This window comes from Lytechinus pictus, chromosome 7 (genome assembly GCF_037042905.1).
Source record: "Lytechinus pictus isolate F3 Inbred chromosome 7, Lp3.0, whole genome shotgun sequence".
Taxonomy (NCBI): domain Eukaryota; kingdom Metazoa; phylum Echinodermata; class Echinoidea; order Temnopleuroida; family Toxopneustidae; genus Lytechinus; species Lytechinus pictus.
The window spans coordinates 2,730,231-2,802,319 of NC_087251.1; the positions used below are offsets into that span (position 1 = coordinate 2,730,231).

A 72,089-nucleotide genomic window follows, 5' to 3' on the forward strand; every position below is an offset into this window, starting at 1 on the left:
TGCCAATTCAACACATACTCCCAACACAGCCAGAGTTCGTTGACCTTTAAATGACCTTTGACCTTGGCCATGTTCCTGAAATACACACAGGGTATTCAGGGATACACTGCTGCTGTTATGTCCAAGTTTCATGAACTAAATCCATAGACTTTTAAAAGTTATGATGACAATTCCACAAATACCCCCAACATTACCAAAGTTTGTTGACCCTAAATGACCTTTGACCTTGGTCATGTGACCTGAAATAAGCACAGGATGTCCAAGGATACATGATATTTGTTTTGTATCATTTTGTACAAACAAAATATTGGCAATTGCCAGTGAAGTTCTAATAAATTCAATTCAATTCATGATTGCTCTTATGTCCAAGTTTCATGGACTACATCCATAAAATTTCAAAGTTGTGATGACAATTCCTCAAATACCCCCAATATGGCCAAAGTTTGTTGACCCTTAGTGACCTTTGACCTTGGACATGTGACATAAAACTCAGGCAGGATATTTAGTTATACACTATTACCCTTATGTCTAAGTTTTATGAACTAGGTCAATATACTTTTGAAGTTATGACAACATTTCAAAAACTTAACCTTGGTTAAGATTTCGATATTGATTCCCCTAACATGGTCTAAGTTCATTGACCCTAAATGACCTTCGACCTTGGTCATGTGACCTGAAAATCAGGGAGTATGTACAGTAATACTTGATTACCCTTAATTCCAAGTTTCATGAACTAGGTCCATATACTTTTTAAGTTATGATGACATTTAAAAAACTTAACCTTGGTTAAGATTTCAATGTTGATGACGCCGTCGGAAAAGCGGCGCCTATAGTCTCGCTCTGCTATGCAGGAGGGACAATAAAAAACCTTCATAAACTAAGTTTTCAGCTTGACTTTATGACAAAGCAGTTGTGTCACATATTTGTGATACATTATAATGACAAAATTGATTATCTTTTTAACCAAGGATAGCCACTGAAGCCAGTAGTTCATCTTCCAGCAGGCCTTATATAAAGATAGTACCCTTCTCAATTCTACATCATGTGCCTGACAAGAAGGCAGATGGCCCCAATTTTTAAGTCTTTGGCATGACATGGATGGTATTAAACCAACAACCTCCCACTCTCGAGGAGGGCACTTTACTACTGAACCATCATGTCCAGTCAATCAACTTACTTTTGGAATTAGGTTACAACTTTTACCTTAGGTATTCCTCATACAAAAAAAATATAAAATGATGGAATTTTGCAGTAACTTTGGGGAAATATGTTCGAACTTATATTCTAGAAACGCTATAAACTAGGTAAAACTGATTGGGCCATGACTTACCTCTTCATTGTTAGATGTGGATTCTATACCTCCCTCTCTGACCCAGCGGATAATAGTTGCTAGGCAACCATTTGGGTTTTGTTTTAGATGAAGATGGGATAGGAGATATGGTGTCACAAATAGCAGCAGGAATGGCTGAAGATCCCAGGACACAAGGTCTAATCAATAGAAGAAAAATTAGAATGCAAAGATCACTCTAATATTTACACTGGTATTTTAAACAAAACATCTTCATTTCGCTCTCAGCAGTTGATTTATGATTTTTCTCAATGTCTTGTATATTGATGACATATCATGTTCTATTTCTATAAACTAATTTGATTTTATTCTGTTCCATTGAGTTAGTTACTAACTTTCTCTACTTGTATTACAGTGACAAAGGTAATTTACTCAAAACAAAATCTCACTTTTATTTACATCCTCACTTTCCTACTGCATTCATTTTTTTCCAGAAAATATGACAAATTCAGTCTGATGATCTAACCTACCAATCTCATTGCTGAGCAAGATACAGTAGACATGTCTGTAGGTTTCTACCATTCTTTTCAGCATTTCCATAGAAACAGGCTCTTCCTTTGAGTTCAGTAGAATGGACCAATCAGATGAGTTTTTAGTTTCTTTTATCTGAAGAAGGTAACAAGATAAACTTTATAAAAATAGGATTTTAATACCAGCAGCATTAATAGTGAATATATCACACCTAACAATCTCAACTGGACACCACTCGATGGATCAATACATCAATATTCATTAAATGTAAATCAAACCATTGTTTGACAAACAGATATCATAAAATCATAAGAGTGAATTTCATGATGCATACATACATATTCTCACAGAGTAAAGTGTGTTTGAAAACTTAGTCACTTTCTGATTCTAAAGATGCTTTCCTTTTCTTTAAAAAGATGTGAATATACACATTTACTAAGTAATAAAATTTATTGTAATTACAGCCCCTTCTAACCAGAAATTCTACCACTTATTAATATACCTTATTGTAATCACATGAATCCACATCTGTTACAGCATCATTCAATCTCCTCAGGAACGTTTCTGTAGTGAATTCTGAAAATTCTAAAAATAAAAAGAGTTAAACTTCAATTGATGCAGAGAGATAATGATCTATTATTTTTAAGAATCATCACTTCAATTGGAAATAAATCTATACTGAGCAACAAGATTAATATGACCTTGATATTTGGTGTATTTTTGTTTTTTATTCATGTCATTTATGTCAAAACATTCATTCACCAAATCATTCTTCATACTTATCAATTTTTATCACAACTATCATTCATGTCAGAATCATCATCATCATCATCATCATCATCATCACCACCACCAGCACCGCCACCGCTATCCAACACCACTACCACCATCATCATCATCACAATTACCACGATCACCATAATCATTATCCTCACCATCATTACCTTTGTTGCAACCATCCATACCATCATCAATGAACTACTACTATTCATCGTAGAAAGTAATTGATCTGTCATTACCATTCATAGGCTTAATCAAATGAGTCGTTTTCATAACACATCTAGCAGCAGTTCTTCTAACATCATCATCATCATCTTGTAGGAAAGCTACCACAATGTCCCATAGAGATAATTGTTCATCAGCTGCAACAGAGGCAAAGAAAGTATGAGAGAGAAGAGAAGATTTGGTTACCGGGAGAAGACAGACAGAGAGATAGATACAGATTCGACTGGAATATGGATACAATCACATTCATTTATCTGTAGATAAATAATTAAATCATTGGTGAATATAATTAAAAGAAACAAGAGGAATTCCCCTGGCAACATCCACTGCATTATTCAATTCAATATAGCAGCAATGTTGACTTTGTGACATTGAAATATCAAACATTCTTTTATTAACCTTTGAATCAATAAGTGGCACTTATGTCTCACTCCTGCTATACAGGTGTGATATATAATATATCATCTCAATACAATAACAAACTCTACATCATATTTCAACTGTCACATAGTCATTTTATGTATATTTATACTTAAGGTTAAACAATACCAATAATCATCTTTCACAAGAATTATAATATGAAATATGCAAATACAATTTTGAAAGGATATGAAAGGGGAAAAAAAATAACGTCCTAAGCCAATAGCACTTGTAATTACTTTATAAGGCATTTTAGATTGTCATATCCTGCTATATATCTTTCCAATGAATTTTATTTTATTTTCTTGAAAAAATATTATGGGTTTTAATCAAACACATGTGGTCCTTTATCTTTCAACTTCATTCAAATCTCTGATCTGAAAAGTTGTTGAATTATTCTTTCAGACAAAATAAATGAATCATCAAAAGATAATGATAGGGGTGTCAGTGTTTTACAAACAATGTTCACGGTACTAAAGTATTCCAGAGGTGGCTCATATGAACTAAGATTCGTAGAAGCACAATGTGTAATATGTATGTTATCAATTAACATTATGCTTTATGATTTAGAGGTGTTGTGGCTCAGTGGATAAGTCTCCAGACTTTGAACCACAAGGTCCGAGATTCAAATCGCAACGCAGCACTCGCGTCCTTTGGCAAGACGTTTATCTACATCTGCCACTCTCCACCCAGGTGTAGTAAATGGATACCCGGTAGGAAAGAATTCCTTGAATGCTCGAGCGTCATTTCAGGATAGCCGTGCTAGAGCCAGGGTAATAGTATGCAGTGCTTAGAAACATTTGTATGAAGCGCTATATAAATGTTGCATATTATTATTATTATTTACCCCTTTCTTGAGATACTAATAATAAACGAAACATTAAAATGCCTGCCAAGACAAGTGCACTCATCCTGACTCCAAACTATGACCTTTGATCCTATAAAAGATGCAACACTATGGGCAACATCACTTACAGAAATGTGGCCTACAGTGTGTACATGTAATTAAAAAGGAAAGATATAGGCCTTTGGCCCCCTTAAAGATGGATCCCGAGGGACAGCATCAATACTTTCCAATGGATACATGAGTTTATATACATGTATGATAACACGATTAATGAATGGACGATCTTTGTTACCTATATGTTGTTGAGGTACACCAAGTAGTGATGTGGCAGAATGAAGAATGACTTTGGCTACTGCATGTCTGAGTTGAGCACCTCTTTCTGATCCACTACATGACTTCATCAGATTTAACCAACTTTGGAATAAGAGATGATCAACATCTGCAACCTATATCATGAACAATGGAGGAAACAAAGATCATTACCAATAGGAATTACCAGCATAGATTTTGGTTTCTTTGAAGGTTGTTGGAGAGGGAATAAAAAGAGAGGTTTCATGGTACACCATGTATTCTGTCTTGGACATTTGTGCTAAAAGGGTTGTTAAAAATTTAATGTATAGATAGTCAAGAGTGTTCTTTCCTACGAAAATGAGATACTTCAATGTATTTAATAACCTCTATGACCTTTGACCTCATGATCTTCAGATCATAAGTTTAAAAATGAATCCTCAAATAGTTCTTTAAGGTATTGTAAGAATAGGATATGTTTTAAGTATACATGTATAATTACCTCTGCGACCTCTGACCTTAACAACCCTAAAGCTAATCAGATCATTGTCACATATGCATACATGTCTAAGATCAAATTTGATCCATCAAATAGTTCTTTCGTGCAAGAGTGAAAATGGGATGAACAGATGGATGAACTCAAAACATAATACCTCAAGGACCCAAGTACGGTGGGCAGAGGGGTAACAAAAACTAATATAACTTGTAAGAGATATTTCTCAAACATTTCTTTAAAATATAATCTGAATTAAAAAGAAATGTGCGTATAGACAGCATAAAAAACAATACATCAGTGAAACTATGAATAAGCTCAGATAAATTTATCTGATGGGCATGGAATAACATGTTTAGGAACCTGAATCTAACAGTGTTAAAATAATACTTCTACCTTGGGAATCATAGGATTTTAATAAATGGTGACTTGGTAGGGAGAAAGCACTTATTTCTTTTTTTAAATTAATTAAATAACAAAATATGAAAAAAAAAAAAAAGATAAAAGAATGAAAATGTACATTGACTTTATTTATAAATGTACAATTGGAGATCAATCAAGTTCTGGATCATATTCACAAAAACTGTCAGTATATAAACATAAACAAGTATAAAGAGCAACTTGCTAATTAAAAAAAATATAAATGACTCATATTGTATGGTACACTCATTTGAATTGAATAAACATGGTTTACCTGAGAAGAAAGGTCCATCAAAGGAAGTAGTGTACCAGTCAACATAACAATAGAAGCAAGAACCTCTTCTCTGTGAGTAGATATGAGATTTGGATAGTATATGAAGCACAAGACCTCCAAAAGCTTAATAAAACAAAGTAAATTTAATGATTTAAATAATATAAGTGCCTGCCCCATCGCAGGCTTTTGTGTGTTTACACTGGTCAAGAGCTTTTCGGAAGAAGAATGGTCTATTTAGCCATCTTCGAACCCACAAGAATTTGTGAAGTTGTGATTGTCTCCAAAAATGAAGAACGAAAATCATCATATTGTAGAACTGATCCAAATGTACCTTTTACCTGTAATTCTTACTAATGCAATGATGATATGAATTATTTGTAAAATAAATTAGCCATGTTTCCGAGTGCTTTATAGACAATAGATATATGATAACCCCTGAATATGGTGTAAACCAATTCTCTCCTTATTAAAATGTATCCACTGTAGTGCTCACATTAATAAGCAAGCAATTGGGTATCACCTGTATGGACAGTGCTATATGGGGGCACCTTGTCAATCATAAACAAACAATACAGAATTCTCTATGTTTTCGATACTTCCACTATATAATGGTCAAATAATTTTAAGAATGTTGAAAAGGTGCTAATCTTTAATTCCTAAGACTCTTTTAAAAAAAGTCTTTGTTAAGACTTACCTTGGATAATTTTCTTTGGCTAAATCAATACACTGTCTGACAAGCGTCTTTGGATCATCTACCAAACCAGATGATGATGAGGGTGACGATAAAACAGCATTCAATGCTTCACATACCTAGTTCAATCAAATACAAGAAACAATAGTAAAAAATTAATTGCAGGGATTTCCATCTTTTAAGTTTAGAATCCATTCCTTACTCAGATTAATTCTTACATTAGCTGGAAGAAATAAAATCAAACCAAATAATTTTTCAAAGAAATTAGAGTTAACAAAAACTTGTGTCTCTAGAGGCAGGTATTGATGGTAAATACAGAATCAGATGATAAGCCATTTGTCAGTGAGCTAACAAGGAATGGGATCTGGGTTTTCTAAGGGGTGGATCTTAGCAAGTTGATAGATATTTCTTCAAAAATTATGAATTTGGATAGTTTTGTAACAACATACAAGTTGTATTCAGCAATGTTTGTCAATAGGAATCAACTAGAATTTTGTTTTAATCATCCATGGCCTGCACTGAGCCACTGATATTAAACCACAGAAGAGAATGTTAAATACCTTAGCTAAACACTGATGATCCTCTTCATGTAACATCATATCCATCAGTAGTTTCACCAATTCTTTCTTATTGCACACCCCTATATGAGTAGAGGTATTTCCCAGATTTGAACTTTGACATGTGGACTGTTCCATTATCTTGACAAGGTGAGACAAGGCAACCATTCTCACTTCAGGGAATGTAGAATGGAGGAAATAGAGATGTAAGCCCTCTGTACAACCCAGCTCAGAAGGATTCCTTTCAGGATGTTCTTGTTGCTGATGATGCAGCTTTGGTTGCCCTGTTGGTGGCATGGAAACTGAATTACAGGATGGTTCTTTCTCTTCTTCTTCTTCTACCGTTTGCATGAGCAAGACTGTATCTCTAAGCTTCAAACACAATGACGCAAAGATTCCTTGCCATTGATGAAAGCCTGGACAACTTGATGAAGACACATCATCAAGTTCTCCACAATGGACAACATTCTTTGCCACTGTTAAGATTGGATCCAATAAGAGAGTCCTGTGCCTTGGTATTTGCATCCATCTGCTATCCACAAAGAAATCCTTGATAATTGATGTAAATACTGCTCGTGTGATGTACGACTTGTTTTCACTGCTGATCAGTAAGTTAAAAATAGAATATAAATCTAAATCAAATAATTAATCATATGACAACTAACATATACATGTATTATGATCTGGACTATTTGGAACTTACACTTAAAACCCATATATTATTGCACATTTTGAATGCACAACATTTTGAATGAATTTTAATTAGATGCATACTTGATTTTTTTTTTATGATTTGAACATCCTTGGAACCCAATAGGTATTAGGCCAATTGATGATTGGAGCAAACAGCAATAAGATCTGATCAATAATGGATTATTTATACGTATGTAGTCATAGAGGTGCTTGGCAGTTTGAGAATGATACCAACCTACCTTGATGCTAGCCACATTAGTTGAGGAATTCTAGGAAGAATGATTGATGTTAGGTCATCTAGGATGCTCTCAGGTAAGATGCTCTCTCTTAGATTCTTCTTCAATAAACCATCAATCTAAAAATATCAAAATAAGGTCAATCCTTATTCAAGACTAGCTCCAAAATAATATATTACATTGTTTTCATTGTAATAGCTTATCTCCATTAATTCATTATTTATATTGTAATAATAAAACATACTGATAAACCTTTATTAACATCAAACTCCTCTCCCTGATTTCACACTCTTCTGTGAATTTCTTTCTGAAATTCTTCTCCATTTAATCAACTAGTTTCTGTCATCAAGTTATTTATCATTTTAAAGCTTAGGATCTGCTTTTTCAAACTGCATAGAAAACACAAATTTCATTTTGACTGACTGTGTGTGTGTTTAGAGCATGGCAGCCAAATAAATTAAGTTCAAATAGCAGAGTTAAAAAATCAACATTGGCTTTTTTTCTATATGCACAAACTGTGGATTGCATAATCATATTACAAGAATCTACACCATGAAATAGTTACATTAAACAAAACATACATTAGTATCAATAGATAAATTGTCTTAAACAAAGTATGGACATAAACAAAGTAAATAGGAAACATTTCCTATTAACATGTTGACTAACCTGAATGAGGATACCATGTATAGCATTAGGATGTGGTTTAGGGTGATTTGCTGCTCCTAGTAGTACATCTATGAGATGATTTAATGTATGAACTAGCTGATTAGGTGGGACCAGCGGAACAAGGGCAGTAGCTGCAATGCTGCGTGTCTTATGTATGGCACTACATCCGGCTCTACACACAATATGATATAATCAATGTTTAGAATATATAAATTCTAAAAAGGAGAGTTTATATGGAATTACATACTAGTATCTAAAACTTGCTATATATTCATCTGGATTTGAACAAACATCATGTCACATCCTATTACCATGAATATGCATGTGTATATACCTTAAACAGATAAAAAATAATTAACCTTAGGCTAAATTGTATCAAAGTTATAACCCTACAATGACCTGGGGCGGTTTTCTGAGGTCATTTTATCTCTTAAAATGAAATTGGTATTCTGAGATGACATTTTATCTCTCAGATAAAATTTTTAATCTTATCTTGCGTATAAATTTAATATTGCGTATCTACAGATGATACGCAACAGAGCAGTGCCTGCGTATACATAACAATCGCGTATCTGGCCATTGCAACGCGGATGATTTGCTTGTGCCTATGTTACTTTGAAGAAAAAAAAAAAAAACTTAAAAGAGGCTATTTTATCTCCGCGACGTTGATTTTCATCATTATTTCTATGTGAATTAACTCCAAATGTTGACATGAAAATGAAAAAAATATATACATCTATTGAGAATAACACCTTAACGTTATTCCTGTACAATCATGAAGTATTTCATAAGACTTTTCTTGACTAATATTGTCTTTGAAATGATGCTTGAAAAGATGCGATATAGACTTTAAAAAAAAGATAGAGTATTGTCTTTTTTTTTAAAAGAAATCTCTGTAAAGATGCGCAAGCGTATAGTGCGAGCGTATTTGAAGTCAATAAATTGACGCAATCTCACTCCTTTGCCACACCTCCTGGCGGAATGGATTTTCATTGGTTAAGTAATATGAAAGAGCTATAAAAGCGCGTTTCCAATTGGATATTGATTAAAAAATAGGTTTGTCTTACAGAGAAAAAATGAAGATAAAATTGTTCTCAGAATACCAATTCAGAGAGATTTTAAGGATATTTTATTTCACTGATTTTAACGGAGATAAAATATTTTATTTTATCTAGATAAAATGGATCTCAGAATACCACCCCAGCACATTATATCATTTTTTACAGCATCAAGAGATATAGAAATTCAATAAGAGAATTGCAGTTATTTCTCACCCAAATCTTTGTAAAAGAAGCAAACATAAAATATGTGGAAACATGAATTTAGGTCAAGTTCACCCATTCTTTCACTTTTTCATGAAGTGACAAATACTGAGTACGATAAACATACAGGATGGCAGAAATAAGAAATTTTGCAAAAGGCAAAAGTCACAGTTTTCAGGCATCTTCATTATTGCAAATCATCATAAATCATTTACATACAGTAGTCTGAAACTTCATGAGGTTAAAGATAATACTTGAAGATGTCCAAAAATGTAAAAACTCATTTTTTTTTCCCTTGCAGTTTCTGCTAGTTTGTAAGATGAGGGATGGAAATAGGGATTACTAAATGTTACCTGATAACATACGGCATAAATGATGACATACTCATATTGGTATTATTAGCATCATTAGGAGATGGATAAAGTCTTGATAATAAGAGAAGACATGGGAATAGATTAGGATGTAGAGTAGTCACACCAGCTCTGAAATCAAATCAGAATAGAAAACATTTCTAAATGAATGAAACATATTGAATGACTTGTCAATTCCACTTGGAAATCAATATCTCAGTCATTGCCGGATGTGAAATATGTAATACATGCTAAAAAACCAACTGTAATATTCTAATCAGATCATCACCACTCCAATATACATATATTAAATAGTTATGACTTTGTTAGGTTTATCTGATCTTGATGATTAGGGCTCCCTGTTTCTATGATGCATATTCCATTTCAAGGGAAACTAAAATATTGGTCTTTATAAACAGGTGGTCTTTCTATACAGAAGGTTGCTAATGTAGGTTTGACTATAGTCAGTCTTCCTTCTGTTTTAACAAGGAAGTTTCTGCAATCAACCAAAATGAATGAATGGATATCCAATATCAATGACGACAGTCTACTTTAGTTATGGAACATCGAAGCCAAGCAACATTTTTTGAATGGTGTTCATACATTTCATCAACTCCTAAGAAGGCCTATAGTCCAAAATTGCTTGAATATAATCATGACATCATAATTGATAATTATATCATTATGATGTATTATGTTTCTCTGCAGACTTTGGGTAGAACTAATTTTGTACTCTTTAAGAATTCTTTCAATACGCTATTTTTCCTCGCTACGCAACTGAAAAATATCCCCCATGTCTGCATCATTTGTTTGTTGATGCCTCATATGTCATAGACTTTGCAATTCGTACACAAAATATTGCTGACCATTGTTGGTGGGAGAGGCATAAACATTTGGAGGAGGGAAGAGAACTCACTTTGATTTGTTCTCCACTTCTTGTGCATGTTGGAACTGCTCTAAGAGGAAACTATGAAGCGATGGAAATCTGGAGAAGAATTCTCTACCAGTCATGCTGTAGACAAAGAGCAATACAAGAACAAATGATTTCCCATTCTGTGACCTTCAATCAGAAAATATCTCATTACTATGCTAAATGAAAAGGATATAACTGAAGCACCTTATGAGAGAAAGAGCCACATATTTCCAACAGGAATTCATCAAGCATCTATTCATCGCTAATCAACATGCATCTAAGGAGAAAAAAAACAATAGTACTGTAAGGAAGCTAAAATGCCTTTATAGTCTTTGTGCCTGGCATCTTTCCCACATCCTTACTCATTTGTCTATGGTGAAATTTGAGGATCAGAGATGAAAATATACTTGAGGGATTTATGCAGGAAAAGAAGCAGCTTTCAATATTGGTAAGGCACTTTAGACAGTGATGCATTCATCTTCCCTGGCTTCCCTGGGTAAATATACATATATTATCATTATTTTTATTATCCTCTAAGTATTCAACAATCACAATCTACAGCATACAATCGAACAAAGCAAAAGATATACCAAATATAGTCCCAAAAGTGGGGCAGGGGGGGGGGGGGGTCTTGAACCAATAATATAATACATTTAATTGCAAATTGGCTCTAAGCAATTGAAAGTGTTTATAATGTTACACAATAATGAGTGTAACAAAAGAAATTGAATTGTGAATATAAAAGACTTCTTACCAATTCTTCCTTGCCAGTTCATCTCTTGCTCTCTTGACTCCAAATATTCTAGATATGAGGGCACTAAATAGCATCGTGGCTGAATTACGCACCTTTACAATCAAACAACAGAGATACCACAAGTGATATATTATGTTAAGCTCATGGCTGTTATTCATAGCACTGCACAATTATGTACTGTAGTAAAAAAGTTCTTACCCATGTCTTGTTTTTTTCATTAAATATTAGGAAGCTCCAGGGGGTTAATTTTGACAGATTCTACAACAACTCGCATATATAACATCATTGCATTATTTCAAGCGACAATAACAGGCATTTATATTTTATGCTGGTGGGTCATTAAATGCGATGTAGGGAATACAAGAACAATACCAAAAACACAGAAAAATGAGTCAATTTAAAATATTTGATACACAATGTATTTTGACTAGTAGACCTTCTTGATAAACTATATACAATTTTGTCAGAGGTAAATTTCACAAAAATTGATTAATAGATTGATAAGTAAAACATGTTTCTGTACTCGGGTACATTCATACAGACCTGGTTAGTTGAATCATTCAAAGGCTAAAATTTGATTAAAAATTGAGCAAATTTATGTATACATACATTTGCATGATATAAAGTTTTCACTTACAGCCCAAAGTTTGGCAGCAAATCCTAAGATAGCAGCTTTGACTCCATCACCAATATAAGGTAGAACCTCTTGACCTAATTTGGTATCACGGAATAGAGCTCGCAGAATGTTCAGAGCATGTACCTAGTCAAAATCAATTCCATACATATTAAAGTTGCGAACATGAAAGTAAGAAATGAATAAAATTTTGCTTTCAACACAAGGAAAAATTATCTTGAAAAGTTACCTCGAAATTTTCTGCTACTGACTGCAGCATTCCTTAGCAATGTGACTTTTCAAGATTTTTTTTCTTGTGTTGAGAGCAAAACTTTAATCAATTGTTACATAATACAGTCGTGGTAATAACAAATTAATTCAACAAGAATAATAATAAAAGAACATCCAAGTGTTTGTTTTTATAAACGAAATTATGTGCCAAATAATTTGACAGATAACAAGTATTTTCTACATACTTTATGGCAAAAAGAGCATTGCCATAATTTATAACATGAAATTGTTGCCATGTGTCCTTATATATTCTTAGCTACTTTTCATCATTCAGAGTCTTAGAAATTAATTGATTATGAATATGGTCTTTATAAATCCATGCAAATGAAATGATATGGGGCTTATTGTTCCACCATTGCAAAATTTTGAAGAAAAAAAATATAGGGCAGAATTTGCAGATTTTAAAGTTTAAAACACAATTTTGATAATTTTTTAATAATTGGGCCTACTTGTATATAGGAAGGGAGACTAGAGAAGCTTTTAAAAATTCACAGACTGCAACATGGATCATCAAGGATCTAAATAAGTGGTGTTCCAGGTTGTAAATCAATATTTTTCTTGCAGTACCGGTGTGGATATGATCCCAGCTGGGTATTCATACAGTACAGTATAGTGTCTACATGGATAGACAAGGTTCTCTCCTGGAATATCTCCAGATATCTTGACACAGTTTTTGTTCAGTTTGTTTTTTATATGATGCTGGATGACCCTAGATTGAAGACCTAGATTGATCCATGAAGGTGCAAAAGTCCCTAAGAAAAGAAATCAGACTCACCCGAGCTGTGTGATCCTGAATGTCAGATGGTGGTTGTGCCAATGTTAGCAATGTCGTCATGGTATGATGAAAGAGAGGTTTGGCAACTTCTTTAGGCTCAGGTAACAGTAGGGCCTGGTAAAGATAACAAAACTGTTCATGATATAACCCAAGTACAGTGTATCTTTTAGGGGACACTTTTTCAGCCTCTCTTTATTCTAAATGAAATATGAGAAAATTGGCACCTATAGTTTCGCTCTGTTATGCAGGCAAGACAAAAATGTACACAAAAAATTATACTGAAAATGATGAGTTGTACCACAAGCAACTGGTAATTTAAGTGTAATATAGCAACACTTTATAACTTTGTGAATCCCTCCAATGAAAACCAATAACCATGAGCTTACCTGAATAGCAAATGGGATTCCAGCACTTCGTCTTGTTGCACATAACATAGATTGGTTGCTTGTGATCTCTTGAAGCAATTCTGACAACCATTGTTGCGGAAGACCATCAATACTGCTTGGTTCACTGAAAACAAACCAGCAATTTCTGCTATGATAATTTATCTTTCCTGTGCTTTAACATCTTAATTTGTTTTTTATAAAAATGTAGAACAGAGCTAAATATCAAAGCATATCTCTAGCTTTGGCAAAGGTTCAATATTGTGAGTTATATTGGACTTTTATACTCACTTTCTAACCTATATGCAAAAAAAAAAAAGATGAGTAGAAGATTTGCACCATTTCTTATAATTAGTTTTTTTTTCCAGGGTGTCAGTAACTTTATCTATTTGTCTAGGATTCTTCAAAATCAGAATCAATGATTCAGATGATTTGGGTACTAATATGATTTTAATTTTGATCTTTATGGTCAGACAAGAATGGTCAGAGAATTGTAAGCTAAGTGGACAATTATTCATTAAGATATCTTGATATTGTGATACTGGTACCACCATATCACATGCCGCTTCAATAAGCCATCCAAGAATTTTTTCTTTTTTTTAAATGCACAATGGATAGCAAACCTTGATTATTTGTCACTTTTTTAAATAGTTAGTAACCTACCTCCATATCCTAGAAGTAAGTTGAATGAAACCAGCATAAGCTAATTCAAATGCTCCTCTGTGCTTAGATTCTCTAAGTAGCTTCATAAAGAAAGTCCCAATAGATTCCATCTGAATCACAAAAAAACAAAGACATATTAAACACAGAAAAAAAGATAAAGAATGTTGATCTTCATAAACACTTAACAAGCTCTTTGAACTTAAAATATTTTGATGTCTCCAAAATATCAATGGGATCTTTTCTGTAAGTTTACAGGCAGCATATTTTATTATCAATTTATAATAAAAATGTATTCAGGGGCCAATGAATTAAGACGCAGATAGGTCAGTAACAGTAACTTTAAGGATTGGATTTGAGTTACTGGATTGAAAGTCAAGGGTGTTTGATGTGTATAATATGACTATTTCTCACCTGTGCACTAGTGATAAGGCCTTCACTATCACCATCCTCCATGGGTGTTCTTTGACTTAGTTCACCAAGGAGTAAAGACACCTCCTTCATACTCCTCCAACAACAGACAAGAATCATCTGAGGAGTCACATGGAATGTCTCCAGTTTACTGCTTGTTCCATCCTCTTCCACTGAAAGACATTCTTCATCAATCACTACAAGAAGACAATTGATGACATTATTAACCCATCTAGGCACTTTCTACTATAAAAGAAACGTTCACACTTCCTCTTCATCTTTAAATGGTGAGAGAAACCCATATTGTAAAATATATCCAATGCAGTATGATATGTCATTCCTTCATAAAAGTGGTTTCACTGAAGCTTATCTTTATGCACCCTAAGTTTGCAATCCAATGAATGAGATAGAATCCTGGTTAACATATGCATATTGGCAACTTTTTAATGTATTATTCAATTTTTTTTGTTCAATTTTACGTAAGTCATATCAATATTTGACTTCTTTTTTTTCAAACAATGTAACCAGGTAATTTTTTTATATTAATTGCCCACTTGAAAGCAGGTTTTACCTCTAAGGGTGAATATATTGACCTAATGCATTCTATCTGCTTTGTTGAGAAACCATCAGAGTTAGTATTTATTTCATTTTGGATATAAATATATTCCCAACTGATTAAAAAACAACTATATTCTAGCTAGTGAACCCCATCCCTTTTTCCCTTGATGTATCATTCCAAATAAGTAAAAAATCATTTTGCATTGAGGTCAGTCACACAGATCTGGCCTAATCCTCTTCAAACAATCATGTAATATTTACAATTATGAAAAAAATAGAAAATGATTTGTCTGGACCATTGTACCTTGTTTCTGTTCTGATGGAATGAATCCCTCGGGAGAAGAGTTGCATACCACTTTGGCAGCCACTTCAGCAACATCGAAACAAAGCTGAATGAATCTTGTAATGATACACTTCCATGCATCAGCCATTTGCACCATTCTATATTAAATAGACCATCATATGTTATTATACTTGAAGGTACATCATTGATTTCAAAGAGCATCATGAATTATGTTGCTTTCATGTTAGGAGCTATGCAAGTTGAAACATCGAATTTTCTCAAAATTGAAATTGTGTACTGTGAAATGAGAATTTATTGTGGACTGTAAATGGTCACTTACATAGCATGAATATTTTGCCCGGCAGAATATCAATTTCAATTGTGAAAATTGCAAGTGCACAACTATTTCATACCATTTTATATATAAGGAAGAGCTATCTTTCTCTTTCTCTCTCTATCTCACCTAAGATCTGTGTCTCTTAGCAGAATCCTCAAACAATGCAACAATCCATACATAGGGCCCTGTACTGCAGCCTCTAATAGACTCTCTCCAGCCACTTCTACCTGTCCTTCAAGAGTATCACATATGTTCTGAATAACACAGATTGTGTTGGATTCTATGGAACTCCTAACATCAAGTCTAGCTTGGGGTTGGTTCTCTTTTGCCTCTACATTGCTGGTTTTTGATAGACTGGTATGGAGCCTAGGTTGGGTCTGTCTGATGAGAAGTCTGAAGACAAAGGCTGCTGTTTCACAGTTGTAAGGTTTGTTGCTGACAGCAAGATTGTATGCAACTCTGTAGCAATCTTCAAGCTCTTGAGCATCCTGTTACAGGTGATAGAACAACAATTCAAAACTTAAAACAAACATGAAATCATGCAATGCACATCTTAGAGCAGGGGTTCTCAAACTTTTTCTTTGAAGGGCCAGATGTGACTCGAAATAAACCTGAAAGGGCCAGGTGAAGTGGAAAGCAAAGACCCTTGCGGCCGTGGTCCTAGACGCTCTCTGGTGCAATCTGGCCCTTATTTTGAGAGAATTTAATCCAACAAATTTATAAAAGTTTCATATGAAACACAGGCAAAATTAGAAATGATTTCAAAATACATTGAGAGTGAATTAATATTAATGACAACAAAATTTTAGTACTTTGTTAAAAGGAATCCGGTAGCTGGAATTGAAGAGACAGATAATGTTTTGTAGTAGGCCTATCGATAATTTTTGTAGTCAAAGTAGATTGGCCAACACATTTGCCTTTTGCTCGATTGCAGCAAAATGAATACTTGTCTGTCGATTCTTCATGGAAAACACGATTTCCAGCATCCACCTTTCTTTTTCTTTGCAGAATTTGATGCCATCTTGACCTGGCTAACAATTAATGATGACTAATGTACCCCTGAAAAAAAAATCCGCACTAATTGATCGCGTGTTGGAATGTGTGCGCACATGTTTTCAAATGCAACGTGATATCAACGTTTGACGTGTGAAACTACTTTTTTTTCAATGTAGCGCCACGCTGGTATCATCTAATAAGAAAGTAGAACAGATAGAAAAGACTCCACTAAACTTTGTTTAAAAGTCAAATTAATTTGACTGCCATTACTTTTATTACTGTTTCATTGATACACAATGTAATCATATTGAGCTATAAATTATGTTTCATATTGTGACTTAAAGTGATTTAAAAGAAACAGAGTCTCGCGGGCCGGATAGAGAAGCTCCGAGGGCCGGATTCGGGCCGCGGCCGTAGTTTGAGAACCCCTGTCTTAGAGTATGTGAAAGTCTACATTTTGATTATTATAATGATTATCCCCTTAATAAAATTGATCTGAATATTATGTCATCAACAACAGCATAATTTAGATCAGTGAGATAAGTTCACATCCCTGTAGTAGTGCTGCAATAGCTCTTTGCATGTGTAATTTATTCATTTTAGTACTCATGGAAGATTGAAATTATTAAACTTTAATCACTGAACTCATTTTCATTTACCTGTAATCCAAGAATGTCTGGTGGAAGACTAGCTAAGAGGTCAAAGGCCATGATCCTATTGCTCTCATAGTTATCCATTAGTCTCATCACAAGGAGATTAACTCTTTTTCTACACCATAACAATGATATGTCAAACAGACCTGAAAAAACATGAAGATAATTGTTTTATTTGATCATTAAAATGAACAACACAAAAGGATGAAGAAGTCACGTTTGAACTTAATAATGCAACACATATGGAGAGTATATCAAACACAATTACATAAATCAAGGAGCTTCCTTGCATAAATATAGGCAATTTGTAAAATTTGCTCAATGATACTTTTTATTGCAATCCACAACTGTTATCTAAATGAACTTCTACAATCAAGTGAAGTGAAAGCAAAGTGTTTCAACTTTTCCCTAACTGAAGGCAAATCTTTAAGAAAAGCTCAAATGACCTCTGATTTCTGGGTAAGATGTCTCTATCCCAACGTCCAAACTACATTTAAATCTCCTCTGCTATAAGCATCACCTAAGACTGGTTGCTATAAAGATGAGTAAAGCATTGTGAAACAGTAATCAAAAAGTCTATTCAAATACTTAATAAGTGATAACAAAAGAGGCGATGGATATAACATACCGGTAATTCAGCAGTCAATACATTAAACTGTTGCCTACTGGAACCCCTGAATACAACCTATAGGTTTCACCCATTGCCTATTGGAAGTGGGTTGTCCCTGTACAATGCCTAGGTGGAAATCTGATGTGTAATGTAAGGATTAAAGGGGAATCCAGCCTTGGCCATTAAATGTTGTGTTGGGAAGGAGAAAAATAAATTAAACAGAATGGTGAAAGTCTGAAAGAAATCGGACAAGCAATAAGAAAGTTATAGCTGATTTAAAATTGAGATCACTAATACTATGTAGATTTCAAATTGGCAACTGGGTAAGTAAATTATGACAAGGGGCAAGGAAAACTTTCCCATAGGCCATGTACTTTATTATCAGGGATTTGTGGTTTTCTCCTAAGTACCCATTTCCCTGGGGCAGTAATCTAAATATAACCCAGGTAGTATATTGTTTGATGTCCTCATGAAAGAAAAATATAATTTGAAATAAAACTTTTGGGAAAAAGGAAATTTTAGCCATAATATGTATTGGAGTACATGGAAGAGTAGTCCTTGCCTTACATCACTATGACATCCCATATGCGGCCAATTTGAAGTCTTCATGGGTATAGTGATTACCAATATTTACAACTTTTAAAAATTCATAACTTTCTTGTTGTTTGTCCAATATTGTTCAAACTTTCACCTATCAACTTGTCTGATTTTTCTTTTCCTTATAAAAACAAGTTTTTATTTGGGTTGGATTCCCCTTTAAGGATGCTCACCACTGCTTGACCCATTAAAGGTTGAATGGATAGCTGTTAAGATTTGAAGTGAGGTAGCTCGACATGGGTAACCAAATCCTGGACTCAGATTGTCAAACATCAATGAACACAACCATTCAAGGAATTCCTACAATCAGGAAAGATAAAAAAAAAAGGAAGATTCACATGAGAGCAAATCTAAGAATCCCTAATCATTAACAGGTATGTAGTCAAGGCCAGTCTTGAGGCTACATTCTGCTAGCCTTGGGCCAAGGTTGCCTGAGGTAACCAAAGATCTGTTATATACAGGATTTATTGAGGATAAGATGACATCATGGCGATCTATACATGCTTCACTATTGCCTCATGATTTTCTTCTTAAAGAAACAGTGAATTGTGGGATCATATTTGAGAACTTGAAAAATATCTGAAAGAAATATAGACATTTTAGAAAAGGAGACACCTACTTTATACTTGATATGCAATCCTGAAGAATTATCATTGGAATTTCCGGCTCTCTGGGACTTCATTAAAAGAATTCTTCCACTTTCCCTCAAGCGAACAAGAAGCTGCAAGAAAAACAGATCAAAGCTATCCAGATTGACAGGATCATAGAACATCAAAGAATACTTTTGAGGGGGCACTGTCAAAACCATTCTCTGAGGTGATTGTGAAGGGATAATTTAATTGCAGACAACATGCAAAATGATTTTTATTTCTTCATTTGTAGTAAATCCCATAAAAAATTCTTTCCTTTCTGGTGAGAACAATTTGCTCATTTGTTACTCAGAGAGGGGCAATAATAATAACAATAATAACTACAGTAATAAATGGATTTATTTAACACCGTTTCAGAGGATACAAAGTGTTGTTGAAGGCATAAAAGCAATAAGATTTATCATAAAGGTGTGTTTCAAATTTTTTTTTTAGTGTTGTGTAAAATTGGAGGGAATTCATTCCAAAGTGGGCCATGAAATTTAAAGGAATTAAATTGGAAGGAACAGATGTAGAATGAAGATAGTATGCTGTTATCATTAGTTTACTTTTTTTTATAACACCTAAAAATAACACATCATAAATAATATTTTATCTGTTCATTAATTAATCATGGCAGGTTATTTCTATATTATGGAGGGGGGGGGGGGCAATCCAGAGGGGGTTACCATGTATTCATGACAATTGACTTACTTTCTTAATATGACTGATAAACTGTTGCCTGAATGATGGAGAGGAATTGTTGAGATTGAGAGCAAGAGCAAAGATAAGAAGTGAAAGATCCATCTGTGAGACGTCTTCCGTTGTTTTGTTAGAGTCACATAGTAGACCAATGGTATCAATACGAATCTGAAAGATAACAAGCACTATATCAATAATCTTGTAATTATTCTCCTTATTCAGAGTTATCAATGGATGCTAAATTCTCCACCAACTGTAACTATATTGTAACATGGCAACATTTACGGACAGTGATTTTCCGTTTTATCGGTAAACAAAATGGAAATTCTGTTTGGTTCTTATACTTTTCATGTATATATTCATGGAATTCACCTTTGCACAAACAGAATTCAGGTTTTTGCTGTGTACATTTTCAGTGACAAAACAGAATTTCCATTTTTAGATCAAGTTGAAACTGAATTACAGATTTTCAGAAACGGAAAAGACAATTTTTTTAAACTAAAAAAATCACTGTCTCTAAACATTGCTCAACCGCGAATTGTAATCAAGGTTTCCATAAAGATATCAAAGTTCACCCTTTCTTATTGGAGGGGATTGGAAATTGGCCCAATTAAAATAACATAGTTGCCATGGTAATTGATAAAAGGAAAAAATAGTAGCAAACCCAACACCACTTCATACTGATAAAAAATAAGAATATGAATACGGGATATTATAATTTGTATAGTAATATACCAACATATAATGTCATAAAATAATATTCATGATTTTGTAATGAGTATGAATAGCCATATACCTGATGAGTGGAGTGGCTCACAGCCTGATAGAGAAGTCTAACCGGAACAAAGCCCTTCCATACTCTTGATTTCTCATCTTCCATTTCTTTCAAATCTGATTTATCTTTTTTCTTCTGCTCTTCTTCACCCAAGGTCTTGTTTCGTTTCTTCTTCTTTGTGTTATCTGCACCCTGAACACTCCTGAGCAAACCCAGTGATCTAGCCATCTTCAGACAAGACAGAAGAGCCCCTAATCTCCCACCATCAGAGGGTGATCTACTTGGCTGGAAGGCATCACTGGTAGGTTGGTCTTCTTCCCTTCTTGAAGCAGAAGAAGAATCCTCACAGCTCAGGTGTTGTATGATGAATTCAAGGCTTGTTGGATGACATTTCAGTAGCTTGGGGATCAGATACTGTATCAAATTAAATTTACAAAATAAGAAAATATGAAATAATAAAGACCCTTATATTTATGTTTAATGGTTCAACAGTACAATTAAAAACAGTGATCATTTAATATGAGGACTGATTTTATTCGTTAAAAAATTAAAATAATTAATTATGATTATATTTACTTTGATACATATCACCTAACACCTCTCTTATCAGAAGCCTCTAAGTGCTCTAAATTAAATGAAACATATTAATCTGGCTTTTTCAATAAATATAAATCAATTCATTGTCTTAAATACATTCATCCAATCAATCAATTCGAAAGTAGTACAGACAAATTATAATCATAAATTCTAGGATCATTACTTGGATAATTATACCATAATATAATGTTTTAAAATGTAAGCAGCCATTTTTCTTCATTAATGCAAAGTTTAAATGAAATCCTGAGTTGAATCCATGACAAGAAAGTAAATATCTTTCAGATTTTGAAGTTGAATAATACTCACATCAATAATAAATCCTTTTTGTTTGTTTGGTTTGGTTTGGTCACTCAATACATCTAGGATTGGTATAATCCAAGTTTCATTCCACATGATTGAAACATTACCCTTCATCTGTTCCAATTCTTTCTTGTGTTGGTTGAAGAGTTTCTCTATTACTTCACATGACTGAAAGGAAAATATGACTCTTTGACGCATCTCTGACCATCAATGCCCTTGAGTTCACTTTCAAGTGACAGCTTTGTCAAATATCGAGGCTTCAACATTTGCATAACAATGTTCAGAAAAAAAATGAATACTGTAATGAAAGCTGATTAATTTCAGCCCTGGATTAAGGAAATTATCAATCTTTTGGCTTCAAAGAACGTATGTTTCTGACCCAAATAGATGTTGTGAGAGGATACATTAAACAAACAAATGAACATGGGGAAAATGAAATGACAATTTAGCCAGTTCGTAGAAATAAATAAAATGTGAACATGTGCAAGTATATGTAATATGAAACAAAAACCTAAAACTCACAAACATGCAACCCCTGACATAGCAACACTATTTCAATTCAACTTCATAATAAACATCAAGCTTCAATAAATCAAGCAAATAGAATAAGTACTCTCCACATGTCTGTGACTGAAGTGTGTATGCATAGATTGGAATACTGTACTGTAGCGGTCTATTGTTCATTCATGACATATTTATGATATCAAGAGGAAGAATTCATTTTTCAAAAGGGAATTTTAGGTCAAAATGGGACATCTCTGTTACTTCGTGATCGTCTGCTCTAAGCTGACAAATGACTTCTCCATGTTTAAAAATGTCTGTAGATATGAGATGATTTGAATGATGATGATGATAATGAAACTTACATGTGTTGCCATGGCATGTTCACTCATCACTGTCAGAAGTTGTTGAAGAATACCAGGATAAAGGTTGATAACATGAGATGCTCCTACAACCTCAACCATACATCCTAACACTCCATACTTTCCTCTTGTATGCCAGTCACTGTTTACTAGTGTGGATAGTATGTCTAGTGTGAAAGGGTCCTGGTGTGCAGCAACTGTTATAAACCAAGAAAACAGCTCTCAATTTAATTTCATTAGAGATCACTTATGTTTATAGCTCCAGTTGCAAGAGGAGTACAATTACAAATACAGATTGATTCTTGACTGCATGAAGTCAAAATTTATGTACCTTGCTTCTAAAATTGTCAAGATGATAATTACTGTGTCTTGTAACCTTTGACATGAAATCCATTCAGATGTAACTAGATAATACATCCAGTGATATTAAGTCATGTTTCAGCTCTCTATTTTGGCAATAACGTTTTCTTACTCTCCTGAAATTTCTTTTTTAATATATTGCCCAAGCATCAATATGACTGGCAAAGAACACTTCAATTTTCTTTCATTTTTATGATACAAATGAGAGAAGGGAGACCATACATATACATGTATGACTTCCATTGGTATTGTATTTATATAAGGACAATAAACAGATTGATAGCACTATCAATCAAAATTGGCAATAATGAGTGAATCTTACTGCCTTCAAGAGACTTGACATGTAGCTTCATCACACCTTCAAATATTGCTTTGGTCTGATGACGGATACCCTGTGAAAAGACACAAAATATTAACAACTGAGCTGCAAATAATGAGAGAATTCAGAAGTCAACAGGTTAATCCATTGACTATTTGAACCATTAGAACTATGGGAATTACAGAATTCAGTGTCAACAAGTTAAACGTTACCCACTGGATATGATAGTCCCTGTATAAAACCTTTCTCACAACAAGTTAAACATTACCCACTGGATAGGATAGTCCCTGTATAAAACCTTTCTCACAACAAGTTAAACGTTACCCACTGGATATGATAGTCCCTGTATAAAACCTTTCTCACAACAAGTTAAACGTTACCCACTGGATATGATAGTCCCTGTATAAAACCTTTCTCACAACAAGTTAAATGTTACCTACTGGATAGGATAGTCCCTGTAAAAAACCTTTCTCACTATCACCCAATCATATTATTCTTTCATCTCCCTCTCTCCTTTATCTATCATCTCTTCTCAAACCCTTACTAATCCAAGAGGTGTTTTATAAAGACAAAAGTCTAACTTGAAGTCATTCTCAAGTGCTGTAATCTCATCAATAATCACATTGTAGAATGCGTCTCCAAGTGTAATCTGACCAATTCAGTGATATGTTATTATATCATACACAGCTGGAAATTGAAATGCCATTTTTTTGTGAAATAAACACAAGGGCCCGTATTCTGAAGTCGGGTTTAAGTATGGATGGCCAATTGTTACATAAATCACTAACAGTAGAGATATCATATTTCAGCTCATTTGGCTCTTAAATCATTCATGATTATCTAGGAAGTATAAATAGATGATTGTTTTCACCATCGATGAATCAGGAAAGAGAAGAGTAAACATAAGAAACGTACAACTTGATAAAAATTTTGATACTTTTGGCTTCCCATACTTAAACCACAACTTTAAACCTGAGTTTAAGTTAAACCCGACTTCAGAATACAGGCCAAGGAAACTGATTTTTATATAAGTCATACATATTTAAAACTAATTAACAACTTACATCTATCGGATGGTCCCAATGGGTCATTACATACATGAGGAGCTTCTGAGGAATAGGTGATGGACCAGAGAGTGTACTCATTAAATGCGTTGATTCTACCGCATTCGCTGTTACCTCTACCCATTGACACAGCGTCCTGGCTGCTGCTAATGATGAACTAGAATTAGCAAGGCTGCATAGGAAAAGCAAATGAAATATAATGGAAGATATACAGTCAATTCCTTCAAGTAGAATTAGTACTTTTCAAAATCTTAAACATATGGATAATGAAGATAAGTTTAGATAAAGAATACTGAAATATTTTGATAAAGTAATTGAAGATGTTGTTAACATTTAACTTTTTACCATCTTACATCTACCATTTAATTTTTGACCTTGATCTATTCTAATGATTATAAGACAGAAGCTATTTCATTTTATATTCTTCAAACTAAAAATGTTACTGCCTAATAAGTAAATGAAGCGATATATTGCCCATTATTACAACATGGTGTTCAGCATTTAACTGTGTGCTATCTTTAAAGGGGAAGTTCACCCTGACCAAAAGTCTATTGTAAAAATAGCAGAAAAATTAATTAAAAATATTGCTGAAGGTTTGAGAAAAATCCATCAAAGAATAAAAAAGTTATTAGAATTTCAATTATTTGATTTGTGACGTCATATGCAAGCAGCCTTCCTTCATATCACATGGTAAAAATCAATGGAATGTCATTTTTACTGTACTTTCAGTATATCAATAGACAAATCATTCTAAACACGTTCTTAAACAGAAAACAAAAAAGTCATCATGAACCATTAAAAAATTGAAATTTATGCTTTTTATATTAAATAACATATGGGGCAGCTGCTTGTTTGTAACGTCACAAATCCAAATCTAAAATTCTAATATCTTTCTTAATCTCTTAAAATTCAAATATCTTTCTTAAGGTCAAGTCCACCTTGGAGAAATATTGATTTGAATCAATAGAGAAAAATCACATAAGCATAATGATGAAAATTTGATCAAAATTGGATGTAAAATAAGAAAGTTATGACATTTTAAAGTTTCGCTTATTTTTCACAAAATAGTTATATGCAAAATTTAGTCACATGCAAATGAGAGAATCAATGATGTCCTTCACTATTTCTTTTGGTTTTTATTGTTTGAATTATACAATATTTCAATTTTTACAGATTTGACAATAAGGACCACCTTGAGTGAACCATGAAATGTTGAACATTGGTAATTCCACGTGTTCAGGGAGAAATAAAACTTTGTTTCACACTACATGTGAAGAGAAAATTAGAAAATTTCATATTTCATACAATAATAATATCCAATTTTTATAAAGCGCTTTTCCCAGAATGGCTCAAAGCGCGTTACAGCATATTATTACCCCGGTCATTGGATTCATTTCAATCCCGCACGAAAAGTGCACAATTTCCACTCCCTGGGGAGCATTCCTTGCATTCATCGCAGCCTCATTATGGCGCTGGCAAAATCAAACATACAATATCTTTCGCATCCTACCGGGTACCCATTTAGCACCTGGGTCGAGAGTGGCAAAGTGTGGATTAACGCCTTGCCAAAGGACGCTAGACCGCGGTGGGATTCGAACACACGACCCTCTGTTTACAAGGCGAGAGTCAGAACCACTACACCACGGCTCTTCCACTCACAATAAAATACAAAAGAAATAGTGATGTCATCAGTTCCTCATTTGCATACTGACCGGGATATGCATATAACTGTTTTGTGAAATTAAGCGAAAATTTAAAATGTCATAACTTTCTCATTTTACATCAGATTTTTGTTATGCATGTTGGATTTTTCTCTTTTTATTCAAATCAACTTTTTGTTGGAGTGGACTTGTCCTTCAATTAATCTTTGGTGGATTTTCCTCAAACCTTCACAAATATTTTTTATTATTTTTCTGCTATTTTACAACAAACTTTTCTTCAGGGTGAACTTCCCCTTTAAATAGAAACAAGTTCATTGCACTGTATACTGTCTTGGGTAAGTGTTGGTCCTCAAAAGGACCATCCAAACTTTGGTCCTTTTCAGGACCAACACTTGCTCAAGAATGATACATGAAAGATACATGGTGTACTGTGAAACCTACTACACTATGGAGATAAAAGATGTTTTACCGTTGTGTGAGTTGATAAATCTGAGGGAAGAACACATCTAACATCAAAGTGTTACCCTGGCCAAGATCCTGGATCAGATCCTGTAGTTCTAACATTACTATAAACCCATGGCATAGATACAAACAAGATAGATCAGGTACACTCTGACATAGATCAGAGGTGAGATGATGGAGATGGCTTGATTCAACAGCTGAAGTCTTGGAATAATGGAACATTGATGCTACCTGCAAAAAATATGATAGTAATACAAAATCATCATTTTCTCCTTCAATTCTTTATAACTGGAATTGAAGACATAACTCACACATCATCCTCTTTAACTCAAAATTTCAAGTAATCTTTCCAAATGGAGGAATAGAATAGTTACATGATACATAACATAAATCCCTTACCAAAACTGTTCTAGCAATTCTTTATTTTTCTTTCCGCAATCCTAATTCGTCCTGGTCTCAAAATCAACTCACAGTTACTTACACTTCTTTTGGTAATAAAATGTCAAACCAAATGGACATTTTTTTGCAAACTAATCCAGTAAGATCCATTTAAACATGTTTGTCTTATAACATCCATATTAAGAGTTGTGTCTCTAATTTTTGATATGGGTATGATCTACAAATTTACCAGTGTTTTCCTCATTTCTTTCTTTGTTTAATGCACTTTGTATCTGATGAGAAGGTGCTTTATAGTATGAAGTACTACCATTGTTAGTGCATGTGCCCTTACCATATCAACAAGATGTTTCCCTGACGGAATCCATGTTTTACAGATCAAAGCAAACATCAGACTACCAGCACTTCGACAGTCAGCTAAGAACATGTCTAAATTAACATAAATTGAGAATGAGTCATTTACTTTGATTTCTTACTGTAGTTATTCAAAGAAAAACTCAAATAGAAGAATTGTCAATGATGGTCCAATCACTACGTTATCATTTTGAAAGATTACAGATGGCCATGCTGTAAAGCAAGCTGATTTAAAGCCTGTCTGAAATTTCAGTAAAGATTTTATATTAATATATCGAACACTGTAATTCTACCATTTGATTATTACTGAACTGGAGAGACTGATGGAAAGTGTCATGCTTAGATTCATTCAGCAATCTGCTAAACAAAAATCAATAGAAAACAATTTCTTCTATTTATCTTATAATAAATGAACTGATGAAATCTATCACATGCTCATGAATGCAACGTTTCTGGAAACAAAAATTAACACAATTATACAAAATCAAAAGAATACAACTCACCTGTTTTGAGAATTGTTGCAAGAAGTCTTAGCAAAGTCTCAAGGGATGATAAGGTTTCCATACACCTTGCTTCAATTCTACTAGTAATAGAGGATGAACACTTCTGTATGACGGTCAAACCTGTTTTTATTAGCACTAGGCATTGCTGCATAGCCTGACTTTGAAGTAGGGTACTGCTATCAGATCTAATGTTTAAATGAATTAGGAAGTCATCCAAATGAGCGTATATGATTATTGACTGAATACCATATTGTTGATCAGTAATCTACATGTATTTGTGCCATGCTACAGTCTGAATGTTTATAATATTCAGCATACTCAGAATATCTTCATTTGTTTTTCAGATCTCACAAAGTTTCAACTATTTTGACACTAGATTATTTCTAAGGGGGATTATGGATTTGTACTTTCAAATAATTTAAATTATTTTGAAACTCTTCGTTAATTTGTATTCTTTTTTTCTTGGCCTAATACCATTTCCAAGTCAAAGCTGTATAAAACTCAACAGAATTTTCTCACCTACTCTCTGAAACCAGAACAGCTAATGATTCCGCCAAAAAGGACAGCACTGTAAGTAAATAAAAAATCAATATAAATTAGATATTGTAAGAAAACATGAAATGATCCATATCAAGTTTAAATGTCTTATGATGAGAAAATAAGCTGCCATTGTCATACAACAATGCAAGGGATGGTGATTTTTCAAAAAATTTCTGATTATTTTTAAACATGAAAGAGGGATAACCAACCTCCTAAAGAGGAGTTATATTATTTTTAGGGATAAAACAAGCAGTTTGGGGCGATATTTCTATGTTTTCTGCAATATATGTATAATTAGATCTACTCACAAAAGTATTTAGACCTTTGACCTGAAGACTCACCCTTTCCATAATAATCTCTGACAGAAGATATGACAGTCAGGGGGGCGTTTCATCAATATTTTCGTCCGACAAGTTGTCAGATCTGACAACTTTCCTGGATTCTGATTGGTTGAGAAGCACTGTTATTATAGCAACTGTCAGATAAATCAGGACTTGTCGGATAAAACGTCCGACAAGTCCTTTCATGAAACGCTTCCCAGGTCATTTGATGTGACCTGACTGTATTTTAATGTCATCTACCCAGACACCAAACATGTTTAAAATCTGTTGAATATTTCCAAAGTTATCATGCGGAAACCAACTCGCATATACAATGAGTTGTGACCTTTGATCTGCAGACTCCAAATTCGAACTTAGTCTGTATTTTGGTGTCATCTACCTACACACCCCAATTTTTTTAATTCGTTGAATATTTCATAAGTTATCATGCTGAAACCAACTTGCATATTTAATGAGCTGTGACCTTTGACCTGCGGACTCCAAATTCATACTTAGCCTGTATTTTGGTGTCATCTACCTACACACCAAATTTTTTTTTAATCCGAGTTATTGCACGGAAAACCAAGTGGGGGGGCGGACGGAAGGACGGACAGACAGGGGCAACGCTTAATGCCCTCTCCGTACTTCGTCTGCGGGGGCATAAAAACTGATCATGTCATAGTATATATGTAAATTAAAGAACCAACATACTATACTTACCAACAATAACCTCTTGTTTAACACATTCTTCTCCTAGTTTGAAATTTTCAAGATGAGTCCGAAGCATACAAAGCATATTTTGTATCTGCTGTTTGTCTGTGTTGTCCACTGCTGATATTGTTTCACAGAGCAGGGTTGCCATGGTATTCACTACATTTTCATGGTAAAGAACTGGTAAACTTTGAAGGATTCTACAAAAAAATCACAAGAATGAAGATCTGTTTAGCCTACTTTTCTCATTTGAATACTGTGCATGAATAACAAGACTAGATATGGACATATTTTTAATGTTGATGTACATGTATCTTAGTGGATCATCATCAAATTCCTAACCACCACAATCATCAGTACTGCCATTATCATTTAAGTATTAACAACCACCTCAATCCTTATAACATCATCACCAGATTCACCACCACCTTCATCCCTACTACAATCACAACCACCCCACCACCACAATCACAACCACCAATTACCACCACCACCACAATCACCCCTCCCCCACCATCATTATCACCACCACCACCACCACCATTATCACCATCGCCACAACCACCCCCACCACCATTATCACCACCACCACCACAATCACAACCACCCCCACCACCACCATTATCACCACCACCACCACCACCACCCCCACCACCATTATCACCATCGCCACAACCACCCCCACCACCATTATCACCACCACCACCACAATCACAACCACCCCCACCACCACCATTATCACCACCACCACCACAATCACAACCACCCCCACCACCACCACCACAATCACAACCACCCCCACCACCATTATCACCACCACCACCACAATCACAACCACCCCCACCACCACCATTATCACCACCACCACCACCACCACAACCACCCCCACCACCATTATCACCATCGCCACAACCACCCCCACCACCATTATCACCACCACCACCACAATCACAACCACCCCCACCACCACCATTATCACCACCACCACCACCACAATCACCACCACCCCCACCACCATTATCACCACCACTACCACAACAACCACAACCAAACGAAAACCATTATCATCACCACCAACACAACCATCCCCACCACCACCACCATTATCACCACAATCACAACCACCACCATCTCCACCACCATCATCTCCATCTCCATTATCAAATTCACCTTCATCATTATGAATAACCTCTTATGTAATTGAATATAGCTGATTAAGTTTAATACTAGTTGACAATAATATTTGAAATGAGTCTTCTATGGTGCATCATAATAAACCAGGGACAGGAATCAGGGGCCTGTTGCATGAAAGGGTCTTTCGTAGAACCGTTCTACGTAAGAACGAGATATCGCTCAAATGTTTCACAAAGCCAATTTGGGCGATACGAAGAATGGTCCTTGGAAAGACACCTCCAGACATGTCCTACGTAGGCATGATCTTCTTTTGACACCGCCCGCCACCGACGGCAAGCCACACTGACATGTCACCTTTAAACATTTTTTTGGGGGGTCATTCGAGTGCACTCTCATGCATTTTATCTGGGATGGCGCCAAGTCATTTTTTATATGGGGCAAATTGTCTTAGACGACCCAAAACGGATGTCATTTTACCTTCTCTGGGGTATAGGCCCAAATAATCTTTTTATAATGTTTTCTTTTATTCTCCCTCCTGTCTTTTTCCCCACCCCTTTTCCATTTTTTTTTCAATTAAACTTGAAATATCGAAATGGGCGGCAATCTCTCTGACACAGATTATTAGATAAACAATATGAAAACAAATTAAAAAAAAAAAATTATGTATGGTAATAAAAGGTGTTTATAACGTTCAGAAAAAAAAAAAAAAAAAAAAAAACACGATACAAAACTAAGATGTTACTTAACATGCTAAATCATTTATTTCTTTTCATTTCATTTTCATTACAATTTTTTTCTGCTGAGATGAAAATTAATTGATGGCTAACTTCAGGTGGTGAATGAAACAAAATGAGAATCTACAATAATAACATAGCTGAATTTAAGATATAGATTAGGCCTATAGCTTACGAATCCATCACAATCATTACAAATGAAGATAAGTTCATTGTACCAATAAAAGAAAAGATTATGAAAAGTCCATTTTAAATCGTAGGGTAGGCCCTATCGGCCCCTAGCTATGTCATGTTAAAGCAATAATGTAGTCTCGACTCCTTAACTTGGAAATGTTACACATATATATATTTTTTATATTCTTAAAGCTTATATTCTTATATAAACTTCCATAAAGTTATCAACTTTAAATATGACCAACGTTTATGATTGTTGTCATTTTAGCATTGTTTATGTAAATAGTATTTTTCCATTGCGGATTGATTTCACACATTTTTCTATGTTTTATTCATTGCAAAGCATTACTTTACCCACTTGGACATGTTTGCAACAATTTTCATATTTTGCTTGTCTTCGGTTACTCATCATGCAAAGGTATGTTTATACTCTACAACACTCACATTTGTATTTCTTGCGTTATATCTGACAAATAAAATAAATTAGATTTTTCACGCGCAGCCTCTCATATTTTCCTTTTTAGTCTCATACAATCAGACACGTTGACTTTGTTTACTCCAATTCAAACCCTATTTTTACCTCAACAAATAACATTTAATGCATAATTTGCAAAATTATCATTATAAATAAGTATTTTATAAAAAAATCAGAATACTGAACTAAAACAATGTCAAAGTTACTTAATTAATTCAATTTTTATGTCGGACAATGGTCTCTTTCGTCGAAATATCAATGAAAGGTGTCTCTAAAAGGACACCGTGTTCTAAATAAGGGAAATTTATAATGAAAATTTTGATTTTATCCAGTTATGTTTGTGAATCTTTCAAGTTTTTTCTCTTTTTACCTCATAAAGTAAGCTCCATACATCAATTCTACAATCAGTTATAAATAAAACATTATTTGATCTCAATTTATTGAAATATGTGATTTCATGAAAGTCGTCAGTCTGAAATAAAAGGTTCAGGTGACGATGAAGACTAAATATTTTTCAGACACTAAAAAAAAACAAAGTCGCGGACTTGGAAGACAAAATTGCCTTCATGAAACGGAAAGCGCTGATTTGTCGCCAATCTTCCTATCTCGGAAGAATGGTCCTACATGTAGGACGTTCCTACGTATCACTCATCTCGTCGTGCAACAGGCCCCATGGTCCTTGCAAAAGATTATTTCATGCAATTGGTCTTAGATTCTAATCTCTTGTGATATTAAATCTCTTGATAAAAATGTCAATTTATAAATTTCGTGTGAGTTGATACTACTTTTTTTATCAGACTGATGCCAAAGATGATGAATATTATCATAACAATGATGATGATCATACTGACATAGTGATGTTTGTTTTGTATTCAGATGTATAATAATGATACATAGCATTTATAAGGCGCTTACTTCGGGTGTTTCTATGCACACTGTGTTCTGTGTATAGTTTATACGAGGGAGAAAAAAAAGTGGAATGGGAAAATAACAAAGCTAATACAACTATTAATAATTATCAAAATTGGTGTGCACCTCCAATTGACCGACCCACAACAAATCATTTATTAAACATTGAGTAGGGTCTTAAACTGACTAACATACATGGCATTGTGAATGTAAGAGGGTAGCTTATTCCAAAGGGAAGGGGTAAATTTGAAGAAAAAGTGCGGTTGCCATACTTTGTAGAGGTTCGAGGTCCAGAGTTAGCTGCATCGTAGACGATGAACAGACGATGAACGATGCACTAATAGTTTCATTTTTAATATTTTCTTTTAAAATTAGCTTATGATTTATAATCATATATCTCCCATATTCCCATATTGAAACACATTACTACTTATTTTTTATCAAGTTAATGATTATTTATAGAATGATAACATAATATTCTTACCCTCTCACAGCTCTGCATCCTAAATCTTTGGAGTCTAAAACAGTAAACAGTCTTGGCAGAAAATGAGAAAGAATTTCAACTTCCTCAAACTTTACATCTTTCCATTCCAACTTCTTGATGTAGGAACCAAACTGAATCAAAGTGAAAAGACAAAAAATCTCAATAACTTTATTTCAATTTTCCTTTTTGTGATATGAGAAAGTATGTGGAAGTAAGATTTGAACCTTCACATGAGTGCACTCAAGATCAAAAGTTTTTGGACGATAATATTTGAACATGCCTCTGTGTGCACACATTTTACAAACCACAACACAGTAATAATGAGTTGATGATAATGAAAATAATTGTCTTTTTTTATTGTTGAGCTAAGGCCTATTTTGAAATGATTTGACACTACCGCTGCTAAGGACCATTTAACAAGTTTGTTCTGGAGGAATGCATGACTTCACAAGCAACTTATCGATTCATTGGTGACCGTTTTTGTGCTATAAAAGGTCCTACCACAAACTTTCCTTGTTTTAACATACCGTAATGAAAGAGCATTCCATATAAATACCTCCCCTTTTTTTTCATTCATTTTTTTCAAACAGAAGCTTTTTAAAAATAAGTATTTTAATCCCCAAAGATCATATTTCATCTGAGTAGCTGATGGGATTCAAACTTAATGAAAATCTGATTTAGCATCCAAGAAATAGAAGAAAATGTAATCAGTGAAAAGTCTCACATAATTTACAAACAGCTTGCCTTAATGAAACAGTATGTGTCCTCTTAAATTGTGTGCGGGATATAAATATAATGTCTTAATATCATATCGTTAAAATTGATAATAATTACCTCTTTAATGTGAGCAGCCCATTTATTTGATGAGTCTTTGGACAAATTTTGCAGAAATGGCCTCCACGGAAAATGAAATTCCATCTCTGAAACCTCACATCCTGCATTTCATAAAACAATATTTTATAAAACAAGGAGATATGATTTTCTTGTTTCATCAACAGATATAGATTAACTTCAATCCTCTCATCTTTTGATGAAGACATCTTTTCAGTATACAGTGCGTATCAAAAAAAGTTTACACTTTGAAAAAGCCCTGGGAATTAAAAAATATACAACATGTGGGTAATTTTTTCACATAGATAATCTTGGGTTTGGGTCTCATCTATCCAATGAAAGTAAAAGTTTTGACAGAATGTTACACTTGAGTGAGCACTGTCCATTTTCGTAGAGCTCGCAGAAATCTGTTTGCGCAGAAATGCTCGTTTTCACGCTGTGTAAAGGGGAAAGGGTGAAATCAAACTTACCCTGCAAAACATTTCTCATACATTTCCTTTGCACTTTTAGTCGATTGAAATAAAACGGATACATTCAAGCATTTTGTAACAATTTTGCCACCCAAATTGAAATTTCAACACTTGGTAAGCACAACCTTTACCCTTTTATGTGCCAGCTGGATCTGCGGACATAACTGAATCTGAACAAAAGTTTATATCAGACATCTCCTGCATTTTTCACTAAGTTTGTATCATTTAAAGTGGGTTTACATTTCATTTTTCATTTGATACTTGTTTCTCCACACTTTTCCCAAGCTTGATAATGATTAATAAAATGAAAATGAAGCCTAAGCCATTTTATGTAAATCACAGCTCAGTGTAAAGCAAATATCGCCACGATGGCATCGGTGTGTGGGGGAGTGGGGTGGGGCTCAATGCACTCTTGGAAGTGTTTTGGGCAAGGAAACAACTTTAAAAAGCTAAAAGATATCATCAAATCAATTTTACTAGCTAAATTCCACGTGTTCTTCATGATTAAGGTTTACTTTTATTCGCATAACTATTTCCAAGTTCTGCGCAAATCATTTTTCACTAATTTTTCAAAAGTGGTGCTCACTCAAGCGGAAATATTTTTCGACAGTTATATCGTCATTTGCTTAAATGGATCTGTACCAATGTTAAAATGTGGAAAAATCTTCAGGATATTACACATATATAATTTTACAGGATTTTTTCTAAGTGTAAACTTTTTTTTGATACGCACTGTAGTAAAGCTTTTTCACTAGTATACATTCATCTTTTCAATATTTTCCTCTTTTCAACTCATTAGTCTCTTCAAAATCCTTGTCTTTAATTTCAATATCTGCATATAAAAGATGAATGCATAAGATCTAAAAAATAGATGAAATCATTGGAAATTAAGTTATATAAGAAAATAAAGACATCAAAGAAATTATATTAACACATGAAATTGTACTAGTGTCTTGAAAAGATTATACATTTAAACATGATCATGAATAGGCCCTAGATGTGATGAACATATATCTATTCAGATCTTATTTTAAACTATCTCAAAGTGTTGTGTTGAGAACGGAATGGTGCGTTACTGCAACCTTTTCAGACAAGAGGGGGAAGGGCTCTCCTCAAAATGCCAAGGTGCTAGTGTAGTCTTCCACATCAAATAATGAAATTCTGTAAACGGAATTCAGTTTGCCTGTCTTTGAGAAGAATGAAAAACATTTTTGAAGTCTGCATAATAACACTAGCAGCTACCAGAAGTCGTGGAACGAGGGGTTCAAAATAAAAAACTTACAAACTTTACATTACAAATTATGATTTATTTTAGACGGATATCACTATCAGTCTCTGTTTTTTGGTAGTTCCATTATCTGACGTTAGATTCTAGTCAAAATTACAAGAAACAAATTCTGTCTAGACCTAGCACAAAGAAAGTCAATGACATAGATAAAAATAACATCAATCCATCCAAGTTTAATTTCATCTTCAAGGTTATACTCGGCTGCATGCTGCAGAGCCCTTTGATGTTGTTCGTTTTGGGCCTGTTTCACGCCCTCCTCAGCTCAGGACCTCAGTAGACACTTGGGGCCTGTTGCATGACGAGATGAGCGATACGTAGGAACGTCCTAGGACCATTCTTTCGAGATAGGAAGATTGGCGACAAATCAGCGCTTTCCGTTTCACGAAGGCAATTTTGTCTTTCAAGTCCGCGACATCGTTTGATATCGATAGTATCGGAAAAATATTTAGTCTTCATCGTCACCTGAACCTTTTATTTCGGAATGACAACTTTTCATAAAATCATATATTTCAATAAAAGGGGATCAAATAATGTTTTATTTATTACTGATTGTAGAATTGATGTATGGAGCGTACTTTATGAGGTAAAAAGAGAAAAAACTTTCAAGATTCACAAAAAAAACAGGATAAAATCGAAATTTTCATCACTTCCCTTATTTAGAACACGGTGTCCTTTTAGAGACACCTTTCATTGATATTTCAACGAAAGAGACCCTTGTCCGACATAAAAATTTATTTAACTAAGTAATTTCGACATTTTATTAGTTCAATATACTGATTTTTTTATAGAATACATATATATAATGATGATTTCGCAAATTATGCGTTAATATGTTATCTGTTGAGGTAAAAATAGGGTTTGAATGGAGTAAACAAAATCAACAGTGTCTGATTGTATGAGACTAAAAAGGAAAATATGAGAGGCTGCCTGTGAAAAATCTAATTTATTTATTTTATTTGTCAGATATAACGCAAGAAATACAAATGTGAATGTTTAGAGTATAAACATACCTCAGTTGCATGATGAGTAACCGAAGACAAGGAAATATGAAAATTGCTGCAAACATGTCCATCAAGTGGATAAAGTAGTGCTTTGGCTTTGCAATAACAATTAAAACATAGAAAAAGGTGCAATCCGCAATGGAAAAAATACTATTTACAGAAATAATGCTAAATATTACAATGATCATAAACGTTGGTCATCTTTAAAGTTGATCACTTAATTTATGGAAGCTTATATAAGAATATAAGGTTTAAGGATATAAAAAATATATATGTTCAACATTTCAAAAATTCAAAGTTGAGGAGTAGAGACTACATTATTGCTTTAACATTTTAGTAGGGGCCGAAAGGGGCCTACCCTACGATTTAAAATGCGCCTCTTCGTATGGACTCATTTCCATAATCTTTTCTATAATGAACTAGCTTATCTTCATTTGTAATGATTGTGATGGATTCGTAAGCTATATGCCTAATCTGTATCTTAAATTCAATTAGCTATTTTGTTACTGCAGATTTTTGTTTTGTTTCACTGTTTTAGTACATCTCAAGTTAGCCCAAATCCGACAATTAATTTTCATTGATTAAAATTAATCTTGAGCAGCAAAAAAATAATAATTATAATGAAAATGAAATAAAAATAAATGAATGATTTACCATGTTTAACATTTTAGTTTTGTATTGTGTTTTTTTTTTGCTGAACGTTATAACCACGTTTTTTACCTTACATAGGCCCTAATTTCTTTTAAAGAAATTTGTTTTCATGTTGTTTAATTATCTATAATGAGAAAGCATGAGGGGTCAGAGAGATAGTGCCGCCCATTTCGATATTTCAAAAAAATATAATGGAAATGGTGTGGGGATAGGACGGACCATAAAAGAAAACATATTTAAAAAAATATTTGGGCCTATATACATTATCCCCGGACATAAAGCCCGGAGAAGTTAAAATGACATCTGTTTTTGGTCGTCTTGCCTGAAATTGATGACAACTAGCCCCCATATAAAAAATAGCTTGGCACCATCCCAGATAAAATGCATCAGTGTGCAACCACAAAATGTTTAAAGGTGATATGTCAGTGTGGCTTGCCGTAAACGCATTTTCTCTCAATGCCGACGGTGGCGGGCGGTGTGCAAAGAAGATCATGCCTACGTAGGACATGTCTGGAGGTGTCTTTCCAAGGACCATTCTTCGTATCGCCCAAATCGGCTTTGTGAAACAGTTGAGCGATATCTCGTTCTTACGTAGAATGGTTCTACGAAAGACCCTTTCATGCAACAGGCCCCAGGAAGATTATTGAAGAGAGGCGTGACGCTAACGCACTCAGCAATTACGGTCCTATGCAATTCAAATGCGGCAATCATGGAACCGTGACAATCCTTAACGAAATGTGTGCACAAGTATCGCACGTGCCGCTGCGTTTACGTCTGCCATGTGGAAATTACTTACGTTTTATCTCGCCGATGCAAAGTTCCCGCACTTTATCTTCCCAATCAGTCATTCCTGCATATCTTGTCATTCATGTACGGTATAATAAAGTTGATTAAATGAAGTTCTCTTTAGGTTCATTAGACATTACAAGCACATGAGCAGCATAGTTTTGAGCACTGTGCAGACCCTCACATCTCACATGAGCAAAGTTCCCTGCTCACGCTGTCAGCTATTCAGCTTCTCAAAGGGAATTTCCCTGGGCCTTGCCGGTCACCGCTTCGATCGGCCGCGCCGGCGCGCGGCGCGGCGCGCGCGCGGAGGCTAGGTCGATTCGAGCTCCATATCACCTACAAGAGAAACGGGTCTTTATTGTCTGACTTAACAGTTTCTTATTTTATTCAATTTTCTTTAATCGCAGTTTTAAAAATATGGCGGGTGATTACTCCGTGGTAACTGCCAGTTATGTCAACGTGCAAATCTCGAACTCATTGACGTCATTTGCATCAGAAAAGCGATTTCCGAAAAGTATTACCATTGCAGAGCTGAAGGTAAGTTCACTGAGCTGATGATGAGCCGGGTTCTGAGCTGTGGCCCGCTTCGCGGGCCGGAGTTTAGGACTCGTCCGTGACGGTGTAGTAGGATGGGGGGTGGGGTGTCCGGACACTTAATATTTTTGAAGCCTTCTTTTTTGTCTTTGGATTACACTAAAAATACGAATTCAATAGTTGTAATCATCTTCTGTTTTGTTCTCTATAATATTACCTAACATTTCGTACTAAACATTTTATGAAACTTTGCTTGTAAATTTTTCCAAATGACTTTCTAAAACTGATCGTCCGGACACACAACAACTGGGTATACTAGTCAAACATTTACTCTCCAAAATGGGTTAGAATCAATGTGGTCGCAATAGCACTCCAGATAAAAGGGGAAAATAATGAATTATGCACTTACCTCGATTATATGGCTGAAGGTCTATCGTGACACAGAATTCCTGACATCGAGGCACAAACTGGGCCCTCAAAAAAAGGAAAAGTTGGACGTCTATGTCGCGTTCGTTTTGGTATCGATCTAGCCTTGAGGACTCCATGATGATATTTTTTAATATTTTGACATATACTTCTTCATCATGGAGCCTTGAACCGCCTCCCATATATGTTAAAGAGACACATGTAAACAAAGATGGATTTCCCTAGGAAATCCATCTTTGAAGATAGAAATCACGTAAATCAATGTTAGTGATTTTATTTATTTTTACACCTTCATACGCCTAGCCCTAGAAATGCATATGAAGGTTTCAAAAATTGGTTAATAAAAAGGTGAAAAATTGAAGGTTTCTTACCAGACCGATCTCGTGTACATGTAGATCCCTCGATCCGTTTGTCAAAGCAAATACAATAGGTCTGACCTAGACAGCTGGCAGCTGTCTGTTTCGAGGAGTTTTTTGACATGTTTTTATTTTTTGAATTTCTCCTCATACACAGATGGCTCGCTATCGTGCAGCCACCATTAGGGGACTTACAATGCAAAATCCCCCCGTCGGGGCTCTTCAATTTTTGTCTTTAATGAATCAAACTTTTGAAAATTAACGCGACCGAAATGCAAATTAATATTCCCTCTTGGCATTAATTGCCAAAAAACGGGGAAAATCAAGTTAAAAGGAACAAAAACAGTGACTTACCTCGGCTGTCGCGCAACTTCACTGTCCTGTTTTATCTGAACTTAATACACATAAACATAAGGCCATTGAGTCCCCTGTACAGATCGCGCTAGAACTTCGGTCTCTGTATTTGGTGAGTGAAGCCAACGGAGTTCAGCTGAACAACCAACATAACAGAGACCGAAGCTTTTGGTCTAGGTCTGACCCTGCCTTGAACCACTTCGTTATGACGTACGGTACCTTTGATTAATAGTGATGACTGATGTTACAAAATGCCGTTTTGAAGAAAAATTTATAGATAAAAATTATTATTTAACAAATACTAAAATTTAATATGTGATTATAAATAATAATAATTATTAAATAATAATAATTATTATTTATAATCACGTATTTTAGTATTTGTTAAATAATAATTTTTATCTATAAATTGTTCTTTGTGAATACTTGACGAAATCTGATCTGGCAGATCATTAATGTACATTGATAAAAAGGCCCAAGAGTGATATCTGTCGTCTATTACGTCAGCCACTATGACTGATTAACCTAGACGTAAAATGTTTCCAAGGTAATTGGTTATATACCAGCTTGGCGTTTACCAGCAAAAAAATGCTGTCCTGCCGAGTTCCTACGGGAGTTACCACAAACAGAAACAGAAACAAAAAGCAGGGGTCCGAGGACACTCCCTTGCGGTATTCTGCTGGTTACATCAGCCCAGTCAGAGAACCCACCATTCACACAAACACGGTGCTGTCAACCGACAAGAAATGGCCTGACCCACCCACATATGAGCTGCTTAGATATGCCAAATCCCTCAACTTTGGCTTCTCTGGCATGGGACCTTATCAAAGGCATTCATGAAATCTAGGTAGATGACATCAACTGCACCACCAACTTTCAACATATTTGTCCTATCATCTAAAACATTGAGTAATTGCAACATTGTTGATCGACCAGACACAAATCCAAATTCTTTTGCACTGAGAAGGTTGTTGCTCCTCACATGCTCATATATTTCATCCCTCAGGATAGACTCCATGATTTTATATTCAATACATGTAAGACTTACGGTATTGGTCTGTAGTTTGAAGGGAGTTCATTTCATTTCATTTATTTATTTGAATACGATACAATCACCCTTTTTTAATACAGCACTGACATTGGCTTTTTTCCACACATTTGGTACTATGCCTGATGCAAGAGAGTTTGAGTAAATAATACTCAAAGATTTTGCAAGAACAGGTGCCAGTATACGGAAGACACGGGGATGCAACTCATCTGGACCTAGTGATTTAGATATATTCAAATTCTCTTATTTCTTTAATACACATTCTTCAGTAATAACAATTGTGTCTAAAATATGAACATCATGATGTTGAACAGATGGGAGAGGTCCATCAGGATCTTTAGTAAAGACACTAGAAAAATGTTTCAATAGTGCATTAGATTTCCCTACATCTGATTGACTGATTATGTCAGTGTTTTACTACTTCCAGTACCATCTTGGTAGAGTGGTGGTATTCCACTCTTTACTTTTGTCTTGAACTTTGCATACTGCAAAAAAAACACGGGCAGTCATTTTCAGATCGAACAAAAAAATGGTGCCCAATGTCTGTGCATCCATTCACTTTGCACGTGATTCAGGAATTTTTATGAGAAAGGCTGCACTTAGAGGGCATAAATGAAATGCCCAAAATTCATTATTTTTCCACCTTTTGAGTCAGATTTTTAAATATGTTTGCGGTATGATGTAATGCATGTGTAAAATTTGTGTTTGTTGCGTATCTTCTTATAGCTCAGATACGCGCACGCGCAGACAAGGGGAACTGTGCAGACTTGGGGGAACTTGCCATACTAAAAATTGATAAACTTTGCTTCTCAATTTTTCAAAATGGCAAGGCTTCACACTAACTTTTTTTCTTGGTGGCCCAATCAGTCGTCCACCAAAATCATCTATTTCATATTTTTGTTGGCCGGCAAAGCAAATTTAGTGGCCCTAAATTTCTAAAACAGAAAACATAACCATTTATCAAAACTTTGGTAGCCCGCGCCAACTGGGCCACCAAGTGTTTTTTACAGAATTTTGGTGGCCCGATTCTCATTTTTGGTTGCCCCGGGCCACTGCTAATGTCAAGCCCTGCAAATAGTCTAGCTAGGCCTATATCTATTTAAAATCAATTGTCCAGACACGCAACACAGATAGGCTCAGTCCCATTTCTCGACACTGTCTGACTCTGAGTCACTGTCATAATTTTATAGTCTTTCTTGTAGAGTAATAGACCCTAGACATACTATATTTGGTTGAGGCTATTACAAACACACATGACATTTGTTCAGCTGAAATCAATCCTCCAGTTATTTAGAGCTAAGTATTAATGCTTGTTATGAATGTTACATTTTGTATTATTTTCAGGGTAAATTTGAGTTGATAACGGGATGTAATGCAGCAGCTACAGATCTAGAGCTCTATACATCAGAAGGAAAGTTAGTTGGACCTATCAATAATGATGATGCTTTGTTAGGATCTTACCCAGTAGAGGATGGAATGAGGATTCATGTGAGTTGGTTTTGTTTTATTTAGCTTTATTTGCTTTGATTACACAGGTATATACATGTATATGGTCATTTTCATAGTAATGGTCTAAAGGATGTAATTTATAAAAAATAGTCAACATTTCAACAACAAAAAATATATCATTATAAGCATTTCTTCTAAAATCGATCAATTTTTTAAATCATTCAATCCTTTTTGTTCTAGAGCTTAAAGTACATGAAAAACATTTTAAAAATAATATTGAACTTTGAAATTTATATAATAAAGTTGGACAAATCATGATTTTGTTTTAACTCTTAAAAACCTGTTTTCCAAGGAAACGTTGAAAGCATTATGCCTATTCATCTGACATTGCATCTAGGTTTCTGGTGTGAGCTGTGTAAAATATAGAGCAATGCAAACATGTACAATCTGTAGTCTAACATCAACTTAAATTTCCAGAAATCAATCAGAGTAAAAAAAGAAAGAATATTCCACATTTTCATTGTATTTTACAACCAAATACTAGAAATTCATTCAAGGAATAATGGACAATAGACAAGACACTCCATGGATGTGAGAATGTGAAATGTAAATTTTCGAGATTTTTTTCTGTGACTTCAATATTTTCTGGGCATGACTTTTCCTTAAAGTGATCATTTCACTTTGTTCTGATTTAAAAAAAATCTCATTTTGGTTCTTGAAAATGGGCTAAACATTAGGCTTACTTAATATAGTGTAAAAATACCATCCTGACAGTATCATATCTAAAGGAATTATTTTAAAACTTCGGAGATGTAAACCAAAGTTTGAAAATAATTGGGGGTTGGTTTGATCGACTATGTGTATACAACACAAACTCTAGATGAAACCAGCATGACCTACATACAGTGTGTAGTGTGTACAAGGTGCACTGAATGTACAGAGCAGCTAATGATAGTGTGTGCATTATCAGCATAGGAGATACACACAGCAGAAGGGAGTCAACACAGCTAACAGACTTTTTGAATGTGAGAAAACTGGGCATAACCTGAATTCTTCTTACAGACGGTTCTCAAAATCAGACTAATAAATTGCTACTTTTGTCTAAATTAGAGTTTTTCATCCTACAGTGTGTATTATGGTCTGTTTAAGGTTTTTTTAAGGACAAATACAAGCACTCATACACATGTTTTATCTTGGTTTGACAATTTTTTTATATCAGCTGCTCAGAAAGTGAAACAATCCCTTTAAGGTCTGCACGAGTTTGTGTTGTGCTTATGCTTACATGCACTCTAATTTGACTTTGAATTGTAGGCAATTGTTTTAGAAAACAACAGAGTGCCTCTTGAAAATTGTTATGGGGTTATTAAATATCCATATCAAATCTTATTTTTTATTGAATCTAATTTACCTTTACATACAGGTAATCAATAGGGATACCAACAGAGCTGCAGGGGAATTTGAAGATGTCTCAAAGGTGGAAAAATTTGAGATTTCTCAAGATGAATACGATAAAAGATCAGGTGAGTATAGTCCCCGGAATGAATATAGAATGCTACCAATGCACAAGTATTCTTTAACAAAGAGAGAGTAGATGTGTAGTTTTCTGAATGGTTTGCAGAGTTGTCAGTTTACAGGCCTTGCCTAATGTCATGCCCTGACCCATTTCAGGCTTTGCCAAGTTTTATATTGTTTAGCATATTTGGGGTGTTACCATGTTCTGGCTTCTTCACAAGCCCAATGAGAAAAACTGACTATCATATACCTGTATTATTGTTCAAGTTTCATGATCTTAATTACCGGTACAATATTTTTAAAGTTAACCTATTGCTTTTACCTGGCAGGTTCTGCATCTAGAAATTCACCTACGTACATGTATTTAAGCATTACAACCTCAAAAATGCCACATGTTATATTGAAAAGAGAGTGATAATATAATTCATTGATTATTTCTTCCCAAATATTGGGTGAAACAGATTCTGTGCGAGCATTCAAGAAGAAAATGAAGATGGGACAATTCAAGGAGGTGAGTCCTGAGGAACAAGCAAGGATAGATGCAGAGAAAGAAGAGAAAGCAGCAGAAGAAGAAAGACTTGCTAATGCTATTACACTGGAATCAAGATGTGAAATTGCTGTACCTAATGCACCACCTACTAAAAGAGGAACTGTCAAATTTGTTGGTAAATTAAAGCTGTCTCTTTTAAAAGTTTATTTAAAGGAGAATGAAACTCTTGGAGCAAGTTAGCTTTTGTGAAAGCAGAAAAATCAAAGAATAAGATCAACAAAAGTTTGAGTAAAATAGGACTAGCAATAGAAGAGTTACGAGCATTTGAATGTCGAGATCACTAATGCTATGGAGATCCTCCCATTGGCAATGCGACCAAGATCTATGATGTCACAGATGAACAACTCTCCCCTTTTGGACACTGAAAATATACCCCAAAACATCTCTTTTTGCTCATTCTAATCATATGACAAACGATTCATCAATGATATAATGTTGTGAAACCTCTGTACTTGTCCTCTCATAAAGAGAACACCTCACCTTGTGATAGACTCTATAAAATTGAGAATATAAGTGAAATAAGTACTAAAGTAACGAGGGAGTTGTACGTGTGTGACATCAAAGATCTTGGTCGCATTGCCAATAGGAGGATCTACATGGCATTAGTGATCTCAATATTCAAATGCTCATAACTTTTTTATTATTCATTCAATCTTCCTCAAACTTTCAACAATATGTTTCTTTGATTTTTCTCTTTGATATGGATTCAGCTGGTTTTGAGGGTTTCATTCTCCTTTAATGTTTTAAGCTTATGTGTATTTTAGTCTATATGTATCATACCTTTCAACATTTAATAATGAAATATTATTATTATTATTGTTTACCATTGTTACCTGGATGCAGACTTATGGGGTGTTTCACCAAGAGTTAAGTGTGAATTTGAGTTGCACTTAGATGTCATTTGCATGTGGTATATAATACATATCATCAATGGTCAATATAATACATGTACATCTCATTCACACCGGTCCCACACTACTGCATATAAATCAATCAGATTATGTGTTCAATAACATGCGTGTTGGCTCTAAGTTACAATTTAATCTTTGTGAAACATTCCCCTGAAGTGATAGTTTGAAGTGAGACGTTTCAAAGGTAGCAGAGTGACTGAAAAGGGTGGGGGGGCAGAGCTTTGACCATTTGCCATTGTAAACAGTGCACTGGAGTGTATATTGGTTCAAAGAGATCAAAAGTCATGTACTAACTTAATGGTTCAATCAGGTCACATTGTAAATTAACTTGCAATATTCTACTTGAATTCTTGAGTATGAATTAGGATGGAAACATGGTCAGTAGCTTCTCTGTGGAGACCTCAGAGTGTACATGTAGTCCGTGATCAAGGTCATGTAAATTTGTCAAATATCTATTAAAAAAAAACACTTTACACACTTATAAAATCTGCAAAATTCTCAGTATCTTGTAGCTCTTGATGAATTGTAATATGAGCCATGCTATTGTTTGTGTTTATAGGGAAGACAGACTTCAAACCTGGCTTCTGGGTCGGTGTACAATATGATGAACCTCTAGGCAAGAATGATGGCAGGTTAGTCTTATATATTCTGATAAAAAATCATATTATTACCCCCATTTATTAACAAGATGATCAGCTTTTATGTTATGCCGTCATAGCCATTTCTTTCTTTCCCTGCATGAATCCAGCAAATGCATTTTCATCACTTATCCTCACATTTCATCAGACCAAACAATTTCAAACTGTTGAGCGAAGATGGTCTTATTAGATTTTGAGGTCATTTTTTAAGCCTTTTTTTTTAAATGTATTTTTGGATTGGCAATGGTGAAGGAATACATTTTGAGCGTGCAGTCAAGAATCTATTTTTTTCTTTTCAAATTTATTTCTATAAACTACTTATATATCTAAATTGCAGACATTAACAAGTACATTTTACAACATTGCTTGCATTTTGAGTGTTTCTTTTATATTTATATATTTTATTTGTACATGTATGGTGCTCAGTTCTGTTCTTTTGATTCCATAAAGTATACAATGAAAGTTTGGAGAAGTTCCTCAAATAACCAATGCCAGTTATTTTGACTTCTGCTTTCCTTTGTTTTTTATTATAAGTTTACTAAAATTATTTTCTTTATTTCATTTTCCAGTGTTGGTGGTAAGAGATACTTTGAATGCCCTCCTAAGTATGGTGGCTTTGTAAAACCTCAATACGTGACGATAGGTGACTTTCCTGAAGAGGACCTGGATCTCGATGAAATGTAACGCTGCCATCGTTGCTAAAGGACACAGTATATTGGCATAGATTTGGTGAACTTTTAGATTATACTTCAAATTAAATGTATTATCCTCATTTGCAACATACATGTATGTAAATGTAGCGTGGAAGTAATGTGTTGAAATGGTTTGAAATCTCTAGCTTTCTAGAGGGTCATGTTTTCAAATTCCAATAGGTAACTGGCATCAATTCACACCTGGCTGCTCTCCAACTAGGGCCGTTATTCAATTCAAAGTATTATATAAGTAAATTATTTAGCATTTTACCTGGCTAAGCAATATGCTTATTCAGATCACTCGTAAGAATTTCACCTTATCAAGCCAACTTCAAGCAAAATACCTGATAATCATTGACTTCATGATGTCTGAGCCAAATAATGTGCAATGCTTGTATCCATCTGTGCATGCTAGCAAGGTTGATTCTGCATATGTACGTTTGTAAGCTGTACACTTTGAAGCAAATACTTAGCCAAAATGGCAATTAGATAGCAAAGAATGTTAAGCATTTTGATTGAGCAGAATACTGAGTAAATAATTAAAATTCTGGCTAAAAGTATTGAATTGAATACTGGCCTTGGTGCTTATAGGTACCTTGTAAGATACAAATGTTGTAAATTGGAGCTTTATTTCAGTCAAAATGGATCCAGAATGCTATGGATTGAGCTTGAGATACACATAAAAAATTGAAAGCATCTGCTGGATAACAGATTAAAAAAATTAAACTTAAAACCATTTAAAGAAGAAGGTGGTGGGTCAGTAGTAGAGCACCCACTTCATGAATGGGAGGTTGAAGGTTCGATCTCCACCCAAGTCATACCAAAGACTTTAATACTTGGGACCTTCTTCCTTCTTGTAAGGTGCTTGATGTTTTAAGGATGGAGAAGGGTAATAATAACATATGTTATGCAGGATTGCATAAGTTATAAATGATTACCCCCAAAGGTGTCAAGCAAGGTATGATGCTGATTGAACTGTCTTTAAAAGCCATTTTTCATCCTGCTTCAATTTTTGTGAAATCTTGAATGTTGTCTACTGCCTTTAAAATATATGAGGAGTTTAAGGGGAATTGACTTGATCAAATATAAAGCTGCAGAGGCCCACTGATTTGACCAAATTAGAGTTTCATAAAGAGAGCAACTGGGCCATGTTTCACAAAGATTTGCAAGTGATCTGATCAATCTTAACCATGGAAAGCCATCAATGTCATAATTCTTCATAGGAAAATTTACACAGCATCCATCCACTTTGAAACAAGGAACATACTGATTCTTGGGTATACATTAAAACACTTGAAAAAGTCTTGAATGGAAAGACACACATTCTAGATGTTGGCCTTGCTGGCTTTCCGTAGTTTGCATTTGATCCGATCAATTGCAAATATGGAAAGCCAGCAACACCAACATATATAATGCATGTTTGTTCAAAATATATTCTAGATATTACGCATTTTCATACATCTATCATTTTCTTAAAAATTCAGTGTGCTTCTCCGTTAACAAAGGACATTGTGCAAATTTCCATACAGTTGAGGTTGATCAGATTAATCATAATTCTTTGTAAAACGGGGCCCAGATCAATCGCAACTCTTTGTAAGATGGAGCGCTAGGTCCCATCATACAAAGAGTTGCAATTGATCCAATTAATCACAACTATGGAAAGCCAGCAAAGTAAACATAAAATGCATGTATGTTTTTAAAAAATCTAGATATGAATGTATATCCATATATTCATTGATTTCTTGACAATTTGGAGTGTTCTCCTTTGTTCACAAAGGACATTTCGAAAAATTTCCTGAAGGAAAAATTATGACACTAATGGATTTCCATAGTTACTAATGATTGGATCACTCGTAACTCTTTGTGATCATCAAGTACTATCATTGAGTATGAATATATTGGATTTTTTTATTCTTTCTGTAACCAATGAAAATAAGAGCATAAAAGGAAGATAGAGATTAAGCTTAAAATGTAAAGTTGTGACGAGATCATTATCAAGTTTTAGTATTTATTCAATTCTCTTTCTTATAAGTCGGTTGAAGATTGCAGTAGGTAATGTATCAAGAAACTTGTGTATTTGATTCAAACAAAATCAGTCTTTTTAAAACCTATTACTTGCGTAATACTGCTTGGAATGGTTATTCCTTTTAAATTTAATGCTCCATTACTATATAGTGACTACTTTCCCCAAAGTGATATTGATTTTTATGTAATGATTGTCTATCTAAGGGCAATTGTATTTGTATACTTTACATTCCATGATAATTTATATAAATGAATTAATAATTTACAATGTTTCAACATCATAACCATAAAGTACAATGATAGCAAGAGTGATGTACAAACCTTTTTATAAAATTGTATAAAATTTTCAAGAAGCTAACACATGTATTACTTAATTTGATGGAAAAAAAAATTCTTAGTTCATATAACCCCGTGCGAAAGAAATATTGAGTGGGTGATGTCATCGTTTCCCTCATTTGTATACCAACCAAGATTGGCATATCACTATTTTGTAAAATTAATCAAAACTTCAACATTTCTTAACTTTTTATTTTACTTCTGATATATAAAATTTGAATGTTGTATTTCTTTGATTGTTCTCTAATTTGAAAAAAAAATTGTTTGTGTGGACTTAGCCTTTAATGAATGGTAATTATGTTCTGATCAAGATGTCATGTGATTGGTCAGTCAGAAGCATACTTGAAGGTTTGTAGATTTTACTGTTAAAAGTAACTTTTACAGGGCGAAATATGGTTTTGTTGAGATCAAACAATGCATGTAAAAACTGTAACACTTTATTTTTCTTCTTTCAAAAAGATGTCTATTTATTTCATATTACTTTTATACATAATTTTAAGAAAATGTTTAAGTGGACTGTTTAACTTGGATGCTCAGTGATGTCAAATATATTATGTGTTTGCTGTTCAGTAATACTTTGTTCTAATTTGTTTCATTTTTTATTCTTCAGAGAACGAATTTGAATTCAACAATATATTCTTCAAATCTAGTGGTTGAATATTTACAGTTTTCATAATTCCCTCTTATGAAGGGTTGCTTCCTCTTCACTTTATGACAACATTCCCTCCTTCCTCTTCTTTCTCTCTTTAGTATGCTCCATGTTTAGACATACCTTGCTGCTTTCCTTCATCACCATATCATTCAATGTAATCTTCCCTTTCCTCTTTCACCATCCACTTCTAGATCCCATGATCTTTCCATAGTTTCATCATCATCTTTCTCTGCTTGACCCATCCATCTCAAACCACTTCAGCTTGGAATAGATGATAACTTCAGGGTGTTCAGAATAGTACCACTTTTTAGTTTTCGGCTTTGAATCTTGAATTCATACTTCTCCCTTATTAAGGAACTGCACTGGTTACCTCTATTCCAACCCATCAGTTTCAACTGTTTATATGTCTACAAAATTGTTAATCATTTGACACCTGAATATCTTAATAACATCAAAGTATATACACCCTCTCGTAATCTTTGTTCAATTATTGACACTTGTAGACTTTGCATTTCCTTTGTTGAAACTCTCCTCTGCTGAAAAACGTTTTGTTGTAGCAGCTGTCAAGACTTGGAATGCCATCTCTCTTCCAATAAGAAATGCTTCTAGTATTCTTGGTTTCAAATATTCCTTTAAAACATACCTTTTTTGCCGCAACAACTCATTTTTCTATTGATCTTAAACGACTGATTGTGTTTATTATTGTAATTGTGATTATTATATTTTATAATTTGTATGTGTTATGGTACTTATTGTTTTTAGCACCTCTAACTATCCATATTTATTATTTACTAGTTCTACAAGAGTTTTCTCCAAGACAACCATTCTATGAGCTTGGGAGGAACTGTTGTGAAAGTGTTTGAGATGGATGAGTTTCCATCGTCCATCATTCAGAGTATAATTCATCAAATTTATCACCTTCTTGGTATAGACACATTGGTAAATGATAAGTTATCAGCCACTGGCATGGGCGTACAAACATTTTCTTACACATAAAAACAAAAATGGCATAGGCGAAAGGTCATCACCATAAAAGAAATCCCCCCCCCCCCCCCATTTTCATCTCCATGTGAACTGATAATTGTTTATTAATTTAAAGTTTCAGGGTGCATTCATATCCCGTTCATATAATAAGTAATTATATTTAACATCACATTAGACATGGTAGAGATTAAAGCTCACATTCAGAAAAGAGGTTTAAGCCATTTCCTATGCAGATGACCTCCCTCAAATAAATTTCATAAAATGTTATTGTGATTTCATTTTACATTGATTTGTACTTTTCAACTGGGCCAGATAATAATAATAATATTTGAAATTTATATAGTGCATAATAGTTAAAAGACTGCGCTTTACAAAATATATTTAATTACTAAATCATACATTAAACCTTATCTGAATTATACAATAAACCTTAATCTTAAAATACTTAATACAAATTAGAACAAATTAAATCAGATGCAACACAAAAATAAATTAAATCAGATGTTGTTACATCACTGTTAAGTTTGTCAGAATCACGTATAATTTACTGTTTTCTTTAATTTTTGAGTAACAGAAAGTCAGAAAAATCACAAGATGGTGTATCATGAAAGTAACTTTCTATATAAATCTGATGATAGATTCTTTACTGGGAATTATTTTCCCATGTTTAGAAGACTCGTCACTGAAACACCCAGTCCTGATTGAACTTGGAACAAGCCTGTTTCGGTCATCAGGACCCTGTCTTACAAAGAGTTGCGATTGATCCGATCATCTACAAATATGGAAAGCCAGCAACGTCAATATCTAAAATGAATGTTTGTTCAAAATTGTTTCGAGATATATGCTGTATCATTCATACATTCATCTTTTTTTTTTTTAGGGGGGGGGATGAAATTCAGTGTGCTTTTTGTTTACAAAAGAGGTGAAAATTTCCTGTAAAATAATTATGACATTGATGGATTTCCATAGGCCTATAGCTGAGGTTGATCGACTTTGTAAGACGAGGAGCGATGTATCACACTATCTCGCAATCCTGATCGTAATGTAATATTTCCTCCCTTGCACAGGCTTGTTCAATCATTTGATGATAATAAATCACAGAAAAACACAGCTATCTTGTAATTCTGATCTTAAATCGTCCACCTTGCTTGGTACAAACTTATTCTATCATGTGATGATTCACAGAATCTCATCACTATCATGTAATTCGGCTCGTATTTTCTCCATCTTTGCCCAAGCTTGTTTTATCATCTGATGAATCACAGAAACACATCACTATCATGTAATTCGGCTCGTATTTTCTCCATCTTTGCCCAAGCTTGTTCTATCATCTGATGAATCACAGAAACACATCACTATCTTGTGATTCGGCTCGTATTTTCTCCATCTTTGCCCAAGCTTGATCTGATGAATCACAGAAACACATCACTATCATGTAATTCGGCTCGTATTTTCTCCATCTTTGCCCAAGCTTGATCTGATGAATCACAGAAACACATCACTATCTTGTAATTCTGATCGTAACTTCTCCACCTTGGCACAGGCTTGTCGAGTCATTTGATGATGTAGACCTAATGTAGACTTGTATGCTGCAAATGGAAGTTAATGTTCATTATCTCCTATGAATACAGGAACATAATCTATCTATAATCTATCTCTACATGTAACTGTACAGTGTGTCTCAAAACCAAATCTTTCTTTTATTGAAGTATTAACATTCTTACAAGAAATCTGATTTTCTTACAAATCACTTAATCATGATCGAGGAGCACTTGTTTCCTTTTTAACTAACTATTTAACCAGGGGCGGATCCAGCCTTCGCCAATAGGGGGGCCCAGAATTTTTTTTCAGCCATATTTCCCCGATCGGCTGCTCGAAGATAATTTTTGGTTTCTTTGAAGGGGTAGTCCTAATAGTCACTTCTTAGCTTTATTCTTATAAATCAACATAAATATATAATATCATATATCCTTGTATATAATGCGAGCGCAAAGCGCGAGCTAAATTTTTTGGAAATCTGTGTATTTTTCCTAAAATTTGAACATTCTGGGCAATGTTTGTTATCCTGAAAAAGATATGTGTATGCAATTAAATAATTACAACGAACGCGATGCGCGAGCAGAAATGAACTAATGAAAAAAGTACTCGTTAAAGACTGCATGCAGTTAGCCATGAAGACGTTATATATTTATTTTAAAATTCAAATAATGCGAGCGCGAAGCGCGAGCTGAATTTTTTTGACATTTTTACATAACTTAAGCAGAATAGGTTTATAACTAAACATGCGAGCGCTAAGCGCAAGCGGAAAATTTCTAGATTTAGACCTACTGAACGAGACACTCTATTCATGTTATGTAAACCATGAAAAGGATGAGTAGTTGGGGATCTTTCGTACAGTAATAATGCGAGCGCAAAGCGCGAGCAGAAAATTTTTATATACGTTTTGAACTGATCGAAAAGGTACCTGTTAAGGACTGCTTGCACTTAGCCATGAAGACTACATATTTCAACAATCAAATAATGCGAGCGCGAAGCGCGAGCTGAAAATTTTTGACATTTCTATATAAAGAATGGAAAATTTTAATCAATTTTTTGTAATCGTGAACAGGATAGCTATATAACTAAACGCTTGATGCGAGCGGGAAAAAAAATCGAGATTTAGACCTAAAAACGGGACACACTATTCATGATTTTTAAATCATGAAAGGAATGAGTAATAGGGGATCTTCCTACATGAATAATGCAAGCACAAAGTGCGAGCAGAAATTTTTTGATATTTTGTGATCTGAAACTGGATAATGATTTAAATAGAGAACAAGTTGAGTATCTGAATAAACATGCGCGCGTGTTTCATATTTAGACCGAGAATCCAGCCATTCTAATCCTTTATCGTGAAAATCAAAGCGAGCGCGAAGCGCGAGCTCAAACTATTTGATATTCCGATCTGAAAGAGTCAATTTCAGCTCTATATTTCAAGCACTTCCTATTCCTCTTGCTAAGCGCGAGATGAAACAAAAAGGACAATTTAATTATCAAATTAATATCTTATTCATTAATGCCTAATGAGGGCGCGAAATCTGATGATATTATGGCCTGAAAACTGGAGAAAAAAATTGTAATTATAAATAGGATGCATCAGTTAATATATTTTTAACCATTAATGCGAGCGCAAATTGTTAGCTCAAGGAGCTGGAAGCTCCTTGGTTAGCCAAAATTTATTCTAAACTATATGTAATGCAATTTATATTTTGATCAATATTGAAAGTAAAAAAGACTATCATGAAAAGGGGACTTTAGAGACATACATAACTCGCCAATCAAAATGCGAGCGTGCAGCGCTAGCTGATACGTTTTGACAATCAGACCTGAAAAGGGATATTTTGACAACTTTATGGAATACACGAAAAATAGGTACCTGATAAATCAAAATTTGCGAGCGCGCAGCGCGAGCAGAAAATGTTAATATTCAGACCATAAAACTGACATTTTTACAGAGCACTTTTTAAGAATCAATTTGTAAATCACATAAAATAATGGAAGTTCGGTTTCCGAGGTGAAATATGTTTGTGTATTGACTTGACTTGATATTTAAACTCCATATTGAACAAGATATGAAAATCACCTTTACTACAGGCAATGCGAGCGCGAAGCGCGAGCGAAAATATTATATATATTGACATGACAGATTCTTTTTATTTTACAAGTCTTCTTATTTTATTCACTCGTCTTCCTCTTCTTCTTTCTCCTCTCTTTTCCCTCCTTTTTTCTTGCTTTCCCTTTTTTTCCTTTTTTTTGCTCCGCCAAAAGGGGGGCCCGGGCCCCCCCTGGATCCGCCTATGTTAACGATAAGTGTAACCAAGTGATTTGGGGGTTTGTTTTAATTGCGGATAAGCCATAAAATAACTTTCAAACTCATAGGCTATTCATCCGTGTGAAGAAAAAAAAGAAAATTTTGTTGAAAATTTGTATTTTTGCTTACTCTTAATTTTTAACAGTTTTGAATTTCAAGAATCCACTTTTATTTTCATTTTTTGAGAAACTAGAATGAACTGTGATAAAAATTTCAAAATTTTTGCTCGCTCACAACTTTTTATTGATTTTACATGATACACCATTTCGAGCCCCCTCTAAAATTTTGCCTCATTACTCCACTATTAACGTATAAAGAAAAATAATCCACTTTTCCCCCAAACACTAGATGCATCACAGATATTGGGTAATTTACGATAAATAATGTGAATCAATCAGTCAATCAGTTATTTTAAATACTGCGATTTTCTGTGGGCTGGGAGCCTCGCATTGTACTCTTTGATTTATTATGAATTATGATTCAATGAGTAGAACAAAGAAGATCACAAACCTTTGGCGATGTTCTGAATAATTGGCAAAGCCTCTCGTCGAGTTTGAAGAACGATCGGGAATGGCACTGATGTATTTAATTCACGTGATAGTCGGGTGAACAGATCTAAATATCCCGGATACTTTCGCAAAGAAGAAAAAAAGAACGAAAATTAAGCAATATACTATTATTACTATCAGATTCTGATATACAACGAATATTTAGAGTGGTCAAAATGGCTTCTACTTGAAGTAAAACGTCGGTTTTATTGAATCTCCGTCTCTCTAATCAGTCATGATGTTGAGACAGATCATGGACCTATCAGATCAAAGCAACTTCCAAAATATTATTTGAAAAAGAAAACTAATCATGGATATGTTTTGAAAATGGATAAAAGAACTAATTCGTATTGAAGGATTACCTTTTCACGAGTTTCTCGAGTTCCTGTATGCAATCTCTTTTTCGTTTTCCATCTGATCATTGATGTTAAAACACCAGCAGTTGATGCTAAACCTCCTGTTATAAATATATGACAAATTCAAAATGCGTCATTGTCAAGCATAAATATGTTTAAAAGCCGATCTAATTTCCTTTCGGTTAACGTACTTGTTAAAACAAAGAGTCAGAAATGTGAATTAAAAAACAAAATGTCATAAAATCTTACAATAGTGTTGTGGTCACTGAAGATTCTTAGCAAGCATGATAAACATACTTACCACTTTCATCTACATCAGCGTTGTCTGATGTCACTGGTTTCTGAAAGAATAAAAAAAGCAATTTGAGAGGCGCTGGGATTTGATATCGTTAACGGTGAACAAAACATTGACTGGGAGAAATTTTACAATATATATCCAAATTCAGTGGCATATAGCTAGCCTAAATGGAATGGAGAAGGGGTGATTGTAATGACATGAATCTGTGTAGATTGAAATTCTTGTCGTTTTCAAGCATCTCAATTCAAATTATTTATTCGTCATCCAATCAACAAGAGCACCTTATTCGTCATCCAATCAACAAGAGCACCTTATTCGTCATCCAATCAACAAGAGCACCTTATTCGTCATCAAATCAACAAGAGCACCTTTAGAACATAGCATTGAGTAAACTTTGTCCTTCATATTCATTCATTATTCAACTAAGTATATAAGAGCAATTCCTTTCGAAGTTTACTGTCTCAGTGCGTTTACAAGACTATTCACTTTATATTGGAATCGCAAGGTCCCATTTCCTTTTTTCATGTTTGTATTGTTTAATAGTATAGCATAGTATAGTATTTATTTTTCGTATAAAAAAAACAACAACGGATGGATAGCCCTTATTCAGTTTGGATTCATAAATTATAAGAAGTAACAAAAAAAAGTAAAAAGGAAAACGCACTTTATGGAACTATTCAGTTGAATAAGAACAGAATCAGTTTGTAATTTAAAGTCTGTTAAGGGAACAATGGGGAGGAGAAGGGGAAGAAAAAAAGCATACAATATTGAGTTTATGACAAGGTAAGCAATGAATACAACTAAGAATGCGAAAAAGAAATTATAGTAATGTTTACTTGGTGGCCCTCCCTTTTACTAGGGGGAGGTTCAAAATTTAGTTTTATATTCTATGAAAAAAATGCTATTAATAGACATACACTGGTCATGTGCGGCAATCATTTTTTTTTTATTTGAAGGGGATAAATTTTGTGCGTCACGTAGGTGTAATCGAATTTTTACCTGTATGGATAAATATTTTCAGAACAAAATAATACAGAGACCCTTTTTTAAATCAATCTCCATGCAAGATATACAAACCTTGTCTGCTGAGGCGACCGGACCAGAATCCGAACCTACATTAGAAAAAAAATGCATGTATAAGAACCCATGCTCAATTTCGAAAGCATTTTCTAATACAACGCCGCGTGAGATCATTGCCACCGCCCCTCCCAAAAAACACATATCTCTAAGCAACTGAAATAATATATGTAAATCTCAAATTGTATTTTGAAACAACTATTATTTGTTACTGATCATTTCCCTACGATATTAGTTATAACTGAAGTATTTCTTATGACGTATATTTTATTTTTCTGATTATGTATTCATATATGACTTTTGAATTTGTTCGTTGCTATGCTCATTCTCTAAATATGGAAATTAATAAACTGTCAGACCTTGAAACCATATATCTTACAATCCTTATGAATCCGATTGACCAGAAGATTAATTGAAACACCCCCAAGAAAAAGCAAATGTCCCATGACTCGCGTCATACGTCCTTGTCGCCTTTCACTATACGACTGATCTCTCCACTAAGGGAGAGATCAGTGTTCACTACGTTGCAGGTATGGTCGCAGAATAATTTCGCTACCCGCCCCCCCCCCCCCCCCAGTAATGAAATAAAGATAAAACAAAAGTCAACTTACCCCGCGCGCCAAGGATTTTTTTCAGGAAAGACATGCCTTTATCTGTGTCGGTTTCCTTGGTTACTTCTATACTTTCCTTCCCTGCTGGTTCTGTAGTAGTCACCTTTTCTGATTGAGACACTGAATGCTGCATATCAGATGAGCTTCTTGACCTATCATCATAATTATTCGGAGATTCAATGATCAATGAAATATTTTGATTTTAGGCCTACGTTACCGCACTTCCCCCCTCCTATTTTAAATGAATTTGTTTACATAATGACAGAAGCTTTACGGTGCACGTGACGAAAGAGCGATATATTTTACCTTGCCATGTCGACCTATAAAAAGTTATAATTAGTCGCCATGACGGTAAATTTCGTATAACAACCATTTGGTCCAATCATCACTTCGTCTAATCACCAGTTCGTCTATGACAATTTCGTCTCATAACCAGTTGGTCTAAAGGCGACCGCGCACACCTTATATTGGTCTGCGACCCGATTTCAGAATAAAATGTAGTAGAATTTGATGCTAATATTGAGACTTGGAATATCTTACTGTGCAATGTTCTAAATCATCGTACGAATATTATGTTCAAATTTGTGACTATGCTGTCATCCTTCTTAGAATAAAAGCGAATTTAATATCTAGTCGTAATGACGTCATAGCTGTCGTACGATTGGCTACTCCAAAATAAAGGTTTGCCATCTTTCAAAATGGTTATATTAGTATTCTTTCAATTAAGTTTAACCTCAAATAAAATGATTATGTTCCATTTACATTTTCAGAAAATCAGCAAAGTGCGATTTGTTCCAAAATCGGATCGCGAACAGTCGTAAGGTGTGCGGTGGCCTTAATATTCGTTTTATTTTCATTCACTTTACCCAATTAACACTTTTTCTATTTTAATTAGACCAAATGGTATATAGTAAATGGTTATTAGACGAAATGGCAATTAGATCATGTGGTTATTGGACAAAATGATGGTAGACCAAAATGATAGTAGACGAGTTGGCAATTGGACGATTTGACATTGGACCAAATGAAAATAAACCGTCATGACCAGATTTAACTGAACTCACCATGACGGTATAAAACTTCAACTTGGCAAGGTAACTTGACGTATTTCGTAATGCTTGACTAACTATTTCTACATGACAACACAATTTATTATGTATCACAATAATCACACCATCTCGTCAAGTAGAGCTCCATATAGTATTTACTAAATAAAACTTCTTGTTGTTGGCAGCTGAGTGTGGTAATCATCAGTACAACGTTTTATGTACAAACGAAATCATGCTTTAGACATTAGAAGGGTACAGACCGCGGGTGTCAGACAAGGAGTGCCAAACAGCAGAAAAAAATATCCATCTTATAGGTTACTTTATATAATGATTGATTGGAATCCACCGGATTTCATTTTTTAAAAGTCCCGAAGTTCCATCAACCTTCTCTTCTTCACTCCGAATTCATTTCCCAGCCGGAACAATATGCGGTAATACATACTGTATGAATATAGATATGAATCATGACTGGTGAATGGCGACTGATTTCAACCAAGGATCCGGGTCATATAGGTTCTTATAATGAAATAGTAGGCCTATTCAATTATAACTCCGGTAAAATATTGGTTAAAAGCAGTGATGATTATTTCCTATAAAAATTGCCATTGTATTGCAATTTGTCATAATTTATAAATATGGTTCCATCTCAGAGATAATGACTGAAATGTCCGGGCTCAGATAATGCGCATAAAAGGGAAGATGAAAACAGCAAAGTAAATAAATACCTGTACCTTTTCGCATAATAAATGTATTTGAGTTTGAATTTCTTGAATTACGATAGAAGTTTTTTAATCGGTACGATGTCAGACAACGTACTTGTATGATTGCATCTCACATGGTCTGAGTAGACTAACATCGTCTGATCCCATAGGTTGATAACGCCCGAGGGATGCTCTCTCTAGTTTGTTACCGCGTGGATCTGTTTGCATTATCTCAGCAACAAGAGACTTCTTGCTCACATGGTTGTCTTCGCACATTGAAGAAAACAATGGAAAACATTAATTAATAAATTCATTCTTTCATTGTATTATACTGATTTTTAGCCGAGTGACTCATCATCACCAATAATGATGGGAAGTAAAATAATTTATAACAATGTTAACAAAGCAAAAACGGCTATGCCTACATAAATTATACCGGGTACATGTCGCCTAAAAAAACCCGCCACCCCCCCCCCCCCCCCCCCCCGTCAGGATCGCTGCCCTTCATAGTTTATGAGCTGGTCCCTATTATTTATACCCAGGCTTCAGATCGAGATAAGAAAGATGAGGGTGACGTTTTGTGTTTTTGATAAGGTAGTGATTGTGCCAAGTCAAAACAACACACTAACCATGCAGGAAAGGGGTGTGGCGTTTACATCACGAGGCAAACAGAACTCTTGAGGTTGAGAGGGCCGATTTTTTTTATACCACTTACTGTTTCTTTTTAATGACGTTTTAGCTGCTCTTGATAATGGTATTTATAACTTAAACTAATAATGAATTTAAGCACGACATGTGCCATAGTGACTTGTTGGAGCATTCCATGATATAGGACTTGTCGGACTATTTTATCTGACAGTTACCATAGAAACACCCCGGGGTAACAACGCTTCTCAGGCAATCAATATCAAGGAAAGTTGTCAGATCCAAAAAAATTCGGACAGAAATAGTAATGATATGCTCCCCCGACCTCGAATTTAAGAAATTTTCTTGTTCTTACGAACAGCTTTATTGAACACTATCCTGACAACTTGTACACAATATATATATTTATTTTTAAAGAAAATACCGCGTGGATTCAAAAGAGAGTTGTATTTGGACGCTGATTGTTGATAAATGGCTTCGTCGCTCCCTAAGGTATCATCCAGTCTATTTTTCTCCACGGCTGCTCCAACCACTAAAGCCATTAATGGGATCTGAGGTCGTCGTCCAGGAATCGGAGACGATGGTCGTGGCTTCATCGGAGATGCTACTCTTTCAACCGGTTTACCAAAATCTAACCTGTTAAAAGAAAAATAAAAGACAACCATAGAAGGAGAACAACACCGGGGATGGTAAAAGGAGAAAAAAATGCTTGGCCAATACTGCAAAATAATTAGTATAGGAAGTCGACGTTTAAAGCAAAAATATAGTAGGCCCTAGATCTGTATGGTAGTGTGTTCTAAAGCTATGCGGGTCCTAAATAAATCCCAACAAAACAAAAAGTGTGCCTAAAACAAAGTTGAGAAAGAAATCAGACGGGTATGCAAAAAGTTGCGCGGCGGCATCCTCGTTCATCTTCCAAAAGGTGCACACAGGAGCATAGGCGGATCACGGTGGGTGCACATCCGGCCCGTGTCCCCTCCCCTTCTTTTGAGATCCCTGAAAAATAATTCCTAGTGGGAAATACGGGGCATAGATAGTCTAGGCTCCAGTAGATCTAGATGTCTACAAAAAGAAAAAATGTTAGGCATAAACAAGCCTCATGATATAGGTCTACCAGACACCCCATCGTGAAGAGTGATTCTACTACGGAACCATTAACTCACCTTTGGGATTCATTTTCCGTGTTTTCCTTCTCTTCAGATTCTTTTTTATCTCTCACCACGCTTTGTTGTTCCTCCTCTTCATCTCCCCCATCATGCGCATTGTTATCATCTTTTGACTCCTCGGTGGTTGAAGTCATTGACTCGATGGTGATTTCAGGCACGTTGTTTCGATCCCGTGCAATCCTTAGTTCTTCACCATCCACACCGCCATGATCATCCATTCTCAAAACTCTGTGAGGGTTTTCAGGATCGGGTGTGGCTGCAAATTGTCTAGGAGGATACCTGATTGGGTTTCCTTCATTCTCTCCGCTTTCCAGCATCGGGTTTTCATTTGGTAGTTCTGTCATATCCTCCATTCTAAAGAGAAAGTGGATTTGATAATTTGATTTAAAAAATTCGGAAAGATAACCAAAACTGTTTCTTCTGTATGTAAACAAATGAAGCACGCAGCACCTGCTCCCAATCAAAATATATCTGCATATGCCCATATACAGGCGCGCCTGTATTAATGTTTGGTGCGCGAAAAAAGAGCGCTTCACGCGGGAGGATTGGCATGAATGTGCGCGCAAAAATTTAGGATTTTATTTATGAATCATTAATTTGATTAGTGATTTATTGTTGCATTTATCTATTTCATTTCTATTAATCATTCATGGTTGAAATCAATTACTCATGGGATAAGTATATGACAGGTCAAAATCTTGCATTAAACAAGAAAATAAATCATTGGAGTATTTTGGAATAATATTTGAGTAAAACGAGAAAAACTATATCCGATTGAATCCGCATATTCCTTAACGATTTCAGGGGTGGCAGAACTGGGGAGGGACAGTCTGGGGCACTTGCCCCCTCCCATTCTCCGCAGGAAAAAAGTGTTTTTTTTTTTTTCAAAATGGAAAATGCCTTTTTTAAATGAAATGTGCCCTTTTTCAAAATGAAATACCCTTTTTTCAGCAAAACATACATATCAGGTTACAAAATCACAAAATGTGGGTAAGTAAGGTGCTCATCCTGTTTTCAGGTTGGAATATCAAAAATTTGGGGCTCGCGTTCTCAATTATTGTTTAATAAGGAAATCATTCTATTTCTGGTTACAACAAATGCTAAGAATGGAAAATATATTTTCTTAAAAAATTAATAAAATTGTGCCCTTTTCCATAATAAAATGTCCTTCTTTAAGTAAAACATAATGCATTTTAGGTTAGATAATTACAAATTTGTTTAGATCACGCTTCGCGCTCGCATCAATTAATGTTGTTTAATAAGGTACTCATACTGTTCCTGGTTAATGTCTAGTCTTCAAGTTTGAATATGATCGCAAATTTTCAGCTCGCACTTCGCACTCGCATTATTCGATTTGTGATATGTATCCTATTCATGAGTCACTAAATGCAGTCCTCAAGAAGTTACTCTGGTCAGTATATTAAATTTTCTTAAGTTAGATACACATCTTTTCGAGATTAGAAAAACTGCTCGGAATGTTCATGTCTTATTACAATGTCCAAAAGTTTAAGCTTGCCAATCGCGCTTGCAACATTTCGAAAGGATGCCATTTCAACAGAAATTAGCGCTCGCTCGCTCGCGGATAAGCCTAAATAAATATATTTTCTATCAGAAATCACTTAAAAATAGCTAATTTGCTCAACTTATTTACTACAAAACACACAACTACTTCACGCAGATGAATATTTCACAAAGGCGGCGGAAGCGGGGGGGGGGGGACGCGTCCCCCAAAATTTCAGGTGGGGGAAAGTCCCCCCTCCCAAAAAAAAAGAGTAAGGAAAAAAGGAAGGAAGGAAGGAAGAAAGAAAGAGCGAAACAATGAGAAAAAAAGAAAGAAAATGAGGAGAAAGAAAGGAATAAAGATAGAAGAAAGAGGAAAGGAAAGGGATAAACGATAACAAGTGTAGGCCTAATGAACAACTGAAACAAGAACATTTGAAACCTATATAAAATAGCGAAAAATTTCAATTTTTACTATGGAAAATAGTACACAAAGTTTAAACTTGTTTCTTATACGATTTTGTTCAGAAAAAAATTGATAAGCATTTTTTTCCGCACCAAAATGAAAGAGGTTTACATCAAATCTTTCCATTATATAATTCGGGAATCTGCTTATTACCCTTCATAATGCAATATTATAAGAAATTAACAAATAGTTACTATTCGTAGTGAAAAGACATGCAGGAAACACAAAAATATTCAGAATTTGCGTCTGAAAATGCGCCCAACTTTCGAAGCTCACTCTCTGCGCTAGGCCAATCTCGCATTTCATCACTTTTCCTAAAAACCCCTCATTTGCCACTGTCAAATTCAATTCGGTTGATTGCATACAAATTTCAAAGAAAATAGAAAAACTACATGAAATGGCCTACTTGGGAATTAATAAAATAAAATCGAATAAGAACTATCAAAATTATTATACAGCACGATTAATTATTGCACTTTAGGTTTATATGGTACATCATCAGTGATATATATTTTTTTAATTTTATATATATCTAAAAGAAAAAAAAACATGGTTATTGGTTGTTGCCCGGTCTTATATCTTTAAACAAAAAAATGTAATGACATTAACTTGACAATTTTAGAATGTTGATTTCAGATAAATAATATTTTCTTATACAAAATACCCTCTGGAAATATCAGAATTCTGAAGCTGCCAGTGGCTTTGCTCCCTGGACCCCACCCGCCGCGGTCTTTGCGCTACGCGAAGAATAAAAAACAGTGAGAAAAAAGGAAGAAGAGAAACATTAGAGCAAGTTAAAAGAAAAAGAAATGTGAATAAAATAAGGGAAGGGGAATAATAGGAAAATTAAAAAAATCGGGTCTATAAAAAAATGAAAATGTTTAGCTCGCGCTTCGTGCTCGCATAAAATGTTTAGTTAGATACCCATCCTTTCCATGATTATCAAAAGTGCTTAGAATGTCCAAGTTTTGGTGGTGCAAAATCTGAACCGCGAGCCGATGCAAGTTACTCGCGTTTACACGCTATGAAAAAGCCGATGCTGCATCGGCTCGCGGTTCAGAACCGCGAGCCGATTCAAATGCCGATTAAGTGTAAACACGGTATAAGTGTAAACACGGTATATCAGAGTTTTTCAGCTCGCGCTACGCGCTCGCATAAATCATTTATATAGATACCCATCCTAGCTGTTCAGGGTCACAAAAAGTGCTTAGAATCACAAGTTTTGGGTCGGAATATCAAAGATTTTCGGCACGCGCTTTGCGCGAGCCTATAATTAGATATTCATCTTGTGCATGATTACTTAAAGTACATAGAATGTCCAAAGCTAACGTCAAAATATCAAAAATTTTCGCGCTCGTTTGAATAATTTATACACATGTAGATACCCATCCTGTTCATGGTTACAAAATGTGCTTAGATTGTCCAGTTTGGGGTTTGGAATATCAAAAATTTTCAGCTTGGGCTTCGCACTCGCCTATAATTAGATACCCATCTTGTTCATAATACTAAAAGTACTTAGAATGTCCAAATTTTAAGTCAAAACATCAATTTTTTTCAGCTCGCACTACACGCTCGCATAAAATGTTTATTTAGATACCCATCGTGTTCATGGTTCATGTTCATGGGGGGGGCATCATTTTTCGAAAAGTACACAAGGGCACCAAAATCAGGTCGGGCCCCCGGGTGCAGAATCCTGGACACACGCCTGCCATATCAGATATCTAATCTTGTTTGTAAAAACAAAAAACTAAGATGTACTTAAAACTTCAGAATTAAGTGGGGGCTACCCCTTGAACAAAAAATAAAAAAAGTTAGGTTCATTGCCAAATTAAGATTGAGCGCGGGAGTAATGTACAAAGCTCGCAGTGGTTGCATGGGTTAGGCCTTTATGAGGCTATAATACGTTTGTACCAAATTATATTGTTCGGGTATGCACCATTGATTTTATATGAATATTTTTCTAACCATTACGTCATTGTAGGTACGGGTCTAAAGGGGAATCCCGAAATTACCGGATCACATTAGTGGTGTGCGACCAAAGAGAATGTTCATCAACTTAGATTATTTCTGGGTCAAGAAATTTAGCATTTAAATGTATTTGCGGTGTTGAAAATATCAACCAAAATCATAGATTTAAAAAAAAATCGATGTCCAAATAATTTTTTTATGTTTATGTGATTTTATAAGTGAAAAGGGTTTCAAACCCATCCTGATTTCTCATAATATTTTGATTGAATGTGTTTGATAAACAAAAAACCTTATATTTGTCTATTAACTATAAATACTGTAAATTCTCTTTTTTCTTTTCATTCAAACCCATAGGTGGATCCAGGGGGCGAGGGGCTATGGCGGAGCAAAACAAAATAAAAAATAGCAGGAAAGAAAGACAAAAAGGGGGATAGGAAGAAAAAAGGAAGAGGAAACTTGTTTGTTTGTTTGTACTTATTTCCATAAGTTATACAATGTTCAAATTTAAAGGACAAGTCCACCCCAACCGAAAGTTGATTTGAATAAAAAGAGAAAAATCAAACAAGCATAACACTGAAAATTTCATCAAAATCGGATGTAATAAGAAAGTTATATGACATTTTAAAGTTTCTCTTAATTTCACAAAACAGTTATATGCACATCCTGGTCAGTATGCAAATGAGGAGACTTATGACATAATCCACTCACTATTTCTTTTGTATTTTATTATATGAAATATGAAATATTCTAATTTTTTCCTCATTGTCAAGTAAAATTATTATTAATTCTACCCTGAACATGTGGAATGAGCATTGTTAAATACTTCATGGTTTAGTCAAGTTACACCTTCTTGTCAAATTCTTGTAAAAAAAAATGAAATATTGTATAATTCAAACAATTAAAACCAAAAGAAATAGTGAGTGAAGGACATCATCGACTCTCTCATTTGCATGCCACTGAGTTGGGCATATACCTGTTTTGTGAAACTTCAAATTGTCGTAGCTTTCTTATTTTCCATCCGATTTTGATGACATTTTCAGCGTTATGCTTGTTTAATTTTTCTCTGTTGATTAAAATCAACATTTTTCTGGGGTGGACTTGACCTTTTAGGGTGATTCCATACGTGTCGTACGGGACATTTAGAGAACATTTTACAGTTTTTCGACAAGAAAAACAAAAAAATATTCCTGTAACTTAAGGTGATCATCAAGTACTATACCAGAGTGTTAGGAAAACTAAGACTTAACATGACTTGAATTATCATCATGTATAATACAGATTTGAAATAGTAATGTGTCGTACGGGACACAGAATAAGTGGCTTAGTAACCTAAAGTTTGTACTCTAAAGTCTGTGAGTTGGCCAGATAATTTTTATAAAAACTAAAATTGATATTCAATTATCCAAGAACAAACACATATGAAAGAAAGCAAAATAAACATTCATGAATACAGCAAATTTAAATTTTCGAGATCATTGTGGAGTACGGGACACTCAAAATGTGTCGTATATACGGACATCTCTAAATTGAAGCCAAACTTTCTTACTTTATGTCTCTTTGACTTCTTCAATCACTTTATTTGGCTGATGATAATGATAATCCTATCAAACTAAAGACATTTATTATGTTAGAAACCGCTATTGGCTGAATATTTCTGTCAATATATCATAAACAAAATACTGTGTCGTACGGGACACTTGTGTGTTGTACAGGCACTTGCATGTTTTACTGGACAGCCCGTACAATACAACGAACTATTTATCAATCAGAAAGGGAGCATTGCCCCTAAATTCTTCCTTTTTAATGAAAAGCCTCATTAAGTAGTCATTCAGGACGATATAATTAAGTAACCTCATTCTATCCGTTATATATACGATTGGGAGCAATATATCATCATTTTGTCATGATGGGAAATGTAAAATGCTTCACAGAATTTTTAAGAGCTAAAAAACTTGAGGTTTTGTGTGAAGTTCAATTTTAGTGAATTAAGTGATGATTTCTTATACACTATTTAAACCATGAATGAATGAAACTGTGCTTGTATAAATTATGGGGCTAAAATGTTATGATTTTTCATATAAAATGTATATATATGTCACAACTGTCTCTTGTAATTCCACAAAATATTTTTTTTTCTAAAGAAATGCGATTTTACTTTTTAAAACTTTTCTGCATTTCATGAAACCATTGCAAATGGTTTGTCTTATTTCCAGATTTTTTTTACAACTTGAGAAAAGTAAGGAGTTTCAATACTGTATATAAACAAGTTATAGTGATCATCAAGGGAGGTCCAAATAGATGATTGATATGTAAATATATATATACATTGTTTTACATCTTATAATGATTTCACAATAGCATGCAAGAGGAAATAATCTTCCATGCTATAGGGTAAATTAATTATAAAGGTTTTCTTTATATGCTCAATGACAAAGAAATTAACCAGCTCTGACCAGTGAAAATCACCAGTTTAGCTGAAGGGATTCACAAAAGAATAGGCCTACATGAAGTCAATTAAAATGGTTAGAATCGCGTATTTCATGTTCTATGGAGAAAAAAACACCTATTCAGTTCAATTAATGTCAAATCAATTACTTAAATTGAAATAGGACAACTTTTAATAGGACAATTATTGAAAAATGAAGGGCAGTAATTAAATCTAATATAGGATAAATCGATCACCCATGGGTCAAAGATAGAGAAACTGATATTGTAAGATTGCATCATCAAATATAAAAGTGCAGGAAAAACTTTTGCATTTTCATGTGTCGTACGGGACATTGCCAAAAAAAGGTTCGGAAAAATCAGGCTGCCCTTATTATGGATCATGAAATGTTGTAGATATTATTTGGAACCATCAATGATACATTATTCCATTGACCTGCAATATTTTCAATCTTCTCGTGCTTTTCCAATAATGGTTTCAGGCAGTATTTGTACTTGATATTTAATCATAAAAATTATTGAAAATTGAAAATTCCATTGTTTCCCCCCCAAAAAAATAATATGACTTCACTTTTGGTTAAAACTCATAATTTTCATAAGATTTAGGTATCATAGTAAAATATTACATTACTTAAGACTTATGAAAAAAAAAATTGAAAGCATGTTGAAATTTTTGAAGTTCTAGTGTGGAATCGCCCTTTGACAAATCGTGTGCATCATAATAAATATGGAGGATTGCCCAATGAGAGGGATTACTACTGGATCTGTTCATTCCCATGGGAGAGAAGTAATTTGTCAATTTTAAAAATCCAACAAACATAACACTGAAAATTTCATTAAAATCGGATGTAAAATTAGAAAGTTATGACATTTTAAAGTTTCGCTTAATTTCACAAAACAGTTATATATATGCACATCCTGGTAAGTATGCAAATGAGGAGACTGATGACGTCATCCACTCACTATTTCTTTTGTATATTATTATATGAAATATTCTAATTTTGTCCTCATTGTCAAGTGAGACAACGATTAATTCCTCCTGAACATGTGGAATTCGGATTGTTTAATTCTATTTGGTTCAGTCAAGTTGAACCTCATTGTCAAATCTGTAAAAAATTAAATATTGTATAATTCAAACAATAAAAAACAAAAGAAATAGTGAGCGACATCATCGACTCTCTCATTTGCATGTCACTGAGTTGTGCATATCACTGTTTTGTGAAAAAATAAGCGAAACTTTAAAATGCCATGCTTTCTTATTTTACATCCGATTTTGATGAAATTTTCAGTGTTCTGCTAGGTTGATTTTTCTCTATTTATTCAAATAACATATTTCTGGGGTGGACTTGACCTTTAAGACTTATTTTTGGCGATTTTTTTTTCAAATCCCATTGAACACATGAGTCTATGGGGAAAAAGTTAGTGGTGTGTGCCCGTCTGATTTTTTTTTTACAATAAAGACTGTGACGTATATTCAGTTAGAGGGAGCATTCATGCTCTGATCTCCGAGTACTGCATGATCTCTGATTTGGCTCTGATGATCCAGTCGCGAGTAACTAAACGGGGAACTAAACCAATAAAATTGTATTTGTATCCGGGTTTGTATTTCTGTAACGTCTTACATCTGTTGCCTGGGCTCTGAAATTGCGGCCCGCGAGATAATAAAGAGAAGATCCACAAAAAACTTCAAGTTAAACCAAAATAATGATAATAGTAATAAAATACTGTGCCAAATACTGCTTCTACAACAACAACAACTATACACTGCAAAAACACCGGTTTGGCGTTACGGGCTAACGGCAATAATTTGGCATTAATAGCAACACCAATTAGTGTTAAACCATTATTCTCTGATGTGGATCGATAAAGATCGAGCTGGTGTTAAATCAACACCTGTGTTTTTTGCCGGTTTTTTTTTTTGCAGTGTACTGCTACCACTATACCCAGTTGTTTGTCCGGACGATCTTTAGAAAGCCATTTGGAAAAAATTTACAAGCGAAGTTTCATCACTTTTTAGTACAAGGGTACAAATGTTAGGAAATATTATAGAGAACAAAATAGAAGATGATTACAACTATTGAATTTATATTTTTAGTGTAATCCAATGAGGGACCAATCCACGGAGGATTAGTCTATTGTTACTGGGGGTGCTGAGCATTGTCACATGCAGCACCCCGGCCCAGTAACACAAGATAATCCTCCGTGGCCAGGCCCATGTAATCCAAAGACAATGGACACTCGACCCCCCATCCTACTACTACTACTTGAGTTAATAACCGTGAATTTTTTCCAAATTTATCTCCACAGTAAAAAAAAAAAAAACTCGACGAGGATGGGATTCGAACCCACGCGTGCAGAGCACAATGGATTAGCAGTCCATCGCCTTAACCACTCGGCCACCTCGTCTGAATGAAGACTAATCGTGACATATATTTCCTATATTCAAAATACTTATGGACATGTTGCCGAAATCAACCTGGCTGTGCTCTTGTCCCGGCTCTTCACTTGTGCTGTACATTGACTTGATTATGCCGATTTAATTTGGTTACAGGTTTTAAATTATTTAATACTTAATAAGGTCATGGACCCTAGGCCTAGCCTAGGTCCATGATAAGGTTTATACTAGAATTACCAAGCTCGGCACGGCCTCGCTCCGTGACGTGAGCTGTGGCTGGACTCGAAAATAAAGTAAAAGCGAGATATATATATATCGAGAGGAGGCGGATTCCGACGTAGTCTCGGCTTTCAGACCTAATGATCGAATACACTGACATAAGGGGGGTACGGTATATAATATTATTCTATCATAAAATAGGGAGGAGGTCGGTCCCAGAGGTCGATCAGAAGACGATGGTCTCTACTTCCACGCTTCTAGGCCCAGGGAAAAAGTATGTTATTGGTGACATTTATCAAATGCTGTATAGGCCTACTAAGCCTAAGGTCTTTTTGGTACGCTTTCCTGGTAGTGGTAACCACATCAGATTCTGGACCCATTATGGCATACATTCTATTTTTTCTGATGCTCCCGCGTTGAACTTGGAGTGGGGGACATCAGTTGACAGAAACCTAATATGGAATTTCGACCTCAGTTCCAGATTTTTTTTAAAACAATTTTTATCAATTTCATAATATGCAAAAAAAAAAAATTCTCAGTTTGTGCTGAGATTCTTCGAAATTTGATTTCTATCTATAGTATTCTAAAAAATTTTTACCATGTTTTCCTTTCCTCTGCAGATGTCCCTTTCTAAAAATGTAATAAACGTTTTAATAGACTTACTTTGGATTGACTCAGGGGCGGATCCAGGATTTTCCAAAGGGGTGGCGGGGCACATTTTCCCGATAAAATTTGACAAGCAAAAAAAAAGGAAAAATAGGTCTTTGATTTCAGGGAGGGGGTACACTTGGGTCAAAATGCGTATGGCATATTTACATTAATTTTTTTTTATTATGGCTCTCAAGGGGGGGGGGGGCGAGCTGGATGTGCCCCCTGGATCTACCAGTGGATTGACTATTATGTCGATCGCCCCGTAGGCCTATATATCTGTCCTCTCATCAAATTAATGAAAAACAGTATTCTAATTTAGGGTTTCATTTGAGAAACAAATTATAAATTTAAGTCTAAATAACGATCACCTAGTCCCTCTGCAATACTGAGTGGGTCACTGACAAGGAATTCTGTGTTATATTAAAGGGGGGGGGGGCGAGTGAGCTAGACAGAGCCTGTCCCAAATTGCTTTGAGATGTCTAAAGCTAACTGATTACGCGAGCAAATAAAGCAAGCTAAAGCAAAGTCACGAAAATATGAAGAAGTCACTACTAGTAGTACCCTTTCAAATATAAAAGTCTTTTTTTTTTACTTGAGTAAAATATATAGTCTAGGGTCTTGAGACAAATTTCCATTATTCCCTAAGTTTTCATTTTATTTGTTTGCGCCTTTTTTGGAGAATATGTTCCGGTTTCGGAGGCTAGCTAGCTATATATAACGTAGGCTGCGCAAACTGCAAGCGGTATAAAGTTAGAGAGCTGAGGTTACCAAACCGACTCTTTTTGGAAGTTTTATTTTCAGAACTATTAGTCTCTAAAGATACCGGCGGATTTGCCTTATTCAATATTATAACAGGTTAGTCGACCTTTTCTCTGAAGTATCACTAGTAAATAGATTATTAAGTTACTTGAAGTTGATCGCGAAATGAGCGCTACGACTTTATTTTATTAATTCGATAAACGAATGATTGCTACCGTAGACTGTAACTGGGATTTAGCTTGCGTGCAATTCGCACGAGTGTATCACAAAATTCTGATATATCCATTGGACTTGTGTGTAGGAAAATTGCATGCTTGTTTTATAGAAATGGCTTTGTGTGAAAACTGCTGTGACTGCAGTGTGAGTCGAGAGAATGAAGAAGATTCAGTGATTGATTAGATAAGATAAGATTGATTTTATTCATACACGGTTAAAAAGCCCAAACAGTTCACAGACTGATTTCCATTTGGGTCGTGTGGAACATAATTCCTAAATTATGCAAATGAAATGAAGTCTAAACTCTAATATAATAATAACGAAATACAAAGAACAAGTCGAAGAGATAGC

At 34.6% G+C, this 72,089-nt stretch overlaps 3 protein-coding genes, 1 long non-coding RNA gene and 1 other non-coding gene across 5 annotated transcripts in view; 2 read left to right on the plus strand and 3 right to left on the minus strand.

The window, feature by feature from the left end:
* Positions 1 to 664: 664 nt before the first annotated feature.
* Positions 665 to 38,583, minus strand: LOC129265608 (tRNA (32-2'-O)-methyltransferase regulator THADA-like). Its single transcript, XM_064101340.1, has 38 exons — positions 38,359 to 38,583; positions 34,156 to 34,256; positions 33,322 to 33,452; positions 29,421 to 29,611; positions 28,360 to 28,408; positions 27,841 to 28,025; positions 27,318 to 27,412; positions 26,595 to 26,818; positions 24,465 to 24,636; positions 23,404 to 23,473; positions 22,725 to 22,918; positions 21,865 to 22,026; positions 20,983 to 21,375; positions 20,199 to 20,354; positions 19,478 to 19,579; positions 19,032 to 19,158; positions 17,658 to 17,797; positions 16,129 to 16,490; positions 15,687 to 15,823; positions 14,828 to 15,021; positions 14,417 to 14,526; positions 13,757 to 13,880; positions 13,371 to 13,484; positions 12,329 to 12,451; positions 11,692 to 11,783; positions 10,941 to 11,036; positions 10,028 to 10,156; positions 8,413 to 8,584; positions 7,747 to 7,862; positions 6,818 to 7,412; positions 6,261 to 6,376; positions 5,567 to 5,636; positions 4,384 to 4,537; positions 2,839 to 2,961; positions 2,322 to 2,404; positions 1,819 to 1,954; positions 1,331 to 1,488; positions 665 to 673 (listed from the first exon to the last, which is right to left on the minus strand). Exons 1-38 carry the CDS (start codon positions 38,426 to 38,428, stop codon positions 665 to 667), a joined length of 5,775 nt encoding a protein of 1,924 aa, XP_063957410.1. The 5' UTR covers positions 38,429 to 38,583.
* Positions 38,540 to 49,755, plus strand: LOC129265153 (tubulin-folding cofactor B-like). Its single transcript, XM_054903151.2, has 6 exons — positions 38,540 to 38,888; positions 42,414 to 42,557; positions 43,939 to 44,038; positions 44,492 to 44,695; positions 46,051 to 46,123; positions 46,699 to 49,755. The coding sequence occupies exons 1-6, from the start codon at positions 38,769 to 38,771 to the stop codon at positions 46,811 to 46,813; spliced, it is 756 nt and encodes a 251-aa protein (XP_054759126.1). The 5' UTR covers positions 38,540 to 38,768; the 3' UTR covers positions 46,814 to 49,755.
* Positions 49,756 to 55,872: 6,117 nt separating this feature from the next.
* Positions 55,873 to 59,569, minus strand: LOC129264066 (uncharacterized). Its single transcript, XR_010294019.1, has 3 exons — positions 59,424 to 59,569; positions 57,559 to 57,710; positions 55,873 to 55,913 (listed from the first exon to the last, which is right to left on the minus strand). It is a non-coding gene; the product is annotated as an uncharacterized LOC129264066 (long non-coding RNA).
* A 10,253-nt stretch (positions 59,570 to 69,822) lies between these two features.
* Positions 69,823 to 69,904, minus strand: TRNAS-GCU (transfer RNA serine (anticodon GCU)). Its single transcript has one exon. It is a non-coding gene; the product is annotated as a tRNA-Ser (tRNA).
* A 1,589-nt stretch (positions 69,905 to 71,493) lies between these two features.
* LOC129264065 (uncharacterized) overlaps positions 71,494 to 72,089 on the plus strand; it is a 12,707-nt gene continuing 12,111 nt past the window's right edge. Inside the window, exon 1 of the mRNA XM_054901935.2 lies at positions 71,494 to 71,618. The gene's annotated coding sequence lies outside the window, so the exon portion shown is untranslated. The remainder of the gene's footprint in view (positions 71,619 to 72,089) is intronic.

Bases quoted from the DNA above. Each gene is read 5' to 3' on its own strand.
- LOC129265153 (XM_054903151.2), top strand. From the start codon at position 38,769: ATGGCGGGTGATTACTCCGTGGTAACTGCCAGTTATGTCAACGTGCAA. The intron at 44,696-46,050 runs GTAAATTAAAGC...TTGTGTTTATAG, and splicing joins AGGAACTGTCAAATTTGTTG to GGAAGACAGACTTCAAACCT. The intron at 46,124-46,698 runs GTTAGTCTTATA...TTCATTTTCCAG, and splicing joins CTAGGCAAGAATGATGGCAG to TGTTGGTGGTAAGAGATACT.
- LOC129265608 (XM_064101340.1), bottom strand. From the start codon at position 38,428: ATGACAAGATATGCAGGAATGACTGATTGGGAAGATAAAGTGCGGGAA. The intron at 16,491-17,657 runs GTAAATGAAAAT...CACCTGTAACAG, and splicing joins CAGACATTCTTGGATTACAG to GATGCTCAAGAGCTTGAAGA. The intron at 4,538-5,566 runs GTAAACCATGTT...TTCATGATATAG, and splicing joins TGATGGACCTTTCTTCTCAG to GTTGCAGATGTTGATCATCT.